The sequence below is a fragment of the Telmatherina bonti genome (assembly GCF_933228915.1).
Source record: "Telmatherina bonti genome assembly, chromosome: 17".
Lineage (NCBI taxonomy): Eukaryota > Metazoa > Chordata > Actinopteri > Atheriniformes > Telmatherinidae > Telmatherina > Telmatherina bonti.
This window is the reverse complement of record NC_136615.1, coordinates 4,184,059-4,256,147: the sequence shown is the minus strand read 5'-3', so window position 1 is coordinate 4,256,147 and position 72,089 is coordinate 4,184,059. Positions and strand designations below refer to the sequence as shown.

The following is a 72,089-nucleotide window of genomic DNA, read 5'->3' as shown; positions in this document are numbered from 1 at the left end:
CCTAGACCCTGACCAGAACAGACTGACCGAGACCAGACTAGACCCAGACCAGAACAGACTGACCGAGACCAGACTACACCCAGACCAGAACAGACTGACTTAGACCAGCTTACACCCAGACCAGAACAGACTGACCTAGATCCAGACCAGAACAGACTGACCTAGACCCAGACCAGAACGGACTGACTACACCCAGACCAGAACAGACTGACCGAGACCAGACTAGACCCAGACCAGAAATGACTGACCGAGACCAGACTAGACCCAGACCAGAAAAGACTGACCTAGACCCAGACCAGAACAGACTGATCTAGACCCAGACCAGAACAGACTGACCTAGACCCAAACCAGAACGGACTGACTACACCCAGACCAGAACAGACTTACTACATCCAGACCAGAACAGACTGACCTAGACCCAGAACAGAACGGACTGACAACACCCAGACCAGAACAGACTGACTTAGACCAGATTAGACCCATACCAGAACAGACTGACCTAGACCAGACTACACCCAGACCAGAACAGACTGACCTAGACCAGACTAGACCCAGACCAGAAAAGACTGACTTAGACCAGACTACACCCAGACCAGAACAGACTGACCTAGACCCAGACCAGAACGGACTTACTACATCCAGACCAGAACAGACTGACTTACACCAGACTAGACCCAGACCAGAACAGACTGACCTAGACCCAGACCAGACTAGACCCAGAAGTGAACAGACTGACCTAGACCAGACTACACCCAAACCAGAACAGACTGACCTAGACCAGACTACACCCAGACCAGAACACACTGACCTAGACCAGACTACACCCAGACCAGAACAGACTGACTTAGACCAGACTACACCCAGACCAGAACAGACTGACTTAGACCCAGACCAGAAAAGACTGACCTAGACCCAAACCAGAACAGACCGACTTAGACCCAGACCAGAACAGAATGACCTAGACCCAGACAAGAACAGACTGACCTAGACCCAGACCAGAACAGACTGACTTAGACCCAGACCAGAACAGACTGACCTAGACCCAAACCAGACCAGACTGACTAGACCCAGACCAGAACAGACTGACTTAGACCCAGACCAGAAAAGACTGACCTAGACCCAGACCAGAACAGACTGACCTAGACCCAGACCAGAACAGACTGACTTAGACCCAGACCAGAACAGACTGACCTAGACCCAAACCAGAACAGACTGACTTAGACCCAGACCAGAACAGACTGACTTAGTCTAGACTAGACCCAGACCAGAACAGACTGACCTAGACCCAGACCAGAACAGACTGACTTAGACTAGACTAGACCCAGACCAGAACAGACTGACCTAGACCCAGACCAAAACAGACTGACCTAGACCCAGACCAGAACAGACTGACCTAGACCCAGACCAAAATAGACTGACCTAGACCAAGACCAGAACAGACTGACCTAGACCCTGACCAGAACAGACTGACCGAGACCAGACTAGACCCAGACCAGAACAGACTGACCGAGACCAGACTACACCCAGACTAACTTAGTCTAGACTACACCCAGACCAGAACAGACTGACCTAGACCCAGACCAAAACAGACTGACCTAGACCCAGACCAGAACAGACTGACCTAGACCCAGACCAAAATAGACTGACCTAGACCAAGACCAGAACAGACTGACCTAGACCCTGACCAGAACAGACTGACCGAGACCAGACTAGACCCAGACCAGAACAGACTGACCGAGACCAGACTACACCCAGACCAGAACAGACTGACTTAGACCAGCTTACACCCAGACCAGAACAGACTGACCTAGATCCAGACCAGAACAGACTGACCTAGACCCAGACCAGAACGGACTGACTACACCCAGACCAGAACAGACTGACCGAGACCAGACTAGACCCAGACCAGAAATGACTGACCGAGACCAGACTAGACCCAGACCAGAAAAGACTGACCTAGACCCAGACCAGAACAGACTGATCTAGACCCAGACCAGAACAGACTGACCTAGACCCAAACCAGAACGGACTGACTACACCCAGACCAGAACAGACTTACTACATCCAGACCAGAACAGACTGACCTAGACCCAGAACAGAACGGACTGACAACACCCAGACCAGAACAGACTGACTTAGACCAGATTAGACCCATACCAGAACAGACTGACCTAGACCAGACTACACCCAGACCAGAACAGACTGACCTAGACCAGACTAGACCCAGACCAGAAAAGACTGACTTAGACCAGACTACACCCAGACCAGAACAGACTGACCTAGACCCAGACCAGAACGGACTTACTACATCCAGACCAGAACAGACTGACTTACACCAGACTAGACCCAGACCAGAACAGACTGACCTAGACCCAGACCAGACTAGACCCAGAAGTGAACAGACTGACCTAGACCAGACTACACCCAAACCAGAACAGACTGACCTAGACCAGACTACACCCAGACCAGAACACACTGACCTAGACCAGACTACACCCAGACCAGAACAGACTGACTTAGACCAGACTACACCCAGACCAGAACAGACTGACTTAGACCCAGACCAGAAAAGACTGACCTAGACCCAAACCAGAACAGACTGACTTAGACCCAGACCAGAACAGAATGACCTAGACCCAGACAAGAACAGACTGACCTAGACCCAGACCAGAACAGACTGACTTAGACCCAGACCAGAACAGACTGACCTAGACCCAAACCAGAACAGACTGACTAGACCCAGACCAGAACAGACTGACTTAGACCCAGACCAGAACAGACTGACCTAGACCCAGACCAGAACAGACTGACCTAGACCCAGACCAGAACAGACTGACTTAGACCCAGACCAGAACAGACTGACCTAGACCCAAACCAGAACAGACTGACTTAGACCCAGACCAGAACAGACTGACTTAGTCTAGACTAGACCCAGACCAGAACAGACTGACCTAGACCCAGACCAGAACAGACTGACTTAGACTAGACTAGACCCAGACCAGAACAGACTGACCTAGACCCAGACCAAAACAGACTGACCTAGACCCAGACCAGAACAGACTGACCTAGACCCAGACCAAAATAGACTGACCTAGACCAAGACCAGAACAGACTGACCTAGACCCTGACCAGAACAGACTGACCGAGACCAGACTAGACCCAGACCAGAACAGACTGACCGAGACCAGACTACACCCAGACTAACTTAGTCTAGACTACACCCAGACCAGAACAGACTGACCTAGACCCAGACCAAAACAGACTGACCTAGACCCAGACCAGAACAGACTGACCTAGACCCAGACCAAAATAGACTGACCTAGACCAAGACCAGAACAGACTGACCTAGACCCTGACCAGAACAGACTGACCGAGACCAGACTAGACCCAGACCAGAACAGACTGACCGAGACCAGACTACACCCAGACCAGAACAGACTGACTTAGACCAGCTTACACCCAGACCAGAACAGACTGACCTAGATCCAGACCAGAACAGACTGACCTAGACCCAGACCAGAACGGACTGACTACACCCAGACCAGAACAGACTGACCGAGACCAGACTAGACCCAGACCAGAAATGACTGACCGAGACCAGACTAGACCCAGACCAGAAAAGACTGACCTAGACCCAGACCAGAACAGACTGATCTAGACCCAGACCAGAACAGACTGACCTAGACCCAAACCAGAACGGACTGACTACACCCAGACCAGAACAGACTTACTACATCCAGACCAGAACAGACTGACCTAGACCCAGAACAGAACGGACTGACAACACCCAGACCAGAACAGACTGACTTAGACCAGATTAGACCCATACCAGAACAGACTGACCTAGACCAGACTACACCCAGACCAGAACAGACTGACCTAGACCAGACTAGACCCAGACCAGAAAAGACTGACTTAGACCAGACTACACCCAGACCAGAACAGACTGACCTAGACCCAGACCAGAACGGACTTACTACATCCAGACCAGAACAGACTGACTTAGACCAGACTACACCCAGACCAGAACAGACTGACCTAGACCCAGACCAGACTAGACCCAGACCAGAACAGACTGATCTAGACCAGACTAGACCCAGAACTGAACAGACTGACCTAGACCAGACTACACCCAAACCAGAACAGACTGACCTAGACCAGACTAGACCCAGACCAGAACAGACTGACTTAGACCAGACTACACCCAGACCAGAACAGACTGACCTAGACCAGACTACACCCAGACCAGAACAGACTGACCTAGACCAGACTACACCCAGACCAGAACAGACTGACTTAGACCAGACTACACCCAGACCAGAACAGACTGACTTAGACCCAGACCAGAACAGACTGACCTAGACCCAAACCAGAACAGACTGACTTAGACCCAGACCAGAACAGACTGACCTAGACCCAGACCAGAACAGACTGACTTAGACCCAGACCAGAACAGACTGACCTAGACCCAGACCAGAACGGACTGACTACACCCAGACCAGAACAGACTTACTACATCCAGACCAGAACAGACTGACCTAGACCCAGACCAGAACAGACTGACTACACCCAGACCAGAACAGACTGACTTAGACCAGATTAGACCCATACCAGAACAGACTGACCTAGACCAGACTACACCCAGACCAGAACAGACTGACCTAGACCAGACTAGACCCAGACCAGAAAAGACTGACTTAGACCAGACTACACCCAGACCAGAACAGACTGACCTAGACCCAGACCAGAACGGACTTACTACATCCAGACCAGAACAGACTGACTTAGACCAGACTACACCCAGACCAGAACAGACTGACCTAGACCCAGACCAGACTAGACCCAGACCAGAACAGACTGATCTAGACCAGACTAGACCCAGAACTGAACAGACTGACCTAGACCAGACTACACCCAAACCAGAACAGACTGACCTAGACCAGACTAGACCCAGACCAGAACAGACTGACTTAGACCAGACTACACCCAGACCAGAACAGACTGACCTAGACCAGACTACACCCAGACCAGAACAGACTGACCTAGACCAGACTACACCCAGACCAGAACAGACTGACTTAGACCAGACTACACCCAGACCAGAACAGACTGACTTAGACCCAGACCAGAACAGACTGACCTAGACCCAAACCAGAACAGACTGACTTAGACCCAGACCAGAACAGACTGACCTAGACCCAGACCAGAACAGACTGACTTAGACCCAGACCAGAACAGACTGACCTAGACCCAGACCAGAACGGACTGACTACACCCAGACCAGAACAGACTTACTACATCCAGACCAGAACAGACTGACCTAGACCCAGACCAGAACGGACTGACTACACCCAGACCAGAACAGACTGACTTAGACCAGATTAGACACATACCAGAACAGACTGACCTAGACCAGACTACACCCAGACCAGAACAGACTGACCTAGACCAGACTAGACCCAGACCAGAACAGACTGACTTAGACCAGACTACACCCAGACCAGAACAGACTGACCTAGACCCAGACCAGAACAGACTTACTACATCCAGACCAGAACAGACTGACTTACACCAGACTAGACCCAGACCAGAACAGACTGACCTAGACCCAGACCAGACTAGACCCAGACCAGAACAGACTGATCTAGACCAGACTAGACCCAGAAGTGAACAGACTGACCTAGACCAGACTACACCCAAACCAGAACAGACTGACCTAGACCAGACTACACCCAGACCAGAACACACTGACCTAGACCAGACTACACCCAGACCAGAACAGACTGACTTAGACCAGACTACACCCAGACCAGAACAGACTGACTTAGACCCAGACCAGAACAGACTGACCTAGACCCAAACCAGAACAGACTGACTTAGACCCAGACCAGAACAGAATGACCTAGACCCAGACAAGAACAGACTGACCTAGACCCAGACCAGAACAGACTGACTTAGACCCAGACCAGAACAGACTGACCTAGACCCAAACCAGAACAGACTGACTAGACCCAGACCAGAACAGACTGACTTAGACCCAGACCAGAACAGACTGACCTAGACCCAGACCAGAACAGACTGACCTAGACCCAGACCAGAACAGACTGACTTAGACCCAGACCAGAACAGACTGACCTAGACCCAAACCAGAACAGACTGACTTAGACCCAGACCAGAACAGACTGACTTAGTCTAGACTAGACACAGACCAGAACAGACTGACCTAGACCCAGACCAGAACAGACTGACTTAGACTAGACTAGACCCAGACCAAAACAGACTGACCTAGACCCAGACCAGAACAGACTGACCTAGACCCAGACCAAAATAGACTGACCTAGACCAAGACCAGAACAGACTGACCTAGACCCTGACCAGAACAGACTGACCGAGACCAGACTAGACCCAGACCAGAACAGACTGACCGAGACCAGACTACACCCAGACTAACTTAGTCTAGACTACACCCAGACCAGAACAGACTGACCTAGACCCAGACCAAAACAGACTGACCTAGACCAGACTAGACCCAGACCAGAAAAGACTGACTTAGACCAGACTACACCCAGACCAGAACAGACTGACCTAGACCCAGACCAGAACGGACTTACTACATCCAGACCAGAACAGACTGACTTAGACCAGACTACACCCAGACCAGAAAAGACTGGCCTAGACCCAGACCAGACTAGACCCAGACCAGAACAGACTGATCTAGACCAGACTAGACCCAGAACTGAACAGACTGACCTAGACCAGACTACACCCAAACCAGAACAGACTGACCTAGACCAGACTAGACCCAGACCAGAACAGACTGACTTAGACCAGACTACACCCAGACCAGAACAGACTGACCTAGACCAGACTACACCCAGACCAGAACAGACTGACCTAGACCAGACTACACCCAGACCAGAACAGACTGACTTAGACCAGACTACACCCAGACCAGAACAGACTGACTTAGACCCAGACCAGAACAGACTGACCTAGACCCAAACCAGAACAGACTGACTTAGACCCAGACCAGAACAGACTGACCTAGACCCAGACCAGAACAGACTGACTTAGACCCGGACCAGAACAGACTGACCTAGACCCAGACCAGAACGGACTGACTACACCCAGACCAGAACAGACTTACTACATCCAGACCAGAACAGACTGACCTAGACCCAGACCAGAACGGACTGACTACACCCAGACCAGAACAGACTGACTTAGACCAGATTAGACCCATACCAGAACAGACTGACCTAGACCAGACTACACCCAGACCAGAACAGACTGACCTAGACCAGACTAGACCCAGACCAGAAAAGACTGACTTAGACCAGACTACACCCAGACCAGAACAGACTGACCTAGACCCAGACCAGAACGGACTTACTACATCCAGACCAGAACAGACTGACTTAGACCAGACTACACCCAGACCAGAACAGACTGACCTAGACCCAGACCAGACTAGACCCAGACCAGAACAGACTGATCTAGACCAGACTAGACCCAGAACTGAACAGACTGACCTAGACCAGACTACACCCAAACCAGAACAGACTGACCTAGACCAGACTAGACCCAGACCAGAACAGACTGACTTAGACCAGACTACACCCAGACCAGAACAGACTGACCTAGACCAGACTACACCCAGACCAGAACAGACTGACCTAGACCAGACTACACCCAGACCAGAACAGACTGACTTAGACCAGACTACACCCAGACCAGAACAGACTGACTTAGACCCAGACCAGAACAGACTGACCTAGACCCAAACCAGAACAGACTGACTTAGACCCAGACCAGAACAGACTGACCTAGACCCAGACCAGAACAGACTGACTTAGACCCAGACCAGAACAGACTGACCTAGACCCAGACCAGAACGGACTGACTACACCCAGACCAGAACAGACTTACTACATCCAGACCAGAACAGACTGACCTAGACCCAGACCAGAACGGACTGACTACACCCAGACCAGAACAGACTGACTTAGACCAGATTAGACCCATACCAGAACAGACTGACCTAGACCAGACTACACCCAGACCAGAACAGACTGACCTAGACCAGACTAGACCCAGACCAGAACAGACTGACTTAGACCAGACTACACCCAGACCAGAACAGACTGACCTAGACCCAGACCAGAACAGACTTACTACATCCAGACCAGAACAGACTGACTTACACCAGACTAGACCCAGACCAGAACAGACTGACCTAGACCCAGACCAGACTAGACCCAGACCAGAACAGACTGATCTAGACCAGACTAGACCCAGAAGTGAACAGACTGACCTAGACCAGACTACACCCAAACCAGAACAGACTGACCTAGACCAGACTACACCCAGACCAGAACAGACTGACCTAGACCCAGACCAGAACGGACTTTCTACACCCAGACCAGAACAGACTGACCTAGACCCAAACCAGAACAGACTGACTTAGACCCAGACCAGAACAGATTGACTTAGTCTAGACTAGACCCAAACCAGAACAGACTGACTTAGACAAGACTAGACCCAAACCAGAACAGACTGACATAGACCCAGACCAGAAAAGACTGACCTAGACCCAGACCAGAACAGACTGACCTAGACCCAAACCAGAACAGCCTGACCTAGACCCAGACCAGAACGGACTTTCTACACCCAGACCAGAACAGACTGACCTAGACCCAGACCAGAACAGACTGACCAAGACCCAGACCAAAACAGACTGACCTAGACCCAGACCAGAACAGCCTGACCTAGACCCAGACCAGAACAGACTGACCTAGACCCAGACCAGAACAGACTGACTTAGACCCAGACCACAACAGACTGACCAAGACCCAGACCAAAACAGACTGACCTAGACCCAGACCAGAACAGCCTGACCTAGACCCAGACCAGAAAAGACTGACCTAGACCCAGACCAGAACAGACTGACTTAGACCCAGACCAGAACAGACTGACCTAGACCCAAACCAGAACAGCCTGACCTAGACCCAGACCAGAACAGACTGACTAGACCCAGACCAGAACAGACTGACCTAGACCCAGACCAGAACAGACTGACCTAGACCCAGACCAGAACAGACTGACCTAGACCAGACTACACCCAGACCAAAACAAACTGACTTAGACCAGACTACACCCAGACCAGAACAGACTGTCCTAGACCCAGACCAGAACGGACTTACTACATCCAGACCAGAACAGACTGACCTTGACCCAGACCAGAACAGACTGACTTAGACCAGACAACACCCAGACCGGAACAGACTGACCTAGGCCAGACTACACCCAGACCAGAACAGACTGACCTAGACCCAGACCAGAACAGACTGACCTAGACTCAGACCAGAACAGACTGACCGAGACCAGACTAGACCCAGACCAGAAAAGACTGACCGAGACCAGACTACACCCAGACCAGAACAGACTGACCGAGACCAGACTAGACCCAGACCAGAACAGACTGACTTAGACCCAGACCAGAACAGACTTATCTAGACCCAGACCAGAACAGACTGACCTAGACCCAGACCAGAACGGACTGACTACACCCAGACCAGAACAGACTGACCTAGACCAGATTAGACCCATACCAGAACAGACTGACCTAGACCAGACTACACCCAGACCAGACCAGACTGATCTAGATCAGACTAGACCCAGACCAGAACAGACTGACTTAGACCAGACTACACCCAGACCAGAACAGACTGACCTAGACCCAGACCAGAACGGACTTACTACACCCAGACCAGAACAGACTGACCTAGACCCAAACCAGAACAGACTGACTTAGACCCAGACCAGAACAGACTGACTTAGTCTAGACTAGACCCAGACCAGAACAGACTGACTTAGACAAGACTAGACCCAAACCAGAACAGACTGACATAGACCCAGACCAGAAAAGACTGACCTAGACCCAGACCAGAACAGACTGACCTAGACCCAGACCAGAACAGCCTGACCTAGACCCAGACCAGAACAGACTGACCAAGACCCAGACCAAAACAGACTGACCTAGACCCAGACCAGAACAGCCTGACCTAGACCCAGACCAGAACAGACTGACCTAGACCCAGACCAGAACAGACTGACTTAGACCCAGACCAGAACAGACTGACCTAGACCCAGACCAGAACAGACTGACCGAGACCAGACTGGACCCAGACCAGAACAGACTGACCGAGACCAGCTTACACCCAGACCAGAACAGACTGACCTAGATCCAGACCAGAACAGACTGACCTAGACCCAGACCAGAACGGACTGACTACACCCAGACCAGAACAGACTGACCTAGACCAGACTAGACCCAGACCAGAACAGACTGACCTAGACCAGACTAGACCCAGACCAGAACAGACTGACATAGACCAGACTACACCCAGACCAGAACAGACTGACCAAGACCAGACTACACCCAGACCAGAACAGACTGACCTAGACCAGACTACACCCAGACCAGAACAGACTGACCTAGACCCAGACCAGAGCAGACTTACTACATCCAGACCAGAACAGACTGACCTAGACCCAGACCAGAACAGACTGACTTAGACTAGACTAGACCCAGACCAGAACAGACTGACCTAGGCCAGACTACACCCAGACCAGAACCGACTGACCTATACCCAGACCAGAACAGACTGACTTAGACCAGACTACACCCAGACCAGAACAGACTGACCTAGACCCAGACCAGAACGGACTTACTACATCCAGACCAGAACAGACTGACCTTGACCCAGACCAGAACAGACTGACCGAGACCAGACTAGACCCAGGCCAGAACAGACTGACCGAGACCAGACTAGACCTACACCAGAACAGACTGACCGAGACCAGACTAGACCCAGACCAGAACAGACTGACCTATACCCAGACCAGAACAGACTGATCTAGACCCAGACCAGAACAGACTGACCTAGACCCAGACCAGAACGGACTTACTACATCCAGAACCAGAACAGACTGACCTTGACCCAGACCAGAACAGACTGACTTAGACAAGACTACACCCAGACCAGAACAGACTGACCTAGGCCAGACTACACCCAGACCAGAACAGACTGACCTAGACCCAGACCAGAACAGACTGACCTAGATTCAGACCAGAACAGACTGACCGAGACCAGACTACACCCAGACCAGAACAGACTGACCCAGACCAGACTACACCCAGACCAGAACAGACTGACCTAAACCAGACTACACCCAGACCAGAACAGACTGACTTTGACCCAGACCAGAACAGACTTACTACATCCAGACCAGAACAGACTGACCTAGACCCAGACCAGAACAGACTGACGTAGACTAGACTAGACCCAGACCAGAACAGACTGACCTAGGCCAGACTAGACCCAGACCAGAACAGACTGACCTAGACCCAGACCAGAACAGACTGACTTAGACTAGACTAGACCCAGACCAGAACAGACTGACCTAGACCCAGACCAGAACAGACTGACCTAGACCCAAACCAGAACAGCCTGACCTAGACCCAGACCAGAACAGACTGACCAAGACCCAGACCAAAACAGACTGACCTAGACCCAGACCAGAACAGCCTGACCTAGACCCAGACCAGAACAGACTGACCTAGACCCAGACCAGAACAGACTGACTTAGACCCAGACCAGAACAGACTGACCTAGACCCAGACCAGAACAGACTGACCGAGACCAGACTAGACCCAGACCAGAACAGACTGACCGAGACCAGACTACACCCAGACCAGAACAGACTGACTTAGACCAGCTTACACCCAGACCAGAACAGACTGACCTAGATCCAGACCAGAACAGACTGACCTAGACCCAGACCAGAACGGACTGACTACACCCAGACCAGAACAGACTGACCTAGACCAGACTAGACCCAGACCAGAACAGACTGACCTAGACCAGACTAGACCCAGACCAGAACAGACTGACATAGACCAGACTACACCCAGACCAGAACAGACTGACCTAGACCCAGACCAGAACGGACTTACTACACCCAGACCAGAACAGACTGACCTAGACCCAAACCAGAACAGACTGACTTAGACCCAGACCAGAACAGATTGACTTAGTCTAGACTAGACCCAGACCAGAACAGACTGACTTAGACAAGACTAGACCCAAACCAGAACAGACTGACATAGACCCAGACCAGAACGGACTTACTACATCCAGACCAGAACAGACTGACCTTGACCCAGACCAGAACAGACTGACTTAGACCAGACAACACCCAGACCAGAACAGACTGACCTAGGCCAGACTACACCCAGACCTGAACAGACGGACCTAGACCCAGACCAGAACAGACTGACCTAGACTCAGACCAGAAAAGACTGACCTAGACCAGACTACACCCAGACAAGAACAGACTGACCTAGACCAGACTAGACCCAGACCAGAACAGACTGACTTAGACCAGACTACACCCAGACCAGAAAAGACTGACCTAGACCCAGACCAGAACGGACTTACTACATCCAGACCAGAACAGACTGACTTAGACCCGACTAGACCCAGACCAGAACAGACTGATCTAGACCAGACTAGACCCAGACCAGAACAGACTGATCTAGACCAGACTAGACCCAGAACTGAACAGACTGACCTAGACCAGACTACACCCAAACCAGAACAGCCTGACCTAGACTAGACTAGACCCAGACCAAAACAGAATGACTTAGACCAGACTACACCCATACCAGAACAGACTGACATAGACCAGACTACACCCAGACCAAAACAGACTGACTTAGACCAGACTACACCCAGACCAGAACAGACTGTCCTGGACCCAGACCAGAACGGACTTACTACATCCAGACCAGAACAGACTGACCTTGACCCAGACCAGAACAGACTGACTTAGACCAGACAACACCCAGACCAGAACAGACTGACCTAGGCCAGGCTACACCCAGACCAGAACAGACTGACCTAGGCCCAGGCCAGAACAGACTGACCTAGACTCAGACCAGAACAGACTGACCGAGACCAGACTAGACCCAGACCAGAAAAGACTGACCGAGACCAGACTACACCCAGACCAGAACAGACTGACCGAGACCAGACTAGACCCAGACCAGAACAGACTGACCTAGACCCAGACCAGAACAGACTGATCTAGACCCAGACCAGAACAGACTGACCTAGACCCAGACCAGAACGGACTGACTACACCCAGACCAGAACAGACTGACCTAGACCAGACTAGACCCATACCAGAACAGACTGACCTAGACCAGACTACACCCAGACCAGAACAGACTGATCTAGATCAGACTAGACCCAGACCAGAACAGACTGACTTAGACCAGACTACACCCAGACCAGAACAGACTGACCGAGACCCAGACCAGAACGGACTTACTACACCCAGACCAGAACAGACTGACCTAGACCCAAACCAGAACAGACTGACTTAGACCCAGACCAGAACAGATTGACTTTGTCTAGACTAGACCCAGACCAGAACAGACTGACTTAGACAAGACTAGACCCAAACCAGAACAGACTGACATAGACCCAGACCAGAACGGACTTACTACATCCAGACCAGAACAGACTGACCTTGACCCAGACCAGAACAGACTGACTTAGACCAGACAACACCCAGACCAGAATAGACTGACCTAGGCCAGACTACACCCAGACCAGAACAGACTGACCTAGACCCAGACCAGAACAGACTGACCTAGACTCAGACCAGAACAGACTGACCGAGACCAGACTAGACCCAGACCAGAAAAGACTGACCGAGACCAAACTACACCCAGACCAGAACAGACTGACCGAGACCAGACTAGACCCAGACCAGAACAGACTGACCTAGACCCAGACCAGAACAGACTGATCTAGACCCAGACCAGAACAGACTGACCTAGACCCAGACCAGAACGGACTGACTACACCAAAACCAGAACAGACTGACCTAGACCAGACTAGACCCATACCAGAACAGACTGACCTAGACCAGACTACACCCAGACCAGAACAGACTGATCTAGATCAGACTAGACAGAGACCAGAACAGACTGACTTAGACCAGACTACACCCAGACCAGAACAGACTGACCTAGACCCAGACCAGAACGGACTTTCTACACCCAGACCAGAACAGACTGACCTAGACCCAAACCAGAACAGACTGACTTAGACCCAGACCAGAACAGATTGACTTAGTCTAGACTAGACCCAGACCAGAACAGACTGACTTAGACAAGACTAGACCCAAACCAGAACAGACTGACATAGACCCAGACCAGAAAAGACTGACCTAGACCCAGACCAGAACAGACTGACCTAGACCCAAACCAGAACAGCCTGACCTAGACCCAGACCAGAACAGACTGACCAAGACCCAGACCAAAACAGACTGACCCAGACCAGAACAGCCTGACCTAGACCCAGACCAGAACAGACTGACCTAGACCCAGACCAGAACAGACTGACTTAGACCCAGACCAGAACAGACTGACCAAGACCCAGACCAAAACAGACTGACCTAGACCCAGACCAGAACAGCCTGACCTAGACCCAGACCAGAACAGACTGACCTAGACCCAGACCAGAACAGACTGACTTAGACCCAGACCAGAACAGACTGACCTAGACCCAAACCAGAACAGCCTGACCTAGACCCAGACCAGAACAGACTGACCTAGACCCAGACCAGAACAGACTGACCTAGACCCAGACCAGAACAGACTGACCTAGACCAGACTACACCCAGACCAAAACAAACTGACTTAGACCAGACTACACCCAGACCAGAACAGACTGTCCTAGACCCAGACCAGAACGGACTTACTACATCCAGACCAGAACAGACTGACCTTGACCCAGACCAGAACAGACTGACTTAGACCAGACAACACCCAGACCGGAACAGACTGACCTAGGCCAGACTACACCCAGACCAGAACAGACTGACCTAGACCCAGACCAGAACAGACTGACCTAGACTCAGACCAGAACAGACTGACCGAGACCAGACTAGACCCAGACCAGAAAAGACTGACCGAGACCAGACTACACCCAGACCAGAACAGACTGACCGAGACCAGACTAGACCCAGACCAGAACAGACTGACTTAGACCCAGACCAGAACAGACTTATCTAGACCCAGACCAGAACAGACTGACCTAGACCCAGACCAGAACGGACTGACTACACCCAGACCAGAACAGACTGACCTAGACCAGATTAGACCCATACCAGAAAAGACTGACCTAGACCAGACTACACCCAGACCAGAACAGACTGATCTAGATCAGACTAGACCCAGACCAGAACAGACTGACTTAGACCAGACTACACCCAGACCAGAACAGACTGACCTAGACCCAGACCAGAACGGACTTTCTACACCCAGACCAGAACAGACTGACCTAGACCCAAACCAGAACAGACTGACTTAGACCCAGACCAGAACAGATTGACTTAGTCTAGACTAGACCCAAACCAGAACAGACTGACTTAGACAAGACTAGACCCAAACCAGAACAGACTGACATAGACCCAGACCAGAAAAGACTGACCTAGACCCAGACCAGAACAGACTGACCTAGACCCAAACCAGAACAGCCTGACCTAGACCCAGACCAGAACGGACTTTCTACACCCAGACCAGAACAGACTGACCTAGACCCAGACCAGAACAGACTGACCAAGACCCAGACCAAAACAGACTGACCTAGACCCAGACCAGAACAGCCTGACCTAGACCCAGACCAGAACAGACTGACCTAGACCCAGACCAGAACAGACTGACTTAGACCCAGACCACAACAGACTGACCAAGACCCAGACCAAAACAGACTGACCTAGACCCAGACCAGAACAGCCTGACCTAGACCCAGACCAGAAAAGACTGACCTAGACCCAGACCAGAACAGACTGACTTAGACCCAGACCAGAACAGACTGACCTAGACCCAAACCAGAACAGCCTGACCTAGACCCAGACCAGAACAGACTGACTAGACCCAGACCAGAACAGACTGACCTAGACCCAGACCAGAACAGACTGACCTAGACCCAGACCAGAACAGACTGACCTAGACCAGACTACACCCAGACCAAAACAAACTGACTTAGACCAGACTACACCCAGACCAGAACAGACTGTCCTAGACCCAGAACAGAACGGACTTACTACATCCAGACCAGAACAGACTGACCTTGACCCAGACCAGAACAGACTGACTTAGACCAGACAACACCCAGACCGGAACAGACTGACCTAGGCCAGACTACACCCAGACCAGAACAGACTGACCTAGACCCAGACCAGAACAGACTGACCTAGACTCAGACCAGAACAGACTGACCGAGACCAGACTAGACCCAGACCAGAAAAGACTGACCGAGACCAGACTACACCCAGACCAGAACAGACTGACCGAGACCAGACTAGACCCAGACCAGAACAGACTGACTTAGACCCAGACCAGAACAGACTTATCTAGACCCAGACCAGAACAGACTGACCTAGACCCAGACCAGAACGGACTGACTACACCCAGACCAGAACAGACTGACCTAGACCAGATTAGACCCATACCAGAACAGACTGACCTAGACCAGACTACACCCAGACCAGAACAGACTGATCTAGATCAGACTAGACCCAGACCAGAACAGACTGACTTAGACCAGACTACACCCAGACCAGAACAGACTGACCTAGACCCAGACCAGAACGGACTTACTACACCCAGACCAGAACAGACTGACCTAGACCCAAACCAGAACAGACTGACTTAGACCCAGACCAGAACAGACTGACTTAGTCTAGACTAGACCCAGACCAGAACAGACTGACTTAGACAAGACTAGACCCAAACCAGAACAGACTGACATAGACCCAGACCAGAAAAGACTGACCTAGACCCAGACCAGAACAGACTGACCTAGACCCAAACCAGAACAGCCTGACCTAGACCCAGACCAGAACAGACTGACCAAGACCCAGACCAAAACAGACTGACCTAGACCCAGACCAGAACAGCCTGACCTAGACCCAGACCAGAACAGACTGACCTAGACCCAGAACCAGAACAGACTGACTTAGACCCAGACCAGAACAGACTGACCTAGACCCAGACCAGAACAGACTGACCGAGACCAGACTGGACCCAGACCAGAACAGACTGACCGAGACCAGCTTACACCCAGACCAGAACAGACTGACCTAGATCCAGACCAGAACAGACTGACCTAGACCCAGACCAGAACGGACTGACTACACCCAGACCAGAACAGACTGACCTAGACCAGACTAGACCCAGACCAGAACAGACTGACCTAGACCAGACTAGACCCAGACCAGAACAGACTGACATAGACCAGACTACACCCAGACCAGAACAGACTGACCAAGACCAGACTACACCCAGACCAGAACAGACTGACCTAGACCAGACTACACCCAGACCAGAACAGACTGACCTAGACCCAGACCAGAGCAGACTTACTACATCCAGACCAGAACAGACTGACCTAGACCCAGACCAGAACAGACTGACTTAGACTAGACTAGACCCAGACCAGAACAGACTGACCTAGGCCAGACTACACCCAGACCAGAACCGACTGACCTATACCCAGACCAGAACAGACTGACTTAGACCAGACTACACCCAGACCAGAACAGACTGACCTAGACCCAGACCAGAACGGACTTACTACATCCAGACCAGAACAGACTGACCTTGACCCAGACCAGAACAGACTGACCGAGACCAGACTAGACCCAGGCCAGAACAGACTGACCGAGACCAGACTAGACCTACACCAGAACAGACTGACCGAGACCAGACTAGACCCAGACCAGAACAGACTGACCTATACCCAGACCAGAACAGACTGATCTAGACCCAGACCAGAACAGACTGACCTAGACCCAGACCAGAACGGACTTACTACATCCAGAACCAGAAAAGACTGACCTTGACCCAGACCAGAACAGACTGACTTAGACAAGACTACACCCAGACCAGAACAGACTGACCTAGGCCAGACTACACCCAGACCAGAACAGACTGACCTAGACCCAGACCAGAACAGACTGACCTAGATTCAGACCAGAACAGACTGACCGAGACCAGACTACACCCAGACCAGAACAGACTGACCCAGACCAGACTACACCCAGACCAGAACAGACTGACCTAAACCAGACTACACCCAGACCAGAACAGACTGACTTTGACCCAGACCAGAACAGACTTACTACATCCAGACCAGAACAGACTGACCTAGACCCAGACCAGAACAGACTGACTTAGACTAGACTAGACCCAGACCAGAACAGACTGACCTAGGCCAGACTAGACCCAGACCAGAACAGACTGACCTAGACCCAGACCAGAACAGACTGACTTAGACTAGACTAGACCCAGACCAGAACAGACTGACCTAGACCCAGACCAGAACAGACTGACCTAGACCCAAACCAGAACAGCCTGACCTAGACCCAGACCAGAACAGACTGACCAAGACCCAGACCAAAACAGACTGACCTAGACCCAGACCAGAACAGCCTGACCTAGACCCAGACCAGAACAGACTGACCTAGACCCAGACCAGAACAGACTGACTTAGACCCAGACCAGAACAGACTGACCTAGACCCAGACCAGAACAGACTGACCGAGACCAGACTAGACCCAGACCAGAACAGACTGACCGAGACCAGACTACACCCAGACCAGAACAGACTGACTTAGACCAGCTTACACCCAGACCAGAACAGACTGACCTAGATCCAGACCAGAACAGACTGACCTAGACCCAGACCAGAACGGACTGACTACACCCAGACCAGAACAGACTGACCTAGACCAGACTAGACCCAGACCAGAACAGACTGACCTAGACCAGACTAGACCCAGACCAGAACAGACTGACATAGACCAGACTACACCCAGACCAGAACAGACTGACCAAGACCAGACTACACCCAGACCAGAACAGACTGACCTAGACCAGACTACACCCAGACCAGAACAGACTGACCTAGACCCAGACCAGAGCAGACTTACTACATCCAGACCAGAACAGACTGACCTAGACCCAGACCAGAACAGACTGACTTAGACTAGACTAGACCCAGACCAGAACAGACTGACCTAGGCCAGACTACACCCAGACCAGAACCGACTGACCTATACCCAGACCAGAACAGACTGACTTAGACCAGACTACACCCAGACCAGAACAGACTGACCTAGACCCAGACCAGAACGGACTTACTACATCCAGACCAGAACAGACTGACCTTGACCCAGACCAGAACAGACTGACCGAGACCAGACTAGACCCAGGCCAGAACAGACTGACCGAGACCAGACTAGACCTACACCAGAACAGACTGACCGAGACCAGACTAGACCCAGACCAGAACAGACTGACCTAGACCCAGACCAGAACAGACTGATCTAGACCCAGACCAGAACAGACTGACCTAGACCCAGACCAGAACGGACTTACTACATCCAGAACCAGAACAGACTGACCTTGACCCAGACCAGAACAGACTGACTTAGACAAGACTACACCCAGACCAGAACAGACTGACCTAGGCCAGACTACACCCAGACCAGAACAGACTGACCTAGACCAGACTACACCCAGACCAGAACAGACTGACCTAGACCCAGACCAGAGCAGACTTACTACATCCAGACCAGAACAGACTGACCTAGACCCAGACCAGAACAGACTGACTTAGACTAGACTAGACCCAGACCAGAACAGACTGACCTAGGCCAGACTACACCCAGACCAGAACCGACTGACCTATACCCAGACCAGAACAGACTGACTTAGACCAGACTACACCCAGACCAGAACAGACTGACCTAGACCCAGACCAGAACGGACTTACTACATCCAGACCAGAACAGACTGACCTTGACCCAGACCAGAACAGACTGACCGAGACCAGACTAGACCCAGGCCAGAACAGACTGACCGAGACCAGACTAGACCTACACCAGAACAGACTGACCGAGACCAGACTAGACCCAGACCAGAACAGACTGACCTAGACCCAGACCAGAACAGACTGATCTAGACCCAGACCAGAACAGACTGACCTAGACCCAGACCAGAACGGACTTACTACATCCAGAACCAGAACAGACTGACCTTGACCCAGACCAGAACAGACTGACTTAGACAAGACTACACCCAGACCAGAACAGACTGACCTAGGCCAGACTACACCCAGACCAGAACAGACTGACCTAGACCCAGACCAGAACAGACTGACCTAGATTCAGACCAGAACAGACTGACCGAGACCAGACTACACCCAGACCAGAACAGACTGACCCAGACCAGACTACACCCAGACCAGAACAGACTGACCTAAACCAGACTACACCCAGACCAGAACAGACTGACTTTGACCCAGACCAGAACAGACTTACTACATCCAGACCAGAACAGACTGACCTAGACCCAGACCAGAACAGACTGACTTAGACTAGACTAGACCCAGACCAGAACAGACTGACCTAGGCCAGACTAGACCCAGACCAGAACAGACTGACCTAGACCCAGACCAGAACAGACTGACTTAGACTAGACTAGACCCAGACCAGAACAGACTGACCTAGACCCAGACCAGAACAGACTGATTTAGACTAAACTAGACCCAGACCAAAACAGACTGACCGAGACCAGACTAGACCCAGACCAGAACAGACTGACCTAGACCCAGACCAGAACAGACTGATCTAGACCCAGACCAGAACAGACTGACCTAGACCCAGACCAGAACGGACTTACTACATCCAGAACCAGAACAGACTGACCTTGACCCAGACCAGAACAGACTGACTTAGACAAGACTACACCCAGACCAGAACAGACTGACCTAGGCCAGACTACACCCAGACCAGAACAGACTGACCTAGACCAGACTACACCCAGACCAGAACAGACTGACCTAGACCCAGACCAGAGCAGACTTACTACATCCAGACCAGAACAGACTGACCTAGACCCAGACCAGAACAGACTGACTTAGACTAGACTAGACCCAGACCAGAACAGACTGACCTAGGCCAGACTACACCCAGACCAGAACCGACTGACCTATACCCAGACCAGAACAGACTGACTTAGACCAGACTACACCCAGACCAGAACAGACTGACCTAGACCCAGACCAGAACGGACTTACTACATCCAGACCAGAACAGACTGACCTTGACCCAGACCAGAACAGACTGACCGAGACCAGACTAGACCCAGGCCAGAACAGACTGACCGAGACCAGACTAGACCTACACCAGAACAGACTGACCGAGACCAGACTAGACCCAGACCAGAACAGACTGACCTAGACCCAGACCAGAACAGACTGATCTAGACCCAGACCAGAACAGACTGACCTAGACCCAGACCAGAACGGACTTACTACATCCAGAACCAGAACAGACTGACCTTGACCCAGACCAAAACAGACTGACTTAGACAAGACTACACCCAGACCAGAACAGACTGACCTAGGCCAGACTACACCCAGACCAGAACAGACTGACCTAGACCCAGACCAGAACAGACTGACCTAGATTCAGACCAGAAAAGACTGACCGAGACCAGACTACACCCAGACCAGAACAGACTGACCCAGACCAGACTACACCCAGACCAGAACAGACTGACCTAAACCAGACTACACCCAGACCAGAACAGACTGACTTTGACCCAGACCAGAACAGACTTACTACATCCAGACCAGAACAGACTGACCTAGACCCAGACCAGAACAGACTGACTTAGACTAGACTAGACCCAGACCAGAACAGACTGACCTAGGCCAGACTAGACCCAGACCAGAACAGACTGACTTAGACTAGACTAGACCCAGACCAGAACAGACTGACCTAGACCCAGACCAGAACAGACTGATTTAGACTAAACTAGACCCAGACCAAAACAGACTGACCTAGACCCAGACCAAAACAGACTGACCTAGACCCAGACCAGAACAGACTGACCTAGACCCAAACCAGAACAGACTGACTTAGACAAGACTAGACCCAAACCAGAACAGACTGACATAGACCCAGACCAGAACAGACTGACGTAGACCCAGACCAGAAAAGACTGACCTAGACCCAAACCAGAACAGCCTGACCGAGACCCAGACCAGAACAGACTGACCTAGACCCAGACCAGAACAGACTGACTTAGACCCAGACCAGAACAGACTGACCTAGACCCAAACCAGAACAGCCTGACCTAGACCCAGACCAGAACAGACTGACCTAGACCCAGACCAGAACAGACTGACTTAGACCCAGACCAGAACAGACTGACCTAGACCCAAACCAGAACAGCCTGACCTAGACCCAGACCAGAACAGACTGACCTAGACCCAGACCAGAACAGACTGACTTAGACCCAGACCAGAACAGACTGACCTAGACCCAGACCAGAACAGCCTGACCTAGACCCAGACCAGAACAGACTGACTAGACCCAGACCAGAACAGACTGACTTAGACCCAGACCAGAACAGACTGACCTAGACCCAGACCAGAACAGACTGACCTAGACCCAGACCAGAAAAGACTGACTTAGACCCAGACCAGAACAGACTGACCTAGACCCAAACCAGAACAGACTGACTTAGACCCAGACCAGAACAGACTGACTTAGTCTAGACTAGACCCAGACCAGAACAGACTGACCTAGACCCAGACCAGAACAGACTGACTTAGACTAGACTAGACCCAGACCAGAACAGACTGACCTAGACCCAGACCAGAACAGACTGATTTAGACTAAACTAGACCCAGACCAAAACAGACTGACCTAGACCCAGACCAGAACAGACTGACTTGGACTAGACTAGACCCAGACCAGAACAGACTGACCTAGGCCAGACAAGGACCAGACCAGAACAGACTGACCTAGACCCAGACCAGAACAGACTGACCTAGACCCAGACGAGAACAGACTGACTTAGACTAGACTACACCCAGACCAGAACAGACTGACCTAGGCCAGACTAGACCCAGACCAAAACAGACTGACCTAGACCCAGACCAGAACAGACTAACTTAGTCTAGACTACACCCAGACCAGAACAGACTGACCTAGACCCAGACCAAAACAGACTGACCTAGACCCAGACCAGAACAGACTGACCTAGACCCAGACCAAAATAGACTGACCTAGACCCAGACCAGAACAGACTGACCTAGACCCTGACCAGAACAGACTGACCGAGACCAGACTAGACCCAGACCAGAACAGACTGACCGAGACCAGACTACACCCAGACCAGAACAGACTGACTTAGACCAGCTTACACCCAGACCAGAACAGACTGACCTAGATCCAGACCAGAACAGACTGACCTAGACCCAGACCAGAACAGACTGACCGAGACCAGACTAGACCCAGACCAGAACAGACTGACCGAGACCAGACTAAACCCAGACCAGAACAGACTGACCTAGACCCAGACCAGAACAGACTGATCTAGACCCAGACCAGAACAGATTGACCCAGACCAGACTACACCCAGACCAGAACAGACTGACCTAAACCAGACTACACCCAGACCAGAACAGACTGACCTAGACCCAGACCAGAACAGACTTACTACATCCAGACCAGAACAGACTGACCAAGATCCAGACCAGAACAGACTGACTTAGACTAGACTAGACCCAGACCACAACAGACTGACCTAGGCCAGACTACACCCAGACCAGAACAGACTGACCTAGACCCAGACGAGAACAGACTGACTTAGACTAGACTACACCCAGACCAGAACAGACTGACCGAGGCCAACTAGACCCAGACCAAGACAGACTGACCTAGACCCAGACCAGAACAGACTGACCTAGACCCAGACGAGAACAGACTGACTTAGACTAGACTACACCCAGACCAGAACAGACTGACCTAGGCCAGACTAGACCCAGACCAAAACAGACTGACCTAGACCCAGACCAGAACAGACTAACTTAGTCTAGACTACACCCAGACCAGAACAGACTGACCTAGACCCAGACCAAAACAGACTGACCTAGACCCAGACCAGAACAGACTGACCTAGACCCAGACCAAAATAGACTGACCTAGACCAAGACCAGAACAGACTGACCTAGACCCTGACCAGAACAGACTGACCGAGACCAGACTAGACCCAGACCAGAACAGACTGACCGAGACCAGACTACACCCAGACCAGAACAGACTGACTTAGACCAGCTTACACCCAGACCAGAACAGACTGACCTAGATCCAGACCAGAACAGACTGACCTAGACCCAAACCAGAACGGACTGACTACACCCAGACCAGAACAGACTTACTTAGACCCAGACCAGAACAGACTGACCTAGACCCAGACCAGAACAGACTGACTTAGACCCAGACCAGAACAGACTGACCTAGACCCAGACCAGAACAGACTGATCTAGACCCAGACCAGAACAGACTGACCTAGACCCAAACCAGAACGGACTGACTACACCCAGACCAGAACAGACTTACTACATCCAGACCAGAACAGACTGACCTAGACCCAGAACAGAACGGACTGACAACACCCAGACCAGAACAGACTGACTTAGACCAGATTAGACCCAGACCAGAACAGACTGACTTAGACCAGACTACACCCAGACCAGAACAGACTGACCAAGGCCAGACTACACCCAGACCAGAACAGACTGACCTAGACCCAGACCAGAACAGACTGACCTAGATTCAGACCAGAACAGACTGACCGAGACCAGACTACACCCAGACCAGAACAGATTGACCCAGACCAGACTACACCCAGACCAGAACAGACTGACCTAAACCAGACTACACCCAGACCAGAACAGACTGACCTAGAACCAGACCAGAACAGACTTACTACATCCAGACCAGAAAAGACTGACCTAGACCCAGACCAGAACAGACTGACTTAGACTAGACTAGACCCAGACCAGAACAGACTGACCTAGGCCAGACTACACCCAGACCAGAACAGACTGACCTAGACCCAGACGAGAACAGACTGACTTAGACTAGACTACACCCAGACCAGAACAGACTGACCTAGGCCAGACTAGACCCAGACCAAAACAGACTGACCTAGACCCAGACCAGAACAGACTAACTTAGTCTAGACTACACCCAGACCAGAACAGACTGACCTAGACCCAGACCAAAACAGACTGACCTAGACCCAGACGAGAACAGACTGACCTAGACCCAGACCAAAATAGACTCACCTAGACCAAGACCAGAAAAGACTGACCGAGACCAGACTAGACCCAGACCAGAACAGACTGACCGAGACCAGACTACACCCAGACCAGAACAGACTGACTTAGACCAGCTTACACCCAGACCAGAACAGACTGACCTAGATCCAGACCAGAACAGACTGACCTAGACCCAGACCAGAACGGACTGACTACACCCAGACCAGAACAGACTGACCGAGACCAGACTAGACCCAGACCAGAAATGACTGACCGAGACCAGACTAGACCCAGACCAGAACAGACTGACCTAGACCCAGACCAGAACAGACTGATCTAGACCCAGACCAGAACAGACTGACCTAGACCCAAACCAGAACGGACTGACTACACCCAGACCAGAACAGACTTACTACATCCAGACCAGAACAGACTGACCTAGACCCAGAACAGAACGGACTGACAACACCCAGACCAGAACAGACTGACTTAGACCAGATTAGACCCATACCAGAACAGACTGACCTAGACCAGACTACACCCAGACCAGAACAGACTGACCTAGACCAGACTAGACCCAGACCAGAAAAGACTGACTTAGACCAGACTACACCCAGACCAGAACAGACTGACTTAGAACAGACTAGACCCAGACCAGAACAGACTGACTTAGACCAGACTACACCCAGACCAGAACAGACTGACTTAGACCAGACTACACCCAGACCAGAACAGACTGACCTAGACCCAGACCAGAACGGACTTACTACATCCAGACCAGAACAGACTGACCTTGACCCAGACCAGAACAGACTGACCGAGACCAGACTAGACCCAGGCCAGAACAGACTGACCGAGACCAGACAAGACCCAGACCAGAACTGACTGACCGAGACCAGACTAGACCCAGACCAGAACAGACTGACCTAGACCCAGACCAGAACAGACTGATCTAGACCCAGACCAGAACAGACTGACCTTGACCCAGACCAGAACGGACTTACTACATCCAGACCAGAACAGACTGACCTTGACCCAGACCAGAACAGACTGACTTAGACCGGACTACACCCAGACCAGAACAGAGTGACCTAGACCCAGACCAGAACGGACTTACTACATCCAGACCAGAACAGACTGACCTTGACCCAGACCAGAACAGACTGACGGAGACCAGACTAGACCCAGGCAAAAACAGACTGACCGAGACCAGACTAGACCCAGACCAGAACAGACTGACCGAGACCAGACTAGACCCAGACCAGAACAGACTGACCTTGACCCAGACCAGAACAGACTGATCTAGACCCAGACCAGAACAGACTGACCGTGACCCAGACCAGAACGGACTTACTACATCCAGACCAGAACAGACTGACCTTGACGCCAGACCAGAACAGACTGACTTAGACCAGACTAGACCCAGACCAGAACAGACTGACCGAGACCAGACTAGACCCAGACCAGAACAGACTGACCTTGACCCAGACCAGAACAGACTGATCTACACCCAGACCAGAACAGACTGACCTAGGCCAGACTACACCCAGACCAGAACAGACTGACCTAGACCCAGACCAGAACAGACTGACCTAGATTCAGACCAGAACAGACTGACCGAGACCAGACTACACCCAGACCAGAACAGATTGACCCAGACCAGACTACACCCAGACCAGAACAGACTGACCTAAACCAGACTACACCCAGACCAGAACAGACTGACCTAGACCCAGACCAGAACAGACTTACTACATCCAGACCAGAACAGACTGACCTAGACCCAGACCAGAACAGACTGACTTAGACTAGACTAGACCCAGACCAGAACAGACTGACCTAGGCCAGACTACACCCAGACCAGAACAGACTGACCTAGACCCAGACCAGAACAGACTGACTTAGACTAGACTAGACCCAGACCAGAACAGACTGACCTAGACCCAGACCAGAACAGACTGATTTAGACTAAACTAGACCCAGACCAAAACAGACTGACCTAGACCCAGACCAGAACAGACTGACTTGGACTAGACTAGACCCAGACCAGAACAGACTGACCTAGGCCAGACTAGGACCAGACCAGAAAAGACTGACCTAGATCCAGACCAGAACAGACTGACCTAGACCCAGACGAGAACAGACTGACTTAGACTAGGCTACACCCAGACCAGAACAGACTGACCTAGGCCAGACTAGACCCAGACCAAAACAGACTGACCTAGACCCAGACCAGAACAGACTAACTTAGTCTAGACTACACCCAGACCAGAACAGACTGACCTAGACCCAGACCAAAACAGATTGACCTAGACCCAGACCAGAACAGACTGACCTAGACCCAGACCAAAATAGACTGACCTAGACCAAGACCAGAACAGACTGACCTAGACCCTGACCAGAACAGACTGACCGAGACCAGACTAGACCCAGACCAGAACAGACTGACCGAGACCAGACTACACCCAGACCAGAACAGACTGACTTAGACCAGCTTACACCCAGACCAGAACAGACTGACCTAGATCCAGACCAGAACAGACTGACCCAGACCAGACTAGACCCAGACCAGAAATGACTGACCGAGACCAGACTAGACCCAGACCAGAACAGACTGACCTAGACCCAGACCAGAACAGACTGATCTAGACCCAGACCAGAACAGACTGACCTAGATCCAAACCAGAACGGACTGACTACACCCAGACCAGAACAGACTTACTACATCCAGACCAGAACAGACTGACCTAGACCCAGAACAGAACGGACTGACAACACCCAGACCAGAACAGACTGACTTAGACCAGACTAGACCCAGACCAGAACAGACTGATCTAGACCAGACTAGACCCAGACCAGAACAGACTGATCTAGACCAGACTAGACCCAGAACTGAACAGACTGACCTAGACCAGACTACACCCAAACCAGAACAGACTGACCTAGACCAGACTAGACCCAGACCAGAACAGACTGATCTAGACCAGACTAGACCCAGAACTGAACAGACTGACCTAGACCAGACTACACCCAGACCAGAACAGACTGACTTAGACCAGACTACACCCAGACCAGAACAGACTGACCTAGACCCAGACCAGAACAGACTGACCTAGACCCAGACCAGAACGGACTTACTACACCCAGACCAGAACAGACTGACCTAGACCCAGACCAGAACGGACTTACTACATCCAGCCCAGAACAGATTGTTTAAATTCCAGTTTTCTTGCAGTCAGTCTGAACCCTGGAACATATACAGGATCCAGGAACTCTGCAGGAACCTAGAACCCGGCAGGATCCAGGAACTCTGCTGGATCCTAGAACCCTGCAGGATCCAGGAACTCTGCAGGAACGTAGAACCCTGCAGGATCCAGGAACTCTGCAGGAACGTAGAACCCTGCAGGATCCAGGAACTCTGCTGGAACCTAGAACCCTGCAGGATCCAGGAACTCTACAGAAACCTAGAACCCTGCAGGATCTAGGAACTCTAGAGGATCCAGGAACTCTACAGAAACCTAGAACCTAGACTGATCTAGGCCAGACGGATGTAGTCCAGACCAGACCAGTCCAGTGTCTCTGAGCTCCTCCAGGACATTCCAGCTGAAGAACTGAACCTTCGGTCTCCAGGTTTTTAGGAGCAATTCACAACTCCTGCTGTTGGAAGGTCACATGACCCACATTGTTGTGCTTTGATCCAGTCTGGTTTTATTAACAGACGAGACGTTCAGGGACCAGCTGAAAAATCTGGGATATTTCTGCTCTGATCACTGGTTTTTGGTTTTCATCCCAGTTTACTGGTTTTTATCTCACTTTACTTGTTTATTCCCAAATTACTGGTTTTAATCTCAGTTTACTTGTTTTAATTCCAGTTTTCTTGTTTTTATCCAACTTAACTTTTTTTTTTTTTACCCCAGTTTACTGACTTTTACTCCTCTTTATTTGGTTTTAATTCCAGATTACTGGATTCTGTCAAACTTTACTGGTTTTATTCCCAGTTAACAGGTTTAAATACCAGTTTACTTTTTTGTTATCCCAGTTTACTGTTCTCCTCCCTGAGCCGTCACCTTATCGTGGTGGAGGGGTTTGTGTGTCCCGAAGATCCTAGCTGCTATGTTGTCGGGGGCTTTACGCCCCTGGTAGGGTCACCATGGAAACAGGTGTCTAGGGGAGGGACCAGACTAAGCGCCGCTCAGAGACCCCTATGATGACGACGACCATGGGAGGATATGTTCACTTGCCCGGATGCGGGTCCTGACTGTTGTCTGTGCTTATGCACCGAACAGCAGTTCAGAGTACCCACCCTTTCTGGAGTCCTTGGAGGGAGTGCTGGAGGGTGCTCCTTCTGGGGACTCCATTGTTCTGCTGGGGGACTTCAATGCTCACGTGGGCAATGACAGTGAGACCTGGAGGGGAGTGATTGGGAGGCATGCTCACCCAGCAGTGCTCCATCAATACTGTGTACAGTGGAGATGGAGAACTGCTGACCTCAACTCGGGACGTTGTGGGTCGGTGGAGGGAATACTTCGAAGACCTCCTCAATCCTACCAACACGTCTTCCGATGAGGAACCAGAGCTGGAGGACTCAGGGGTGGGCTCTCCTATCTCTGGGGCTGAAGTCGCTGAGGTGGTCAAAAAGCTCCTTGGTGGCAAGGCCCCGGGGGTGGATGAGATCCGCCCGGAGTTCCTTAAGGCTCTGCATGCTGTGGGGCTGTCCTGGCTGACACGCCTCTGCAGCATCGCGTGGACATCGGGGGCAGTACCGCTGGACTGGCAGACTGGGGTGGTGGTCCCCCTTTTTAAGAAGGGGGACCGGAGGGTGTGTTCCAATTACAGGGGAATCACACTCCTCAGCCTCCCTGGTAAGGTCTATTCAGGGGTCCTGGAGAGGAGGGTCCGCCGGATAGTTGAATCCCGGATTGAGAAGGAGCAGTGTGGTTTTCGTCCTGGTCGCGGAACAGTGGACCAGCTCTATACCCTCTTTGGGGTCCTGGAGGGGGCATGGGAGTTTGCCCAACCAGTCTACATGTGCTTTGTGGACCTGGAGAAGGCATTCGACCGTGTCCCCCGGGGGCTCCTGTGGGGGGGTACTCCGGGAGTATGGGGTACCGGACCCCCTTGTACGAGCTGTCTGGTCCCTGTACGACAGGTGTCAGAGCTTGGTCCGCATTGCCGGTAGTAAGTCGGATTAGTTTCCAGCTTTTTATTTGTGGAAAAAATAATAAAACAATTTCATTGTACTTCACAACTGTGTGACACTATGTGTTGGTCTTTCACATAAAATATATTTATGTTTGAGGCGTGTGATGTGTCAGAATGTGGAGGATTCAAGGCGTATGAATATTTCTGCAAGCCACTGTGTCAAACATCACACCATTCTTATCTTTTATGTTTCAGTAAAACAAGCTTCTCCTCTCTAACTCAGTCACCGCCATGTTGGAAGGGACTTCTGGGAGGTCTGTCAGGTGGAATAGAATAGAATAGAATAGAATTCAGAGACGTTGACGAGCCAGCACTCCATTCCACTAGACCCTCAGCTCAGATGCAGCTTCTGTTGCTGTTTCTGCTCGTTTCCCGTTTTGCTGTTTGGAGTTTGAGGTTATTCGTCCAACTTTTGGTTGTTTCTCAGAAATTCTACATATTTTCAAGCAGCTGTTCTAGTAGCTAAGAGCTAACCGAGCTAACCCAGAGATAACAGGAGCTAACCAGCTAACGGAGGTAAGTGGGCTAAAGCTAAGTCACGTTGTTAACCGGCTAAAAACCACGGTTGTTCTACGTTCTTCTGACTTGAAGCGGGAGATCGGGTACCTGTCAATCAAAAGGACACGCCCCTAAATATGCCGAAATTCGAGATTAAATTACTTCTAAACAGGCGAGTTAGAAAAAATTTCACTCTCCCCACAGTTGTCATGAAGGTAAACCTGATCTATTAAACCTAAAATGGATTTTTGAACCAGGCTGTAAACATGTTTATTCCTGCTGTAAACGTGTTTATTCCTGCTGTAAACGTGTTTATTTCTGCTGTAAACATGTTTATTTCTGCTGTAAACGTGTTTATTCCTGCTGTAAATGTGTTTATTTCTGCTGTGAAGTTGGTCTTTTTAACATGGGAGTCTATGGGGATTTGCTGTTTTGCAGCCCCTAGTGGATGAAGGGGGAACTGCAGTTTTATGCACTTCTGCATAGGCTTCACTTTTAACCGCCGGAGGCTCCGTCCATCTTTCATATATGCATCAGACAGGTTTAAGGCCGTTTTACTGGAACTTTGAGCAGCTCGAAGCGATTTCATCCGGCATAATTCTCCAGATTTCTTTTCAACTTGAATATTTGATGAGGTCGGTGATGGAACCGGTTCCAGCCGGTTGGATCAGGGACGTAAAGAGAACAGACACAGACATGATTGTAACAGAGCCTTTATTTATATTTATCTGAAAAACAAACACGACCACGTCAGTGAGGGAGGACGTCTGTACATAATCTGCAGCATAGATGCGCTTCTTTTATTCATCATCATCTCCTGGTGGCGACAAAAGTCCAGCTGATGCCGCCGACGCTCTCACGTCGCAGGGAGGGACTCTACGGTGGGGGGGAACCGACGTCGCCGCGTGAGGATCAGTTTACACCCCGACCTCCATCCGGGCTCCTGGCTCGAGGATGAAGAGGAGGGATGAAGGAGGGTTCCAGATCCAAATATACAGTTTTTATCCAAAATATTCAAATGTGAAGAATCCTCCAACAAGTCCGACACAGACACTGGTCTGACTGCGAGCATGGAGGCAGCTCAACATAAAACCTCCCTGAATGCAGAAGACTTCCCGCTTCTGGCGAAACCCGATGACGCCTCGAGCTCGCCCGGAACTCTGAGTGACAGACATGTTAATAAAGCCGTGAAAATGAAGCACATCAAACTCCATGATGATATTTACAAACACAGATTTCTGGATTTCATTTTATACCAGATATAGTTTATTTCCTGCTCTATCCTACGGCGAGACGATCAACGCCAAACACACACGTCTGGTGGGCGGGAGGAACCCGGAGAACCCGGAGAGAACTCCACCCAGAACGGCACGTTTTTATTATTAATTTAAGATCCAAACATTCTGTCGGAACAACGCTGCAGTTCCTGATTTCCACCACTAGAGGACCCTGAAGACTCTGATAAACCTGGTTCTAGTTCGGTTTCACTTTTTTTTTTTCTTCCGCATTTTAATGTTGGATCTAAAAACTAAAGAAAAAACCTTATAAAAATATTTTTCATCCAGTGAAATTTTCTCATCAATGAATCCAGTTCACAACAAAACCTCAGAGATCAGAGACCACCACCAAAACCTCCTCAGAGATCAGAGACCACCACCAAAACCTCAGAGATCAGAGACCACCACCAAAACATCTTCAGAGACCACCACCAAAACATCTTCAGGAACCAGAGACCACCACCAAAACATCTTCAGAGACCACCACCAAAACCTTCTTACAGACCAGATACCACACCAAAACCTTGTCAGAGACCAGAGACCACCACCAAAACATCTTCAGGAACCAGAGACCACCACCAAAACATCTTCAGAGACCACCACCAAAACCTTCTTACAGACCAGATACCACACCAAAACCTTGTCAGAGACCAGAGACCACCACCAAAACATCTTCAGAGACCACCACCAAAACCTTCTTACAGACCAGATACCACACCAAAACCTTGTCAGAGACCAGAGACCACCACCAAAACATCTTCAGAGACCACCACCAAAACCTTCTTACAGACCAGATACCACACCAAAACCTTGTCAGAGACCAGAGACCACCACCAAAACCTCTTCAGAGACCACCACCAAAACCGTCTTATAGACCAGAGACCACCACCAAAACCTCCTCAGAGACCAGAGACCACCACCAAAACCTACTTATAGACCAGAGACCACCACCAAAACCTCCTCAGAGACCAGAGACCACCACCAAAACCTTCTTATAGACCAGAGACCACCACCAAAACCTCCTCAGAGACCAGAAACCACCACCAAAACCTCCTCAGAGACCAGAGACCACCACCAAAACCTACTTATAGACCAGAGACCACCACCAAAACCTCCTCAGAGACCAGAGACCACCACCAAAACCTTCTTATAGACCAGAGACCACCACCAAAACCTCTTCAGAGACCAGAGACCACCACCAAAACCTCTTCAGAGACCACCACCAAAACCTTCTTACAGACCAGATACCACACCAAAACCTTGTCAGAGACCACCACCAAAACATCTTCAGAGACCAGAGACCACCACCAAAACATCTTCAGAGACCACCACCAAAACCTCTTCAGAGACCAGACACCACCACCAAAACCTCTTCAGAGACCACCACCAAAACCTTCTTACAGACCAGATACCACACCAAAACCTTGTCAGAGACCAGAGACATCCACCAAAACATCTTCAGAGACCAGAGACCACCACCAAAACATCTTCAGAGACCACCGCCAAAACCTCTTCAGAGACCAGAGACCACCACCAAAACATCTTCAGAGACCACCACCAGAACCTCTTCAGAGACCACCACCAAAACCTTCTTACAGACCAGATACCACACCAAAACCTTGTCAGAGACCAGAGACCACCACCAAAACCTCTTCAGAGACCACCACCAAAACCTTCTTATAGACCAGAGACCACCACCAAAACCTCCTCAGAGACCAGAGACCACCACCAAAACCTTCTTATAGACCAGAGACCACCACCAAAACCTCCTCAGAGACCAGAGACCACCACCAAAACCTTCTTATAGACCAGAGACCACCACCAAAACCTCCTCAGAGACCAGAGACTGCCATCAAAACCCTCTTATAGACCAGATACCACCACCAAAACCTCCTTAGAGACCAGAGACCACCACCAAAACCCCATAAGAGATTGACACCAAAACCTCCTAAAAGACCAGAGACCACCCACAAAACCTCCTCAGAGACCAGATACCACCACCAAAACTTCCTCAGAGACCAGGTACCACCACCAAAACCTCCTCAGAGACCACCACCAAGTCTTTCTCAGAGTCCACCACAAAGTCTTCCTCAGAGACCAGAGACCACCACCAAGTCTTCCTCAGAGACCAAAGACCGCCACTGAAACCTTCTTATCGACCAGAGACCACCACAAAAACCTCCTCATAGACCAGAGACCACCACCAAGTTTTCCTCAGAGACCACCACCAAGTTTTCCTCAGAGACCACCACCAAGTCTTCCTCAGCGACCACCACCAAGTTTTCCTCAGAGACCACCACCAAGTCTTCCTCAGCGACCACCACCAAGTTTTCCTCAGAGACCACCACCAAGTCTTCCTCAGACCAGAGGCCACCACCAAGTTTTCCACAGAGACCACCACCAAGTTTTCCTCAAAGACCACCACCAAGTCTTCCTCAGACCAGAGGCCACCACCAAGTTTTCCACAGAGACCACCACCAAGTTTTCCTCAAAGACCACCACCAAGTCTTCCTCAGACCAGAGGCCACCACCAAGTTTTCCACAGAGACCACCACCAAGTTTTCCTCAGAGACCACCACACACATACACACACACACACACACACACACACACACACACACACACACACACACACACCAAACCAGCAGTACATGTAGCTGATGATGATGATGAAGATATAACTCAGCTGATACACAACATGAAAATATTTTTATATAAAAACTCGTTTCGACTTTTGATGATGATGATGATGACATCATATTTAGTTATTTCAGACGGTGGGCGGAGCCTCATTGAGAGCTGACCAATCAAAGAACCAGCTGGTTCTTTCTGTCTGGGTTCTCCAGGTTCTTCCTGCAGGCCAAAAACCTGATGTTGGTCCTCCTGGGACGGAGAGCAGATGTTTGGCTTTGAGATGGACTGGAAACCTGTCCAGGTTCTGACCCAGAAACTGGTCTCGGTCCTGACCCAGAAACCTGTCCAGGTCCTGACCTGACAACCTGTCCAGGTTCTGATCCAGAAACTGGTCTAGGTCCTGACCCGGAAACCTGTCCGGGTTCTGATCCAGATACCTGTCCAGGTCCTGACCTGAAAACCTGTTCAGGTTCTGACCCGGAAACCTGTCCAGATCCTGACCCAGAAACCTGTCCAGGTCTTGACCCAGAAACCGGTCCAGATCCTGACCCAGAAACCTGTCCAGCTTGTGATCCAGAAACCTGTCCAAGTCCTGACCCGGACATCTGATCTACTGGGTTGGTTTTTGGGTCGAACTTCTGATCCCAACCTGTGAGGACATTTGGATTTTCATCCATGTTGTGGAATCAGCTGATACTCCTGTCTCCATGACGTGTGCGTGTGACAGTTAGACCGTCTCCATGACAACGTGTGCGTGTGACAGTTAGAGCACGCTCAGTACATAATATGGTAATACTACAAAGTAACGTATCCCCCCCCCCCACCGGGTCTCGGACCCTCCCCATCATGTCGCCCATCCCTCAGAGAGACGCATCCGCTTCACTGACGGGCTGTGGCGTTCCTCCGGACCCAGTGGGGGTCGGAGCAGAAAGCTGTCGTTGCCATGGTGATCCTCGCGCTCCTCGCTGCCTTCATACGAGCTGCCGCAGCTGGATGCGCTGTCGCCAGGGGAACAGCCCAGTTCTCCAGAACCCCGGCCAGCGGTGCCATACCCAGCCGGGGTCATGGCGCCCACCATCGCCAGGCTCCGGTCTCCAGGGGGGGACGACGGCTCGCACTTGATGTGGAGGTTCTGATGGGCTGACTGGAGGTTCAGGTTGGAGTTCTGACACACGTTCCTGGAAGTACAGAAGGACAGAAAGCCGGTTCAGAACCAGAACCAGACTGTTCAGCTGTCTGAATCTGGAACCAGTTTATTTAACGTCCGACCCGGTCTGCAACAGAACCGTCCATCCATCCATCTTCTGCCGGTTATCCGGGGTCGGGTCGTGGGGGCAGCAGCCTAAGCAGGGAAGCCCAGACTTCCCTCTCCCCAGCCACATTTGCCAACTCTGCGGGGGGATCCCGAGGCGTTCCCAGGCCAGCCGAGAGATATAATCCCTCCAGCGTGTCCTGGGTCTTCCCCGGGGTCTCCTCCCAGAGGGACGTGCCTGGAACACCTCACCAGGGAGGTCCAGGAGGCATCCTGACCAGATGCCCGAGCCACCTCAACTGGTTCCTCTCGATGCGGAGGAGCAGCGGCTCTACTCTGATCTCCTCCCGGATGACTGAGCTCCTCACCCTATCTCTAAGGGAGAGCCCGGCCACCCTGCGGAGAAACTCATTTCAGCTGCCTGTATACGAGATCTCCTTCTTTCGTCACGACCCACAGCTCATGACCATAGGTGAGGGTAGGAACGTAGATCGACTGGTAAATCGAGAGCTTCACCTTCTGGCTCAGCTCCTTCTTCACCACGACAGACCGGCGCAGAGTTCGCATTACTGCAGACGCCGCACCGATCCGTCTGTCGATCTCGCGCTCCATCCTTCCCTCACTCGTGAACAAGACCCCGAGATATTTAAACTCCTCCACTTGAGGCAGGACCTGACTCCCGACCCGGAGAGGGCAATCCACCCTATTCCGGCTGAGGACCATGGTCTCAGATTTGGAGGTGCTGATTTTCATCCCAGCCGCTTCACACTCAGCCACGAATCGCTCAAGTGAGAGCTGGAGATCACGACCAGATGAAGCCAACAGGACCACGTCATCCGCAAAAAGCAGGGACCCAATCCTGAGGCCACCAAGCCGGATCCCCTCAACACCTCGGCTGCACCTAGAAATTCTGTCCATATAAGTTATGAACAGAATCGGTGATAAAGGGCAGCCTTGGTGGAGTCCAACCCTCACCGGAAACTAATCCGACTTACTACCGGCAATGCGGACCAAGCTCTGACACCTGTCGTACAGGGACCGGACAGCTCGTACAAGGGGGTCCGGTACCCCATACTCCTGAAGTACCCCCCACAGGAGCCCACGGGGGACACGGCTGAATGCCTTCTCCAGGTCCACAAAGCACATGTAGACTGGTTGGGCAAACTCCCATGCCCCCTCCAGGACCCCAAAGAGGGTATAGAGCTGGTCCACTGTTCCGCGACCAGGACGAAAACCACACTGCTCCTCCTCAATCCGAGATTCAACTATCTGGCTGACCCTCCTCTGCAGGACCCCTGAATAGACCTTACCAGGGAGGCTGAGGAGTGTGATTCCCCTGTGATTGGAACACACCTTTTGGTGCCCCTTCTTAAAAAAGGGGACCACCACCCCAGTCTGCCAGTCCAGCGGTACTGTCCCCGATGTCCACGCGATGCTGCAGAGGTGTGTCAGCCAGGACAGCCCCACAGCATCCAGAGCCTTAAGGAACTCCGGGCGGATCTCATCCACCCCCGGGGCCTTGCCACCAAGGAGCTTTTTGACCACCTCAGCGACTTCAGCCCCAGAGATAGGAGAGTCCACCCCTGAGTCCACCAGCTCTGCTTCCTCATCGCAAGATGTGTTGGTAGGATTGAGGAGGTCTTCGAAGTATTCCCTCCACCGACCCACAACGTCCTGAGTTGAGGTCAGCAGTTCTCCATCTCCACTGTACACAGTATTGATGGAGCACTGCTTCCCCCTCCTGAGCCGCCGGATGGTGGACCAGAATCTCCTCAAAGCCGTCCAGAAGTCTTTCTCCATGGCCTCGCCGAACTCCTCCCATGCCCGAGTTTTTGCCTTGGAGACAGCCGAAGCCGCATGCCGCTTAGTCTGTCGGTACCCATCAGCTGCCTCCAGAGTCCCACAGGCCAAGAAGGCCCGATAGGACTCCTTCTTCAGCTTGACGGCATCCCTCACTGCTGGTGTCCACCAACCTGGGATTACCACCACGACAGGCACCAACAACCTTACAGCCACAGCTCCGGCTGGCCGCCTCAACAATAGAGGCACAGAACACAGCCCATTCGGACTCAATGTCCCCCGCCTCACTCGGGACATGGTTGAAGCTCTGCTGAAGGTGGGAGTTGAAACTCGCTCTGACGGGGGACTCAGCCAGACGTTCCCAGCAGACCCTCACAACACGTTTGGGCCTGCCAGATCTGACCGGCTTCCTCCCCCACCATCTGAGCCAACTCACCACCAGGTGGTGATCAGTTGACAGCTCCGCCCCCGTCTTCACCCGAGTGTCCAAGGCATGTGGCCGCAGGTCCAATAATGCAACAACAAAATCCTGATGCCAGGTGTACATATGGGCACTCTTAGTTGGAACATAGTGTTCGTTATGGACAATCCATAACAAGCACAGACGTCCAACAACAAAACACGGTTTGGGTTCGGGGGGTGGGGGGGCATGCCTCCCAATCACTCCGCTACAGAACTGGATCCTTGTTTATGATCTGACCCGGTCTGCTACAGAACCGGGTCCTGCAACTCACCCCATGTGTCCAAGCGCCGAGTGCTGCAGGTTCTGGATCTGTTGCTGCCAGCTCACCACTGAGCCCAGACCAGAACTTCCAAACCCGGACAGAGACGACAGGTCAGCGCCGAGGGAGAACTCTGAGGAGACAAACAGCACTGTCTCCATCACCAGAATCCAGGAGGCGGAGCTTGACGGGACAGAACCGTTTACCTGGACTCACCTGTGCCGTATGAAGAGGAGAGAGTGGACGGATACGCCGCCATCCCCTGACCGGGAAGAGCCGGGGTGGCGATGGAGACGGCTGGAGTGGACATGGTCTGGGCCGTCTGGGAGTGGTTTATCCTCTGGTTCTGGAAGGAAGCCACAACAAAGACCAGATCAGCTTGGTTCAGAATTGGCGTGAAAGGACTACAAACCAAAACAAAACATCGTGAATATCAGCTGATTTCAAACAACCCAAACAGGAAATATAAAGAGCAAAACCAGTTTCTGCCAGCAGGGGGAGGAGTTGTCAGGTTTAACATGAAATTAAACAGTTTTAATCAGAAAATTATCAACATTCAGATGTTAAGCTCCTGTATGGACCAACACACCTAACCAACGTCATTAAGGTCTGTTTCCATGATGATGGTTTGAGCTTTTTCTCATCTTCTAGAGTTAATTCCTCCTTAAACATTTTGTAAACATGTTTGCTCATTATGGTGCTTCCATCTTAGCAAGAAAAATCATTTAAATCACCATTTGGTGACGGCTGCTTTTACACCGGATCGTGGCACCCTCATCAGGTGAACCTTCATGTTACTGGATACTGCGGAAAGTATTTGAATCAATTTTAAGCTGATATTTTTCTTGTAGTTGTGTAAGAAAAGCGTCATGAAGTCGACTAAACAGCAGCAAAGTGACATTTTCCAGGGTGATAATTAGATGTTTCTACGTTTACTAACAGGATGAGCTGCACGTGGTCTTGTGACGTCCTGCAGGATGAGAAACGTGAGACGTACTTACCAACATAAGGTCAAAGTCCTCACACTGCAGGCAGCGTTAAACACAAACTAAAATTAGTCCAGACATCAAAACTAGCTCATGAAGGGAAAGCAGAGGGATGAAACGGACACTCACAACGGTCGGCATGATGGCGCATTTGTTGGAGGGCTGCATCAGCGTCCGGAGGTCTGGCTTACGGCTCATGGAGGGAGGAGACTTGTCCATGTTCCTACCTGGAGACAAAAGTCCAGGGGAGGAGCAGTGGGAGCTGTAGCCACCGTTGCCTGGAAGACATGGAGATGGGATGCGTTTACACATTACATCTTACTGCCTTCAATCCGTTTCGGCTCATTTACATCAATCTAATTAATATTTAAATTTATTTGCTTCTTCCTCATGAATAACTGGATCGAGTGTTCCTGTTCACCTCAGGAGGAAAATGGAAAGATTTCATGAAGGAATCCAGAAATTTGACTGAATATTCCTTCTGTTCTATCATAAAGTGGATTTTGCCTGATTTACAGAACCTCTGGTTCTGAGGCTACTTACTTGAAGGTTCTGTCAGCTGATGCGTCCCAAACACATCATTTGGGATTTAGACTAGCCAAACTGTTCTGGAAAAATCCAGCCAGGATTTAGTTAAACACGAAGGAAACATGGCTGGATATTTGATCATCACCGAGACGCATGAAATCATCCCTGCTGGATGTTTCCGGAACAAAATTTCTCTGGAAAAAATGTAACATCAGAATTAAACCTAAACATGGGAAAAACCAGCCTTGACTCTGGGAATATATGGGATTGATGTTGGAATAATGCTGTCCCCATGTTGGAAGGATGCCAGAACAATGTTGGAATGACACCAGAAGGAGGTTGGAATGATGCCGGAATGATGTTGGAATGATACCGGATACATGTTGAAATGATACTGAAACCATGTTGGAATAATGCCGGAAAAATGTTGGAATGATACTGGAAAGTTACTAGAATGATGCAGGAACGATGTTGAAGTGATGCCAGAAAGATGTTGGAATGATCCTGGAACCATGTTGGAATCATGCCAGAACTGTGTCGGAATAATGCAGAAACAATGTTGGAATGATACCGAAAAGATTTTGGAACGTTACTGGATCCATGTTGGAATGATACCGGAACAGGACTGGAAGGATGTTGGAATGACACCAGAAAGATGTTGGAATGATACTGGAACCATGTCGGAATGATGCCAATACCATGTAGGAATGCAACCGAAAAGATTTTGGAACAATCCCGGATCCATGTTGGAATTATACCAGAACCATATTGGAATGATACTGAAAAGATATTGTAATGAAGCAGGAATGTTGGAATGATACCGGAACAGGACTGGAAGGATGTTGGAATGACACCAGAAAGATGTTGGAATGATACTGGAACCATGTCGGAATGATGCCAATACCATGTAGGAATGCAACCGAAAAGATTTTGGAACAATCCCGGATCCATGTTGGAATTATACCAGAACCATATTGGAATGATACTGAAAAGATATTGTAATGAAGCAGGAATGATGGAATGATGCCAAATAAAGATTGGAATGACACTAGAACCATGTTGGAATAATGCCTGACCATTTTCGGAATGATACAGAAACGATGTTGGAATGATACCGAAAAGATTTTGGAACGATCCTGGATTCACGTTGGAATGATACCAGAACCATGTTGGAATGATACTGGAAAGTTATTGGAATGATGCAGGAACAATGTTGAAGTGATGCCAGAGAGATGTTGGAATGATACCAGACTGATTTTAGAATGATGCCAAATAAAGATTGGAATGACACTAGAACCATGTAGGAATGTTACTAAAAAGATTTTTGAATGATGCAGGAAAGATGTTGGAATGATGCCAAATAGACATTGGAATGGCACTAGAACCATGTAGGAATGATACAGAGAAAATATATTTGAATGATGCAGGAAAGATGTTGGAATGATGCCAAATAGACATTGGAATGACACTAGAGCCATGTTGGAATGATACCAGAACTCTGCTGGAATGATGCCGGAACAATGTTGGAATGACACTGGAACCATGTTGGAATAAAGCCAGAACTCTGTCGCAATAATGCAGAAACGATGTTGGAATGATACCGAAAAGATTTTGGAATGATCCTGGATCCATGTTGGAATGATACCGGAACAGGACTGGAATGATGTTGGAATGACACCATAAAGATGTTGGAATGATACTGGAACCATGCTGGAATGATGCCAGAACTGGGTGGGAATGCAACCGAAAAGATATTGAAATGATCCCGGATCCATGTTAGAATGATACCGGAACCATATTGGAATGATACTGAAAAGATATTGGAATGATGCAGGAACTATGTTGAAGTGATGCCAGAAAGATGTTGGAATAATGCCTGACCTGTTTCGGAATGATACAGAAACTATGTTGGAATGATATCGAAAAGATTTTGGAACGATGCTGGATTAATTTTGGAATAATACCGGAACAGTACTGGAATGATGTTAGAATGACACCAGAAAGATGTTGGAATGATACTGGAACCAAGTTGGAATGATGCCAGAACTGTGTCGGAATGATGTAGAAACAATGCTGGAATGATACCAAAAAGATTTTGGAACAATCCCAGATCCATGTTGGAATGATACTGGACCCACGTTGGAATGATATTGAAAAGATATTGGAATGATGCAGAAACAATATTGAAGTGATGACAGAAGATGTTGGAATAATGTCAGAACTGTGTCAAAATGATGTGGAAACGATGTTGGAATGATACCGAAAAGATTTTGGAACAATCCCAGATCCATGTTGGAATGATATTGGAACAGTACTGGAATGATGTTCGAATGACGGCAGAACTGTGTCGGAATAAAGCAGAAACTATGTTGGAATGATGGCGAAAAAAACTTTGGAACAATTGCGGATCCATGTTGGAATGAATATTGGAACAATGTTGAAGTGATCCCAGAGAGATGTTGGAATGATGCCAGACTGATGTTGGAATAATGCCAAATAGAGATTGGAATGACGCTAGACCTATGTTGGAATCATACCAGAACTCTGCCGGAATGATGCCGGAACAATGTTGGAATCATACATGTTGGAATAAAGCTAGAACTATGTCGGAATAATGCAGAAATGATGTTGGAATGATACCGAAAAGATTTTGGAACGATCCTGGATCCATGTTGGAATGATACCGGAACAGGACTGGAATGATGCTGGAATGACACCAGAAAGATGTTGGAATGATACTGGAACCATGTTGGAATGATACCGGAACCATATTGGAATGATACTGAAAAGATATTGGAATGATGCAGGAACTATGTTTAAGTGATGCCAGAAAGATGTTGGAATAATGCCTGACCTGTTTCGGAATGATACAGAAACGATGTTGGAATGATACCGAAAAGATTTTGGAACGATCCCGGATTAATTATGGAGTGATACCGGAACAGTACGGGAATGATGTTAGAATGACACCAGAAAGATATTGGAATGATATTAGAACCAAGTTGGAATGATGCCAGAACTGTGTCGGAATGAAGCAAAAATTATGTTGAAATGATAGTGAAAAAAATTTTGGAATGATCACAGATCCATGTTGGAATGATATTGGAACAGTACTGGAATGATGTTGGAATAATGCCAGAACTGTGTCGGAATGATGTAGAAATGATGTTTGAATGATACCAAAAAGATTTTGGAATGATACCGGACCCATGTTGGAATGATATTGAAAAGATATTGGAATGATGCAGAAACAATATTGAAGTGATGCCAGAAAGATGTTGGAATTATGCCTGAACTGTGTCGAAATGATGTGGAAACGATGTTGGAATGATACCGAAAAGATTTTGGAACAATCCCCAATCCATGTTGGAATGATACCGGAACAGTACTGGAATGATGTTCGAATGACGCCAGAACTGTATGAATAAAGCAGAAACGATGTAGGAATGACGATGTTGGAATGATACAGGAACGATGTTGAAGTGATCCCAGAGAGATGTTGAAATGATGCCAGACTGGTGTTGGAATGATGCCAAATAAAGATTGTAATGACACTAGATCCATGTTGGAATGATACCAGAACTCTGCCGGAACAATGTTGGAATGACACCAGAAGGAGGTTGGAATGATACTGGAGAGATTTTGGAGTGATGCCGGAACCAACGTCGTTATTCCGAATGCATTTAGGAATCATGTTGGATCACATGACGTAGACCATGTCGGATTTATCATTTCATCACCATGGAACACATTTGCATAACAGCAGCTTTAACCAATCATAGAAGGTGTTCGATAAGACAGAAGATTAGTTTCTTACCGACACTGGAGACGACGGTGCTCGTCAGATCCGAACACATCAAGCCTAGAAACACAAACACAAGCGGTTGCCATGGAAACAGAGGCTGCTACATATGCACACATATATTCTACAGTCAGCAGCAAAAAATGGAGAAAAACACAAAATCCAGTTTTTTCAGCTTTGTGTTGGTGGGCGGTTCCTACCATCACCATCTTGGCAGGGGAATGCGTGTTGTCTCACCCGGAAAATACAAATATGGACAAAGAGGTGGAGCTGAGAGGGGGGGCTGTGAGCGTCATGGTGGATGATTGACATCGAGCAAACTAACGGAGGTAAGCAGGCTAAAGCTACGTCACGTTCTTCCTACTGAAGCGGGAGATCGGGTACCTGCTGTAAACATGTTTATTCCTGCTGTAAACATGTTTATTTCTGCTGTAAACATGTTTATTTCTGCTGTGAAATTGGTTTTGCAGCCCCTAGTAGATGAAGGGGGAACTTCAGGTTTTGGCTTAACTCTGGAGGTTGCCGATTGTTTATAACAAACTTATAAACAGGATGAAATGTGCTGCAGGGCAGCAGCGTTTCCAGCTTCTGCAGTTTGTCCAGATGGAAGATGTAATATTTGCACAAACTGCAGGAAGCAGAACCTTTATTCTGAAACACTGGAACAGGAAGTGTTTGTGTTGTAGCCCGAAGTGACCATGTTTCAAAACAAATGGTGAATGGCGTCTAGTTTACTTCACAGCTCCTGTGAGCAGATTATTAAACAGAACCGGTCATAACAAGTTCTCCATCAGACCCGTTCTGTGCGGAATCAGAACCACAGCAATTGCTTCCTGAAACGACGCCAACCTGCCCGTGATAATTAACGTCGGTAAAAGGACTCTGCGTTAACGCGTCACTCCCCAGTTAACCTGAACAGCCTTATATTATATTTTAGCCAGTTTCTGATTTTTTCATGTGACAGTGAAGGCACCACGGTGGACCACGAAGCTGAAACAAACTGGACTTTTCCTTCAGCTCCACCATGCAGGGTCCTGGACTGACCGGTGTTCCCGGTGCTGGGAGGTCTCTGAGGGGACATGCTGTTCCTCTGCAGGGCAGGGTGGGAGACCGGCAGCAGGTTGCCCAGAGCGCCCCCCATGGCCTGGTGGGAGTACAGCAGCCCGCCAGGACTGCCGACTGGGATGGAGACCCCCATGTCGTAGCTGGAGGGAGGAAGGCCCTGCTGATGAAGAGGAGAGCGGCGTTATCAGTCGGCTGATTGATGATGTTGGGCTGGGAGGCAGCAGAGGAGACGTACACAGATCCTCTGTCTGCTGATCATCAGGTCCAGGTCTTCGTTGATCTTCCGGTACTTCTCGTCCGACTCCGGGCTCTGGCCTGCAGAATCGTCGGCCTCGATGTCGGGACTGTCGCAGCCGTTTAAGCCCTTCTTACGCAGCGTCTACACACACACACACACACACACACAGACACACACACACGCACACATACACAAACAGGCACACACACACGCACACATACACAAACAGGCACACACACACGCACACATACACACACACACACACACACACACACACACACACACAGAAAGACAGAAGGTCAGACAGACGTTCTGATTGGCTCTTTTGATTGGTTCTTCGACTCGGACGTTCTGACGTTGCGGTAACGTATTGTGTCATTTCCTGTTTCCCTAGCGTGTGTCACTGTGGACTACGAGCCGTTGGCTCTTTTAACCTCTTTCTAACTTCTATCTATCGCTAACCAACCACTCACTTCAGCGCACAAAATCTTCCCAAACCACTGTTCTATATATTGCATTTATTTTCGGGATCTTAGGCTTTCTGTTTACTGACTTAAACAGCCCAAGCACTCGGTTTTAGCATGGCTGCTAGCTCTCTTCCCACACCCCAGTCCCCTGCCTTTTCTTGCTCGGTGTGTCTGATGTTTAGCTACTCCTCCGCCTCCTTTAGTGATAACGGTAGGTGTATTAAGTGTAGCAGCTTGGCAGCTTTGGAGGCGAGGCTCTGTGAGTTAGAAGCCCAGCTCCGCACTCAGTTAGGGAAGCAGTTAGTCAGCAAGCCCCCATTAGCCAGTGTGGAGCTACCAGCCAGGGCAGCTAACCCACCTAGCGGTCCCTCAGCAGTTCCCGCGCAGCCGGGAGCCGAGGCGGGCTGGACAACGGTCAGGCGGAAGCGTAGCCCCAAACCAAAACCCACTGGCCACCACCGACCTGTTCACGTTTCTAACAGATTTTCCCCGCTCGGCGACACACCCGCTGAGGCAGAAACCCTGATTATAGGTAGTTCCATAGTCAGAAATGTGGCTCTAGAGACACCGGGGACCATAGTCAAATGCCTTCCTGGGGCCAGAGCGGGCCACGTCGAATCGTATTTGAAACTGCTGACTAAGGCTAAACGTAAATACCGTAAGATTGTAATTCACGTCGGCGGTAACGACACCCGGTTACGCCAATCGGAGGTCACTAAAATTAATGTTGCTTCGGTGTGTAACTTTGCCAAGAGCATGTCGGACTCCGTAGTTTTCTCTGGTCCCTTGCCAAATTTAATCAGCGATGACATGTTTAGCCGCATGTCATCCTTCAACCGCTGGTTGTCTAGGTGGTGTCCCGATAACAACGTGGGTTTTATAGATAATTGGAGCGCTTTTTGGGGAAAGCCTGGTCTTATTAGGAGAGATGGCATCCATCCCACGTTGGATGGAGCCGCTCTCTTATCTAGCAATATGGACTCTTTTATTAGTCAGCTAAATTGACAACTCAGGGTTGGGACCAGGAGGCAGAATTGTAGTCCTACACACTTTTCTGCAGCTTCCCACCTGCCGCCGCCCACCCAAAACCCCATTCCGACCTTATACAACTTCCCAGCAGTAAGAATTAAACAACACAAAAACACTTTTGGGGTTAATCGTGAAAACCTCATAAAAATAAAAACAATGGATCTAATAAAATCTGAAAATAAGACAATAAAGTGTGGCCTACTGAATATCAGATCCCTCCCAAATAAGGTGATCACCACATTGATTTATTCTGTCTTACGGAAACCTGGTTACAGCAAGAGGATTATGTTAGTATTAATGAAGCTACGCCAGCTAACTATTTAAACTTTCACATTCCTAGAACTACAGGCAGAGGAGGAGGTGTTGCAGCTATTTTTAAGTCAGAATTTTTTAATTAATCCTAAGCACAAAACTAACTATAAATCCTTTGAATTCCTGACATTAAATTTATCTCATCCAAAATGGAATTGAGAGAAACCGCTCCTTTTAGCATTAGTGTATCGCCCACCTGGACCTTACTCCGAGTTTCTGACCCAATTCTCTGATCTCTTGTCTGAGTTAGTGCTGACTACTGATAAAGTCATTGTACTAGGTGATTTTAATATTCATGTTGACCATGAAAATGATAGTTTAAACATTTCCTTTAGCTCTATTCTAAACTCAATTGGGTTTTCACAAAATGTCCATGGAGCCACTCACTCTCATGGTCACACTCTTGATCTTGTTCTAACATCTGGTATTGAGACTGATAAGCTCAAAGTATTTCCTCAAAACCCTGTCTTGTCCGATCACTTCTTATTAACCTTTGAATTCACTTTATTTGATTACTAACTGACCAAAAATAAATTCTACTATAGTAGATGTTTATCAGACAATAATATTACAAAATTTAAACAATCAATTGAATCAATTTTTTCCCCTCTACCATGTGTTAGCATGACTGAGAGTCCCCCTTTAAGCCTTACTCCTGCTCAGATTGATCAACATGCTGATACTATAACAGCTTCAATGCGTACAACCTTGGATAATGTTGCTCCCCTAAAGAAGAAGAAATTAGGTAAGATTATGAAGGCTCCCTGGTTTAATTCCCAGCTTCGAGCTCTAAAACAGGCATCAAGGCGTTTGGAAAACAGATGGCGTTCATCAGGACTAGAGGAGTCTCACTTAACCTGGAAAGAAAGTTTAATTGAATATAAAAAAAACCTTACGTACGGCAAGAACAGCTTATTATTCATCATTGATAGAGGAAAACAAAAACAACCCTCGGTTTCTTTTCAGCACTGTAGCTAGGCTTACTAGGAGCCGGAGCGCTGTGGAGCCATGTATTCCTTTCTCACTTAGCTGGGATGATTTCATGTATTTTTTCAGGAATAAAATTGACACTATTAGAGATCAAATCCACAATACTCTTCCTTCTACCTATAATGTTGAGCCTGTTGTGGTCTCCGAAGCATCCTTAGAACCAGGATCTGACTTGTGTCTAAATAGTTTCTGTCCTGTCCAACCCTCTGAATTAACTAAAATAATAGCTTCATCTAAACCATCCACCTGTATCTTAGACCCTCTCCCAACGAGCCTCTTTAAGGACATTTTCCCTTTAATTAATACATCACTACTAAGTCTTATCAATATGTCTTTAGTGACAGGATATGTACCACAATCATTTAAAACTGCTGTAATCAAGCGTTTACTTAAAAAGCAATCTCTGGATCCAGAGGTGATAGCAAATTATAGACCTATATCTAACCTCCCATTTATGTCCAAAATTCTGGAGAAAATAGTTTCCGCTCAGCTACATGCCCACCTGAGCAGAAATAATTTATGCGAGGAGTTTCAGTCAGGATTTAGAGCTCATCATAGCACTGAGACGGCATTGGTGAAAGTTACTAATGACCTTCTTATGGCCTCAGACAAAGGACTTGTGTCCGTACTTATCTTGCTTGATCTTAGTGCTGCATTTGATACAGTCGATCATAACATTCTGTTACAGAGACTAGAACAGGTGATTGGAATTACAGGTACAGCGTTAAGCTGGTTTAAATCATATTTATCTGATAGACTTCAGTTCGTTCATGTAAATGACAAGTCCTCCTCCCAAACTACAGTAAGTCATGGAGTTCCTCAAGGTTCTGTACTTGGACCAGTACTCTTCACGCTATATATGCTCCCTTTAGGCAAAATTATTAGACAGCATGGAATAAACTTTCTTTGTTATGCAGATGATACTCAACTATACTTATCCTTTAAACCAGATGAAACAAATCAGCCCGATAGGCTACAAAATTGTCTCATAGACATAAAGACTTGGATGTCTAGAAATTTTCTCCTCTTAAACTCAGATAAGACTGAAGTAATTCTCTTTGGATCTGAAAAACTCAGAGCTAAATTTTCCAGTTTTGTAATGAACCTGGATGGCATTACTTTAGCTTCCAGTGCTACAGTGAGAAACCTTGGAGTAATATTTGACCCTGACCTGTCCTTTGGCCCACATGTTAAGCAGGTTACTAAAACAGCCTTCTTTCATTTACGTAATATAGCCAAAATTAGGGACATTCTGTCTCAGAGTGATGCAGAAAAACTGGTTCACGCTTTTGTTACTTCGAGACTAGATTACTGTAACTCTATTACTGGGCTGTCCTAAATATGCCCTGAAAAGCCTTCAGCTGATCCAGAATTCTGCAGCCAGAGTCCTGACCAGAACCAGCAGGAGAGATCATATTTCTCCAGTTTTAGACTCTCTTCATTGGCTGCCTGTTGAATCTAGAATAGAATTTAAAATCCTTCTCCTTACATATAAAGCCCTCCACAGCCAGGCACCACTATATATCAAAGACCTCATTGTTCCTTATATACCAAGCAGAGTACTTCGTTCGCAGACTGCAGGCTTACTTGTGGTTCCTAGAGTCTCAAAGAGCCGAGCAGGAGGCAGAGCCTTTGGTTATCAGGCCCCTCTCTTATGGAATAAGCTCCCAGTTAGTGTTAGGGAAGCAGACACCCTCCCCACCTTTAAGACTAGGCTGAAGACTTATCTTTTTGATAAGTCCTATATCTAGGGATGGTTAGCATCCCTTAGTTATGCTGCTATAGGTTTAGACTGCTGAGGGACATTTCCTGATACACTGAGCTTCTTTCTCTTTATCTCTCTCTTTTATCCCCCCCCAATAACAGTGTTGCATCATTAACATGTATGTCTCCTGTCTCAGCAGGTCTCCCTGGCCGGGAGTAGCAGTTCCTGTTGTCTGTTGTCTTTCTGTCCTCTTCCCCCCACACAGCAGAGGCAGATGGCTGCCTGTCCTGAGCCGGGTTCTGCCGGAGGTTTCCTTCCTGTTAAAAGGGAGTTTTTTCCTTCCCACTGTTGCCAGTGTGCTTGCTCAGGATGGGAGATTGAGTTGGACTCAACTCAATCTGTTGGTTTCCTTATATAGGCTATTATGAATTGGCTTTCATGATGTTTTCTTCTCTGTCTGTAAAGCGTCTTGAGATGGCATTGCCGTGATTTGACGCTTTATAAATAAAGTTGAATTGAATTGAATTGAATTTACATAATTTCTTCTGATGAGACGTAACGGTGGAATACTGATGATATTTCTGAAATATTTCATCCTCTTTGTTCATCGTCTCTTTTAGTTTGTCATATTTTATAGATTTTATTGGTAAAAATTTAATAAGTGGAACATTTACTGGAACAGGACCGTCAGCCTGTTGTAGAAACAGATCTGACCAGCAGAGGGCGCCAACTGCCTACAGACAGAACCAGGACTAGTACCAGGATCAGGACCAGGACCAGAACCAGAACCAGGACCAGGACCAGGATCAGGACCAGGACCAGGACCAGGACTAGGACTACAACCAGAACCAGGACTACAACCAGAACCAGGACCAGGACCAGGATCAGGATCACAACCAGGATCAGGACCAGGACCAGGACCAGGACTAGGACTACAACCAGAACCAGGACCAGGACCAGGATCAGGAGCAGGATCAGGATCAGGACCAGGACCAGGACCAGGACCAGGACCAGGATCAGAACCGGGACCGGGACCAGGACCAGGACCAGAACCAGAACCAGAACCAGAACCAGGACTAGGACCAGGATCAGAACTAGGATCAGGACCAGGACCAGGACCAGGATCGGAACTGGGACCGGGACCGGGACCGGGATCGGGACCGGGACCAGGACCAGGATCAGGACCGGGACCGGGACCAGGACCAGGACCAGGACCAGAACCAGGACGGCTTCAACAACAGATACCTGTCCAGATCAACATATTCTGATGAAGACATGTTGGGTCCAGTTTGCCGTCTGGTTCTTGTCCTCTCTGTCACTGCTGTCGGGTTAGAGCCGTCCCAGTTCTCCCAGTACTCCCAGTTGTCCCAGTACTCCCAGTTGTCCCAGTTCTCCCAGTACTCCCAGTACTCCCAGTTCTCCCAGTTATCCCAGTACTCCCAGTTGTCCCAGTTCTCCCAGTACTCCCAGTTGTCCCAGTACTCCCAGTTGTCCCAGTTCTCCCAGTTGTCCCAGTTCTCCCAGTATTCCCAGTTCTCCCAGTTATCCCAGTACTCCCAGTTGTCCCAGTTCTCCCAGTTGTCCCAGTACTCCCAGTACTCCCAGTTGTCCCAGTACTCCCAGTTGTCCCAGTTCTCCCAGTACTCCCAGTTCTCCCAGTTCTCCCAGTACTCCCAGTTCTCCCAGTTATCCCAGTACTCCCAGTTGTCCCAGTTCTCCCAGTTGTCCCAGTACTCCCAGTACTCCCAGTTGTCCCAGTACTCCCAGTTCTCCCAGTTATCCCAGTACTCCCAGTTGTCCCAGTTGTCCCAGTACTCCCAGTTGTCCCAGTTCTCCCAGTACTCCCAGTTGTCCCAGTTCTCCCAGTTGTCCCAGTTCTCCCAGTACTCCCAGTTGTCCCAGTTCTCCCAGTACTCCCAGTTGTCCCAGTACTCCCAGTTGTCCCAGTTCTCCCAGTACTCCCAGTTCTCCCAGTTATCCCAGTACTCCCAGTTGTCCCAGTTCTCCCAGTTGTCCCAGTACTCCCAGTACTCCCAGTTGTCCCAGTACTCCCAGTTCTCCCAGTTATCCCAGTACTCCCAGTTGTCCCAGTTGTCCCAGTTGTCCCAGTACTCCCAGTTGTCCCAGTTCTCCCAGTTGTCCCAGTTCTCCCAGTACTCCCAGTACTCCCAGTTCTCCCAGTTATCCCAGTACTCCCAGTTCTCCCAGTTATCCCAGTACTCCCAGTTGTCCCAGTTGTCCCAGTACTCCCAGTTGTCCCAGTTCTCCCAGTACTCCCAGTTGTCCCAGTTCTCCCAGTTGTCCCAGTTCTCCCAGTACTCCCAGTTGTCCCAGTTCTCCCAGTACTCCCAGTTGTCCCAGTACTCCCAGTTGTCCCAGTTCTCCCAGTACTCCCAGTTCTCCCAGTTATCCCAGTACTCCCAGTTGTCCCAGTTCTCCCAGTTGTCCCAGTTGTCCCAGTACTCCCAGTTGTCCCAGTACTCCCAGTTCTCCCAGTTATCCCAGTACTCCCAGTTGTCCCAGTTGTCCCAGTTGTCCCAGTACTCCCAGTTGTCCCAGTTCTCCCAGTTGTCCCAGTTCTCCCAGTACTCCCAGTACTCCCAGTTCTCCCAGTTATCCCAGTACTCCCAGTTCTCCCAGTTATCCCAGTACTCCCAGTTGTCCCAGTTGTCCCAGTACTCCCAGTTGTCCCAGTTCTCCCAGTACTCCCAGTTGTCCCAGTTGTCCCAGTTCTCCCAGTACTCCCAGTTGTCCCAGTTCTCCCAGTACTCCCAGTTGTCCCAGTACTCCCAGTTGTCCCAGTTCTCCCAGTACTCCCAGTTCTCCCAGTTATCCCAGTACTCCCAGTTGTCCCAGTTCTCCCAGTTGTCCCAGTACTCCCAGTACTCCCAGTTGTCCCAGTACTCCCAGTTCTCCCAGTTATCCCAGTACTCCCAGTTGTCCCAGTTGTCCCAGTACTCCCAGTTGTCCCAGTTCTCCCAGTTCTCCCAGTTATCCCAGTGCTCCCAGTTGTCTCAGTTGTCCCAGTAGTCCACCTTTTGCCGATATTCCCGACTTTTCCAACATTCCCAACTCCAAACGAAGCGTTCTGCCTTTTATAACGAGAAGAACTTCTATGTGATGCAGATCTATGTTCTCCTCTCCTCTTCCTCCTCAGATGATGCTTCTAGTCCACATGTGTGAAAACCTGCCATTACCTAAAGACCTCTGGTCTGGACCCGGTTAGACCGACCCGGCTTCTGGTCTGGACCTGGTTAGACTGAACCTGGTTAGACCGACCCGGACTCTGGTCTGGACCCGGTTAGTCCAACCCGGACTCTGATCTGGACCCGGTTAGACTGAACCTGGTCAGACCGACCCGGACTCTGGTCTGGACCCGGTTAGACCGACCCGGCTTCTGGTCTGGACCCGGTCAGACCGAACCCGGTTAGATCAAACCGGACTCTGGTCTGGACCCAGTTAGACTCAACCTGGTTAGACCAACCCGGACTCTGGTCTGGACCCAGTTAGACTGAACCTGGTTAGACCGACCCGGCTTCTGGTCTGAACCCGGTTAGACTGAAGCTGGTTAGACCGACCCGGACTCTGGTCTGGACCCGGTTAGACCGACCCGGCTGTGCTTAATCTGTAGAGGAGACTGAAAGTCAATAATTGTGATTATTGACAGATAATAAATGATCAACCAGCTGCATGCAGTAACTGACCACCACCAGCAGGGGGAGCTGACGCACCACGATAGTTTAATATCATGATCAGTTTTCTGCAGGTCCAGCTGAACCCAACCTGCTGAGCTGATGCATCATCATCAGCAGCCAATCAGAGAGAAGCTTCAGATCACCTGAGCAGGACCAACCTGAACCACCATGTTTCACTACATATAGCAAAGAATTTTATCAGTCCTGCCAAAATCCTATTTTCTGTCGATCAAACTGTCTCATCTTCAGGAGAAACGGGAACAAATGGTACGTCTTCATGGCAAAGAGGCTAAAGATCCAGTTTAAACCGGTTCTTAGCGAAGTTGTCTGCTACGTGTTGACACATCTCTGGATTTTATCCCACGACTTAGAGGCCTTTTTCTACCAGAATGATTCACAAATGGTAAATGATTTAATTAAGAAGAAAAACACATTCAGTTTTATAACATTAGTCCAACAAGATAATACGAGCTGCTATGTTAGCATTAGCATTAATCAAAGTGATAAAAAGACTTACTATGTTAGCATTAGCATTAATAAAAGAGATCAAAAGAGTTAATATGTTAGCATTAGCATTAATAAATGCGATACAAAAGACTTAATATGTTAGCATTAGCATTAATAAAAGAGATCAAAAGACTTAATATGTTAGCATTAGCATTAATAAATGCGATACAAAAGACTTAATATGTTAGCATTAGCATTAATAAAAGATTAAAAGAGTTAATATGTTAGCATTAGCATTAATAAAAGTGATAAAAAAGACTATGTTAGCATTAGCATGATCAGCTGATCATTCCCAATGATAATTCCAGCTGCTAACTTTAGTCTGATTGTGATATTAGCCGAGAACTTAAACCTCAGCAAGATAAGAACCTTTTCTCTGCCTGGAGAACGAGCAAAACCTTCAGAAAGTTGGAGACATGTGGATCAAAACCACAAGACTAAAGTCGGGAATGGAGACATGTGGATCGGGACGTTTTTATTTCCTATCGGAGCTGATACAACATGTGGCGGTCGGCAAAGGAAAGAGGAAGAGGAGGTTGTGGGGAACCAAGACTCAGCCTGAATCTGCTTCTCTTCCTTTTCCTCCCGTGGCTCACACACACACACACACACACACACACACACACACACACACACACACACACACACACCCAGTCATTCACAGCAAACCACAGTCACACTCCCAGCCCGTCGTGTCTATTCTTAGCCCTGTTCTGGGTTATTTTTAGACCACTACTGGTTTCCAGCCATTTAGCAGGAGGGATCTGAGCCAACACAAAGGAACTGGACTGACTCTGCCAGTGTGTGTGTGTGTGCTAACGTCAGCTTCATCTGTTTCTAATCTGAAACCAGCGAGAAGCCAAACACACGGCGACGCTGCAGGCCGAAGCAGAGGAAGGTTAACTGAGCAGCAGCAGGAATGCAGGAGTCCTCTGGTTTAAAAATAGACCAAGGTTCCCAGGCTAAATGCGGAGAAAACAATAAGCCGATAGTTATCTGGCCTCAGCCGGTTCACACACACATGGCCGCATGCCACGCTGCCACATGAGAACCCAAGAGATGAACCCAAACAAAGGAGCCTCTCTTCTGCTACATTCCTGCCTGGCTGTGAGGTGGATGTCATCCAGAACCAACACCTCATCCCCGGACCAGAACCAGTCTGGGTCTACAGCACCACGTCAGACCAGCAGCAAACACACCTCTCCATACCAGCTCCTGCATGGTTGTTGAACATGTAAAGATAGATCGACGACCAGCAGGGGGCGACACGATGGACGTCCAATACGACGGGCGTCCAAAAGTCTCAAACTTTCACATTTTCTTCACCAGTCGATGGTCTCACATCGTTTATGAAGCAATTTATGTAGAAAAGAGAATCAGGGACGGAAACTGCTTTAGTCAAAGGCACAAGCAACATTCATGTAAACACAGAACCAACATGTGGTTCTGGTTCTGTTGGATCTCTGTTGCTGTTGACTCAGTCAGCAAGAATATCCTGTTGGACCTTCTAACCCTGGGACGGAGTCACCTCCTAAAATATTTTAGTTCCTACAGAAATGAAGACTGTATGGGTTGGTCAGCCTAGCTCTACAGGTGGAGGTCCCAAAGGCTCCATGTTGGTCCCACTGTAGCTCAGCGTCTACAGGTGGAGGCCCCGAAGGCTCCATGTTGGGCCCACTGTAGCTCAGTGTCTACAGGTGGAGGCCCCGAAGGCTCCATGTTGGGCCCCTGTAACTCAGCGTCTACAGGTGGAGGCCCCCTGGGCTCCATGTTGGGCCCCTGTAGTTCAGCATCTACAGTTGGAGGCCCCCTGGGCTCCATGTTGGGCCCCTGTAGTTCAGCATCTACAGTTGGAGGCCCCCAGGGCTCCATGTTAGGCCCCTGCAGTTCAGGATCTACAGGTGGAGGCCCCCAAGGCTCCATGCTGGGCCCCTGTAGTTCAGCGTCTACAGGTGGAGGCCCCCTGGGCTCCATGTTGGGCCCCTGTAGTTCAGCGTCTACAGGTGGAGGCCCCCTGGGCTCCATGTTGGGCCCCTGTAGTTCAGCATCTAAAGGTGGAGGCCCCCAAGGCTCCATGTTGGGCCCCTGTAGTTCAGCATCTACAGGTGGAGGCCCCCAAGGCTCCATGTTGGGCCCCTGTAGTTCAGCATCTACAGTTGGAGGCCCCCAGGGCTCCATGTTGGGCCCCTGCAGTTCAGCATCTACAGGTGGAGGCCCCCAAGGCTCCATGTTGGGCCCCTGTAGTTCAGCATCTGCAGGTGGAGGCCCCCAAGGCTCCATGTTGGGCCCCTGTAGTTCAGTGTGTATGCCGACGACACATAGAAGTCCTGCAGGACCGGAGCTGGATCCAGATCAACAATCAGGGGACTGACGAAGTTTTACATCAACTTTGTTTCCAGTCGTCTGGACTGCAGTAGAGGTTTTCAGGTCTTACTGGTTTCACTGGTTTCATGTGAATGGCGCAGAAACATCTCAAGGTTTGGAAAGTCCTTCAAGGATCCTGGAAAACTCCTGGAGAGGACTAAAATGTCGGAAAGCTTCTCAGGCTGAGAGGAAGACTAAAGCGGCTCAGAGCAGATCTTCATCTCCAGGATCATCATCATCAGAGCTGCAGATCCAGGGTCAGCTAATCCTCCACATGCATGTTGTTTTCCACATGCTACCTGCTCCTCAGCACATGCTCAGACATGCCGTCTACATGGAGGAGGAGGAGGAGGTGGTGAACATGGCTGCAGTCATGAACCAGACTGGATTGGCTGCAGATTACGGTAACGAGCTTCCATCAGATTACAGAGGATTCCATCGTCCTGCTGAAGACGCGTCGGCCATGCGGTGGGCCGCGTGGCGGTGCCTTCAGGTACAGGTGGTGCGTTCAGGTACAGGTGGTGCATTCAGGTACAGGCGCGGTGGTGCGTTCAAGGCCCAGACGTGCAGGATGTCTGCTACACGTGTACACGGTGCAGAGTGGCAGCTACCACTGCAGGACTCCGCTGAAGGGAAGCGACGACGTTAACGTCTTTTTTTGTTAACAGATAAAAAAAACGTAGAAATATGAAATAATTATGACTTGATCAGATATTATAATCAATATAATTATTTAAAAAGAGATAAAAGCGGATTTGCAGCATTTCTGACTGCACTGTGAGGATGTTGTAAACGGTGAAATGATGAATAGTAATCCATGTGAGTCGCCCCTGGAGGACATCTCCGTCCCGACGCCCCTGGAGGACGTCTCCGTCCCGACGTCCCTGGAGGATGTCTCCGTCCCGACGCCCCTGGAGGACGTCCCGTCGTCCCTGGAGGACGTCTCCGTCCCGTCGTCCCTGGAGGACGTCTCTGTCCCGACGTCCCTGGAGGACATCTCCGTCCCGACGCCCCTGGAGGACGTCTCCGTCCCGACGCCCCTGGAGGACGTCCCGTCGTCCCTGGAGGACGTCTCCGTCCCGACGCCCCTGGAGGACATCTCCGTCCCGACGCCCCTGGAGGACGTCCCGTCGTCCCTGGAGGACGTCTCCGTCCCGACGCCCCTGGAGGACGTCTCCGTCCCGACGCCCCTGGAGGACGTCCCGTCGTCCCTGGAGGACGTCTCCGTCCCGACGCCCCTGGAGGACATCTCCGTCCCGACGCCCCTGGAGGACGTCTCCGTCCCGACGCCCCTGGAGGACGTCCCGTCGTCCCTGGAGGACGTCTCCGTCCCGACGCCCCTGGAGGACATCTCCGTCCCGACGCCCCTGGAGGACGTCTCCGTCCCGACGCCCCTGGAGGACGTCCCGTCGTCCCTGGAGGACGTCTCCGTCCCGTCGTCCCTGGAGGACGTCTCTGTCCCGACGTCCCGTCGTCCCTGGAGGACGTCTCTGTCCCGACGTCCCATCTTCCCTGGAGGACGTCGCCGTCCCGATGTCCCGTCGTCCCTGGAGGACGTCTCCGTCCCGACGTCCCTGGAGGACGTCTCCGTCCCATCGTCCCGACGTCCCTGGAGGATGTCTCCGTCCCGTCGTCCCTGGAGGACGTCTCCATCCCATCGTCCCGACGTCCCTGGAGGACGTCTCCGTCCCATCGTCCCGACGTCCCTGGAGGACGTCTCCGTCCCGTCGTCCCTGGAGGATGTCTCCGTCCCGTCGTCCCTGGAGGATGTCTCCGTCCCGTCGTCCCTGGAGGACATCTCCGTCCCGACGTCCCTGGAGGACGTCTCCGTCCCGACGTCCCTGGAGGACGTCTCCGTCCCATCGTCCCGACGTCCCTGGAGGATGTCTCCGTCCCGTCGTCCCTGGAGGACGTCTCCATCCCATCGTCCCGACGTCCCTGGAGGACGTCTCCGTCCCATCGTCCCGACGTCCCTGGAGGACGTCTCCGTCCCGTCGTCCCTGGAGGATGTCTCCGTCCCGTCGTCCCTGGAGGATGTCTCCGTCCCGTCGTCCCTGGAGGACATCTCCGTCCCGACGTCCCTGGAGGATTGGGCCTCCAGGCGCCTCATTCCCACCCTCACATGCAATCAGAACACTTCCAGGACATCCCGGAGATTCTGGTTCTGGAACGTTCTCCAACCAGTAGATTAACTGGTGAGGGTGTCAGGGTCGGGTATGAAAGAAGCAGTCGCCACATCATCCTGACTGTCCTCGTGGGATCACGTGATCCGATCAGCAGGATGAAGAACCAGTGAAGTGGTCCGGGTGGGACCACTGATCCAGGTGAGACCAACTGATCCAGGTGGGACCGACTGATCCAGGTGGGACCAACTGGTCCAGGTGGGACCACTGATCCAGGTGAGACCAACTGATCCAGGTGGGACCGACTGATCCAGGTGGGACCAACTGATCCAGGTGGGACCAACTGATCCAGGTGGGACCAACTGGTCCAGGTGGGACCACTGATCCAGGTGAGACCAACTGATCCAGGTGGGACCGACTGATCCAGGTGGGACCAACTGGTCCAGGTGGGACCAACTGATCCAGGTGGGACCAACTGGTCCAGGTGGGACCAACTGATCCAGGTGGGACCAACTGGTCCAGGTGGGACTGACTTTGTTTAAAACATGGAAACACATAAAGCCGTACTGATCTCAGACTATAAACCTGTAAAACCATGAGTTTCTACCGAGCCGGCGTCTGACTCACATCCATGATGTCAGAGTTGGTCCTGCTCTCGTGCGGCTCGTTGTATTCGGTGTATTTGAGCAGGACTTTGTCCATGTCGGTGCTGGCATACTGGAACAGCTTGTTGGTGCTGTTGAAGATGATGAGGGCGATCTCGCAGTCGCACAGGACGCTCAGTTCGTACGCCTTCTTCATCAGACCAAACTTACGCTTGGTGAACGTCACCTGGAAGGAGAAGCAGGACAAAGATGAGACACGCTTCCTGTCGTATGACTGAAGCAGCAACACCAGGTCCTGGTGGTCTCAGACTCTGGACGCTGCTGGTTCAACAGGTTAAACCAGAAATTATTGTTGATTTTATCTGAAGGTATTTTTCTGGACTAATCCGCTGATGCAACATGTCTGCATGTTGTTGCACCGCCCTGCCACCGGAGGGCAGTATACCCAATCTCAACAGACGCTTCGGCGTTGCTCTGTGCTGAAGATGAACAAATAAAAACCTCAAATAAAAATATTTTCAACCTTTTTGTGTTTTTGGAACTTCATTCTCTTCATTATGTAAATGTTTAGTTAGCATCGCTGAGCTTTAGCCACTTTACGCTCGCTGGTAGCTAACTGTCTATTTCCAGTTTCTAAACTGATCTTTTTAATCGCATAAATATTTCTGTTACGCAGTCTTCTCATGAAGGGTTGTCCATCCTGGACGTGTCCATCCTGGAAGTGTCTATCCTGGACATGTCCATCCATCCCGGACGTGTCCATCCATCCTGGACGTGTCTATCGTGGATGTGTCCATCTATCTTGGACGTGTCCCTCCATCCCGGACATGTCCATCCATCCTGGATGTGTCCATCCTGGACGTGTCCACCCCGGACATGTCCCTCCATCCTGGACATGTCCATCCTGGACGTGTCCCTTCATTCTGGAGCTGGAAGGACGGGAAGTTTGCGGGTCCAACCTAGAACATGGACACTGAGATGTGCACGCCAAGTGTGTCAGACTCTGGTCCTGCAGACTTTACAGTTTCCTTTCTCTTTGAGGAGAACTCTACTATGTCCCAAACCTGCAGGACGGTGGCCCTCGAGGACCAGACTTGGACATCCCTAGTCCAGCTTCTGGAGCAGGAAACATCTAGAACCTTTAATATTGTCCAAAACATCCTAGATCCAAAGACTTGTCCTGAATTTGTGACATGTTTACTGGACAATAAGGTGAACCGACAGGATCAAACTGTCACATGACTTCTTATAAAACCTGCTGATGCTCCAGGTGAGTCGGAGGTTTGATTCCTGTGGGCAGAGATGGAAAATAACATCTAGAACGTTCTACTGGTTCTACTACCATTCTCTGGTCCGACACAGCAGCAACAGGATGTTGTTTACAAATAAACAAACTGTTTATCTGTGTGACTTTAGTCCACATGGAGGCAGGAACCCGTCTCCAGGACAGGGCGCCGAGGTTACGAGTCAGGAAGCACATGTACCCTCACTTCCTGTCAAAACAGGAAGAGACCCCCACCCCCTCCCGTCTCGGAGACGATGACGCCTTGTTACCCATTGTCATGGTGATCTGAGCCGTCTGATGTATCATGGATGTCACATGATCTGGACCGTCATTTGGAGGGACCACAGAAACAGGTCAGGACCAGAGCCGGTCCAGTTAAGGCGTAGACATGTATGTGTGTATCTACATGTGTGTAGCGTGTCCATGTGTTTTCTTACATGTCTGTTCCGTTCATCCATTATCCGTGCGATCTGGATCTTCTTCCTCCCCATCGCCACTGTTCTTCTTCTCCTTCTGGTTGCTCGGTTCTATGTTGTGGTCTTCCAACGGTTTCCTGACGGTCGAGTTCTGATCTGGAACAAACCTGCAGAGAAAAAACCAGTTCAGCATCTAGATTCAGAACTTCTGACATAGTTCTGCAGGAAAATACGTGACACAGGAACAAGCGCTTTATACGTGTCAGCGTCAGCCTGTTTCCAAGGAAACCAAATAAAACCATGAACAGAAATGTGCATGTGGTGTGTGCGTCATGATTCAGCCTGTCGCCATGTCGACTTGGAAGCAGCTTCCTCTGCAGGAACCAACCCAACCATCTGCAGATGGTCAGACGGGAACGCTGTCCTGGACAAAGCAAATAAAACTCCTGACTGGTGTTCAAATGTTAACATAAACCAGCTGATAACCACCGATTGCCAGTTGACTAACAGCTGATTACCAGTTGACTGCCACCTGAATACCAGTTGACTGCCGGTTGATGAACCAGCTGATTATTACCCAATTACCACCTGCTTAAATAGCTGATCACAACCTGATTACCAGTTGACTAACAGCTGATTACCACCTGATTACCAGTTGACTAACAGCTGATTACCACCTGATTATCGGTTGACTAACAGCTGATTACCAACTGATTACCAGTTGACTAACAGCTGATTACCACCTGATTACCAGTTGACTAACACCTGATTACCAGTTGACTAACAGCTGATTACCACCTGATTATCGGTTGACTGACAGCTTATTACCACATGATTACCAGTTGACTGACAGCTGATTACCACATGATTACCAGTTGACTGACAGCTGATTAACACATGATTACCAGTTGACTGACAGCTGATTAACACATGATTACCAGTTGACTGACAGCTGATTAACACATGATTACCAGTTGACTGACAGCTGATTAACACATGATTACCAGTTGACTGACAGCTTATTACGCCCTGATTACCAGTTGACAGACAGCTGATTACCACCTGATTATCAGTTGACTAACAGCTGATTACCACCTGATTATCAGTTGACTGACAGCTTATTACGCCCTGATTACCAGTTGACAGACAGCTGATTACCACCTGATTACCAGTTGACAGACAGCTGATTACCACCTGATTATCAGTTGACTGACAGCTTATTACGCCCTGATTACCAGTTGACAGACAGCTGATTACCACCTGATTATCAGTTGACTAACAGCTGATTACCACCTGATTATCAGTTGACTGACAGCTTATTACGCCCTGATTACCAGTTGACAGACAGCTGATTACCACCTGATTATCAGTTGACAGACAGCTGATTACCACCTGATTATCAGTTGACTAACAGCTTATTACGCCCTGATTACCAGTTGACAGACAGCTGATTACCAGTTGCTGGTACAGATCACCGTCCACATCGCTGCAGACCTCCATGAAAACATGAAATCAGTCGTAGAAGCAACTTATCTGGTTTATTCTGTTACTTTTTACAGAAAGTTTAGAATAAAGTTTGAACATCAGGAAGCATATTTCATGTTTTCACCATCACCGAAGGACAGGGAAGTTTACTAACTCGTATCTACATGTGTGTAAGAGTAAAGTATGGATCAATACGTCAAGTCCAAACATACACACCTAACCCAGAACCAATAAGGTCTGCTCTGCTCCAGAGCCAATCACAGAGAGGCCAAACATTCAAACTTCAAACCAGATCTGGTTCATGGAGCTCCGTACACGTCCCACGCCGATCGGGGAGGGTTACACGACCCAGTCTGCAGGAGGCGTGTGGAAGGAGGCGTGCATGTTCCATCCCTGTAAAGTTTACGTGTATTTCCAGACTTTCACGTGTTTCATGTCGGACCTGCAGAACGAATCGTAGCCGTAAAACCTTCTTTCTGCGCTTTTTACTTTAAACTTACAGGAAACTGGCATCACATCACCATGACAACAGGGAAAATCGGCTGGACCTTCCTGAGTGATCTGGATGAACTGGGATCAGGTGGGATCAACTGGGAGCAGGTGGGAGCAACTGGTAGCAGGTGGGAGCAACTGGGAGCAGGTGGGATCAGGTGGGAGCAACTGGGAACAACTGGGATCAGATGTGATCAACTGGGAGCAGGTGGGAGCAACTGGTAGCAGGTGGGAGCAACTGGGAGCAGGTGGGAGCAACTGGGATCAGGTGTGATCAACTGGGAGCAGTTGGGATCAAGTGGGAGCAACTGGGATCAACTGGGAGCAGGTGGGATCAACTGTGAGCAACTGGGATAAACTGGGAGCAAGTGGGATCAACTGGGAGCAGGTGGGAGCAACTGGGAGCAGGTGGGATCAACTGGGAGCAGGTGGGATCAACTGGGATCAGGTGTGATCATTTGGGATCAGGTGGGGTCAACTGGGAGCAAGTGGGATCAACTGGGATCAGGTGGGGTCAACTGGGAGCAGGTGGGAGCAACTGGGATCAGATGTGATCAACTGGGAGCAGGTGGGAGCAACTGGGAGCAGGTGGGATCAACTGTGATAAACTGGGATCAACTGGGAGCAAGTGGGATCAACTGGGAGCAGGTGGGAGCAACTGGGATCAGGTGGGAGCAACTGGGAGCAAGTGGGATCAACTGGGAGCAAGTGGGATCAACTGGGATCAGGTGGGATCAACTGGGATCAGGTGTGATCATTTGGGATCAGGTGGGATCAACTGGGAGCAAGTGGGATCAACTGGGATCAGGTGGGATCAACTGGGAGCAACTGGGAGCAGGTGGGATCAACTGGGATCAGGTGTGATCATTTGGGATCAGGTGGGATCAACTGGGAGCATGTGGGATCAACTGGGATCAGGTGGGATCAACTGGGATAAACTGGGATCAGGTGGGATCAACTGGGATCAACTGGGAGCAGGTGGGATCAACTGGGATCAGGTGTGATCATTTGCGATCAGGTGGGATCAACTGGGATCAGGTGTGATCATTTGGGATCAGGTGGGATCAACTGGGAGCAGGTGGGATCAACTGTGAGTAACTGGGATAAACTGGGAGCAAGTGGGATCAACTGGGAGCAGATGGGAGCAACTGAGAGCAACTGGGATCAGGTGTGATCATTTGGGATCAGGTGGGATCAACTGGGAGCAGGTGGGATCAACTGGGATCAGGTGGGATCAACTGGGAGCAACTGGGATCAGCTGGGAGCAGGTGGGATCAACTGGGATCAGGTGTGATCATTTGGGATCAGGTGGGATCAACTGGGAGCAGGTGGGATCAACTGGGATCAGGTGGGATCAACTGGGAGCAACTGGGATCAGCTGGGAGCAGGTGGGATCAACTGGGATCAGGTGTGATTATTTGGGAGCAGGTGGGATGAGGTGGGATCAACTGGGATCAGGTGTGATCATTTGGGAGCAGGTGGGATCAGGTGGGATCAACTGGGAGCAGGTGGGATCAACTGGGAGCAACTGGGATCAGCTGGGAGCAGGTGGGATGAGGTGGGATCAACTGGGATCAGGTGTGATCATTTGGGAGCAGGTGGGATCAACTGGGAGCAACTGGGATCAACTGGGAGCAGGTGGGATCAACTGGGATCAGGTGTGATCATTTGGGATCAGGTGGGATCAACGTGGGAGCAGGTAGGATCAACTGGGATCAGGTGTGATCATTTGGGATCAGGTGGGATCAACTGGGAGCAACTGGGAGCAGGTGGGATCAACTGGGATCAGGTGTGATCATTTGGGATCAGGTGGGATCAACTGGGAGCAGGTGGGATCAACTGGGATCAGGTGTGATCATTTGGGATCAGGTGGGATCAACTGGGAGCAGGTGGGATCAACTGGGAGCAGGTGGGATCAACTGGGAGCAAGTGGGATCAACTGGGAGCAGGTGGACGCTGCCGGGGGACCTCCAGGCCGTCCTGTCAGGACTTTGTCTCTGATGCGGGACGCAGACGTCACCGTGACGATGGAAGTTTCAGCTCATGATTGGAAGTTCCTGGAAGTTCTGGCGGGAAAAGTTTGGCTTTCCAGTCGTGTCTGCCGTTGGCGAGCCGTCCAGCAGAGCAGCATGTCCACAGAGTCTGGACTTGAAGCGACCCGCAGATTAAAAGTCCTGCTGAGGTCGGAGACATAGCCTGATCCGCTACATGTGGTCTGGTTGGGAGTTTGTGGCGGCCACGCTGGAGCACATGTTCAGGAGATAAATCCCACATTTCCAGCAGCTTTACTCAGATCCTCTCTGGATGCAAACGTCTCATCAGGATCTGGACCACGTCTCCGGTCCAACATAAACTCCCAACGATTCCAGAGTCCAACAAACTTGATCATCACGTCAGACTTTCTATCGACTCCAAGCGGTTTAAACCAAAACAAAACCACATTTTCTTGGTTTGTTTTTCTACTTTGTGAAGCTTTAAATGATCCGTTTTCTGTCCTGCCTGCATCTTTTCTGCAGATTTTAACCAAAGTGATGAATTTCTCCAGACTAAACCCGACTTTTAGTCCAAAAAGCCCAAAACCTGCAGCTGAATCACTAAAGTTCCAAATAAAACCAAAACAAATAAAAGAAAAATTAAAAAAAAAAACAAAAAAACAACAAACGTTTTCCTTTCTGTGGAAACAAAATGAGTTAAAAGTTGAATTAAAAATCATTTTTAGATTATTTTTGCTCCTCAGATGAGCATTAGACTCAGATGGATTTATTTCCTGTAAAACTGCAGGAAAACATTCCGCGACATAAGTTTTCCTCAGAGGACCAGGAATCCAGCCCGGGTCCTGGAGGCTGGGGATACCTCTGCTCCTGAACGCACCATGAAGGTGGACCCGGGTCTGGGTCCAGGTCCCGGTCCGGATCAGGGTCCGGATCGGTGCCGGTCTTACCTGGTCTGCAGCGGGAAACGTCCCGGTCTTAGGCGAACTCTCCGGTCCGGGAAACTTGTCCAGAGTCCGCAGCTCCTTCCTGTTTATCTGTCACAGCCCGCATCACGCGCGCGCACACACCCTCACCGCGTCTTCACGCACGCGCACCACACGTCGCCCTTACCTCGCGCTCAGTCCCGCATGTCTGCTGTCCGTCCCGCGGCTCCTTCAGTCCATCCGCGGCGGTCCTCCTTCTGCACGCGCACGCGCCTCTCCGGCTGTCAGCGAGCACCTAGACGGACGGCAGGAGGCGTTGCACGCGCGCTGGCGCACGCGCAGGAGGAGAAAAAAGTGGAAAGTTAAATAAAAACTAAAGAAGTTTATTAAAAACAGCTTTTTAAACCCGAAGAAAACATTTTAACAAACGTAAAGGAGCGTTGCTGCCCCCCAGCGGACACCGGCGGAACTGCAGCGCCAGTAATCCATCAACCAATAATCTGATCAAATCAAGTTAGAAACACAACAACCAGACTGGTTTCTGCTTCTTGAACTGGTTTTCGTTGTTTCCAACATCAGATTGTTGGTCAAAGATCATTCAAGCCATTTATAATCAGTTTAAAATTCATCAGCGTTTACGTCACTGAAGCTGCTGTTTTAGACTAAAAGGACAACTTTAGCACCTATGCTAGCCAGGATATGATCATGTTAACATAAATAAGTCCCTGTTTGATTCTAAGAAGAAGACGACTTCAAACAGGACAAGCTGATATGTTCATGGGTCAGTTAAGTTCCTCTGGTCTGGCACTAGAACTGGACTGGAAATAAAGGCAAAAAACTCCAAATGGGCAAAGAAAATCTTTTAAAAGCTTCCTAAAGCCTCAGAACTATTTATCAAGAGGCCTTTAGAGGATTAGAGCCAAGTCAGAGACAAAGACACGAGGACAGGATCAGATCAGGTTGGACCTTTACATGTAGCCCCACATGAAGCAAATTTAAGACGTAAACTTGTTCGGACGTCTAAAGACGAGCCGTTTCTGCAGAACTTCATGGATATTAAACGTTTCTGGGTCTGTTTGGATCTGTGGCGTTAAAATGCAGGACGAGGACAGAATCAGGTCCAGATGAGCTCGTGGTTCTGTTCTCCGCTGCCCACTGGTCGTGAATAAAACCCCAGCATTCCTATTTTAGTTTAGTCTTCATATGAACATATTTCCCTTCATTTTCCGGTGTATGGAAAAGTCCTGGCCCCCCCGCCTGGTCCTCCTGGTCCTCCTGGTCCTGTCTCCCAGTCCAGCTCACTCACCAGTGCTTCCTGTCCAGTCGTGTCCTGGAGAGACGCCCAGCAGCTCCAGCTGTGGGTTTCTTCCGTCCTTTTGTCCAACAAGCAGCAGAAAAGGTGAAGCGATGTGAAGCCAGACCAGCTGGCTTACAGGACCCGGATCTAGATCTGAGCCGTCTGCAGACCGAGCAGCTGAGGTCGTCCACGCCGAACGCCGCCCCCTCCGTCACACCGCCACACACACATTCACACACCCTGCGACCTCCGTGCACGTCAGAGGAGGAGCGCGCTCACCTGTCGCCGCCAGTCCGACTATATTTAGCTGTGAGGTGTCACCATGCTGGGGGGGCAGAAATATGCTGCTGACGGTCGGGGGCCTCTGGGGTCCTGCACTGTAAAACTGTTCTGGAACAACATTTATTCTGGATTAAAGCAGAAAACTTCATCCTGGATTACCGACAGACTGTACTGGACTAAAAAAATGTTCGAGATTAGTTCTAATTTTTCAGATTATTTTACTTTTTCTGGATTATTTTACTTTTTCTGGATCATGTCACAATTTTATTCGGGATTATTTCCATTTTTTATTATTCTGGATTACTTTGCTTTTGCTTGTTTCCATTTACAGGGAAGCACTACAGACATCTGTCATTTAATCTTCCATCTAGACTGTCAAGACATTTTCTAATTTATAATTTCACAAACTTCTTGTGTTGTTAATGATTTTGAACAACTAAATTCCATTTGAATTCTATTATTTTATGTTCATTCCCGTCATCCTGCATGCCACCATGTCCCGTTCATACATGTCTGAATGTTTATGTTGGAGTTTTAATTGTGTACTGACTTTTTAATGCTTCTTCTGTGCCGTAGTTCGACGAGTTTCATGTTTCACTGACAGAATGGGATCTGTTTCGAGTAAACCGAATTATTTAGCCGTAACTTCAGAGTTTAGTTGACTGTTAATTTTTTACAGTGTGCTGTGAGCGTCTGCAGCCCGTCAGCTCTACGCTACTGCCAACATGTCCCAGATATCGCCGCTCTGAGCATCTGTGTGGTCGAGGATTAGCTCAGCTGTCCCGTCCCGTCAGGTTGGAGGAAGCGGAGGGAGAGGAGACCATGGCAACATTCAGGATCAGACCAGTAGCCACCAGTATAACTTACTGGGTTTAATGGAAATATTAATAAAAAGCGATAAAATATGGAACATTTCGTTGTAAATATTAAAAAAAAAATGACACCATGTCTTCATAAAGAGATAAACATTAATTCTGAATGTTTACATTCTGGAGTCATTTAATGTCAATAATCCATGTAGAGAATTAGTTCATGGATTTCAGAGGGTCTGAGAGACGTTCGCAGTTTTCAGTGGGATTACGATCAGGCCATGATCTAAACCCAACGGCGTCTTAAATCCTTGAAATTTCGACTTTAAAAACTGAAAACCTGAAATAAAGTTTTATCAGTGTGAGGTCAGACCTGCAGATTGGATCCGACTGGATCAGACTGGATCAAACTGGATCAGACTGGATCAAACTGGATCAGACTGGATGAGACTGGATGAGACTGGATCTGACTGGATCCAACTGGATTAGACCGGATCAGACCGGATCAAACTGGATCAGACTGGATCAAACTGGATCAGACTGGATCTGACTGGATCCAACTGGATTAGACCGGATCAGACTGGATCAAACTGGATCAGACTGGATCAAACTGGATCAGACTGGAACAAACTGTATCAGACTGGATCAAACTGGATCAGACTGGAACAAACTGTATCAGACTGGATCAAACTGGATCAGACTGGAACAAACTGTATCAGACTGGATCAAACTGGATCAGACTGGATTAAAGTCGATCAGACTGGATCATACTGGATCAGACTGGATCTGACTGGATCCAACTGGATTAGACCGGATCAGACCGGATCAAACTGGATCAGACTGGATCAAACTGGATCAGACTGGATCTGACTGGATCCAACTGGATTAGACCGGATCAGACTGGATCAAACTGGATCAGACTGGATCTGACTGGATCCAACTGGATTAGACCGGATCAGACTGGATCAGACTGGATGAGACTGGATCAGACTGGATGAGACTGGATCAAACTGGATCAGACTGGATGAGACTGGATCAGACTGACTAAATCTTCTGCATTCAGCTGGATATGTATTTACTGATATTTGTCGTTCAGATCTCCACAACTTCCTTCTTACCAGGACGTATGACATCACAAAAATGGCCGCCGTACAGCTGCGTAGCATTGGGGGAGGAGCATGAAACCAACATTGTTTTATTGTCATTGCTTCCAGTAAAATGTCATGTGACCAGAGGAAATCTGTGATGTTGCCATAGAAACACATACATTTCAGACAGAAGCCGTAAAGAGAAACCAATGTGCAGAGAGAGAAATATTATTACTGGAACCTCTCTGGTATTTAAACCCTCCTGCAGTCACATGAACCCAGATCACAAAGAGGACGGGTTGTGTTGTCCACCGCAGGTCTGGACCCGGAGACGTCCAGGAGATAAAGTTACTGTGAAAGCCATGAGAGGGTGTAAACCAATCCGTCCCGGCCCAGCTGCCTGGCATAGTACACAGTCCACTGCAAGTCTGGATGCATTCCTGCTCCGTGTCTGTCTGTTTGCTGGACACCAGACCTCCAGCGGGGGATCAGGTCTACATTAGACATTAGAAGATCCAGGTCGGAGTCAGACTCCAGGTTTTCCAGGACTCTTCAGGTGTTTTAAAGGGAATTAAAGTTTTCTGGCTGGAATTTGCAGCTGAGGTGGAGGTGCTGCAGTGAGGCCAGCAGGTAGATAGTAGCAGGAAGACGTGGAAACATGGAAACTGTGTGTGTGTGTGTGTGTGTGTGTGTGTGTATATGTGTGTGTGTATATGTGTGTGTTTCAGACATGAGAGAATGATGTGTAGATGAGAAAAGGCTTGGTCACTGCTGATCTATGTGTGTTATTTCTACAAACTTCTGGTTGCTCTTTATGCTGCTTTATCTGTTCATACATTCATTTTACATCATTTTAGCCTCAGAATCTGAAAACATCTCGTCTCCATGGAAACGTCACGTTTGTGTCTCAATTCAGGTTCTGCACACTCTCAAGTGCGGCTCTGTCGGCTGCAAGCGTCATAGTGGCGTCCTGTCCCGGCTCAAAGGCTCCTCCCATTCCTCCCAGTCCTCCCAGTCCTCCCAGTCCTCCCATTCCTCCCAGTCTGCCCAGCCCTCCCATTCCTCCCAGTCCTCCCAGTCCTCCCAGTCCGCCCAGTCCTCCCAGTCCTCCCAGTCCGCTCAGCCCTCCCATTCCTCCCAGTCCTCCCAGTCCTCCCAGTCCTCCCAGTCCGCCCAGTCCTCCCAGTCCTCCCAGTCCGCTCAGCCCTCCCATTCCTCCCAGTCCTCCCAGTCCGCCCAGTCCTCCCAGTCCGCCCAGTCCTCCCAGTCTGACCAGTCCTCCCAGTCTGACCAGTCCTCCCAGTCCGCCCAGTCCGCCCAGTCCTCCCAGTCCTCCCAGTCCTCCCAGTCCGCCCAGTCCTCCCAGTCCGCCCAGTCCTCCCAGTCCTCCCAGTCCGCCCAGCCCTCCCATTCCTCCCAGTCCTCCCAGTCCGCCCAGTCCTCCCAGTCCTCCCAGTCTGACCAGTCCTCCCAGTCCTCCCAGTCCGCCCAGTCCTCCCAGTCCTCCCAGTCCGCCCAGTCCTCCCAGTCCTCCCAGTCCTCCCAGTCCGCCCAGTCCTCCCAGTCCTCCCAGTCCGCCCAGCCCTCCCATTCCTCCCAGTCCTCCCAGTCCGCCCAGTCCTCCCAGTCCTCCCAGTCCGCCCAGTCCTCCCAGTCCTCCCAGTCTGACCAGTCCTCCCAGTCCTCCCAGTCCGCCCAGTCCTCCCAGTCCTCCCAGTCCTCCCAGTCCTCCCAGTCCTCCCAGTCTGACCAGTCTGACCAGTCCTCCCAGTCAAATCAAATCAAATCAAACTTTATTTCTTGAGCACTTTTCATGCCTCAGGCAACACAAAGTGCTTTACAGGATAAAATGAAGTCATAAGGATTAAAACAAACAGTGGATAAAAAGGCATTTAAAAATAATAGACACAAGCTCTTTCCACACACCCACACACACCCACCCACATTCCCCGAAAAACATCATTCCCTGAATACTGTCTCTTTAACTGAATTCTGGTTAATAAAACAACTAAAAACATTAAGTAAGTGATAAAAATTCCTCCCAGTCCTCCCAGTCCTCCCAGTCCGCCCTTCGTTTGGCTCCAGATCAGCTTAAAACGAAGGCTACTAGAGATGCGTCCTAAGCGCCCTCTCCTATCCCAGAATTCATTGCGCTCCTGATAGAACAGAAAGAGCAGCAGAGCGCTGGTGTAGGTACCACACCAGCCAGACCGTTTATTTATTAATTTTTATGTATAAAAACACATATTTGTCCCAGCAGACAAGCTGGGAGGACATTGTGTCCAATAACCACAATGGATTTCATTCCAGTCGTCCTCAGATGTCTTCGTCTCCTTTCATTAAAGAAAAGACTGAATTTATTCCAGTCACTCAGATAACTGGAGACTGAATAAGGAACAGGAATTAAACATGTGCTAAATTTTAATTCAGTGATATAAGACACGGTTTTGTGATTTAATTGGGTTAAAGAAAAAAACAAACAAATGTGTCCTGGACTAATGAGAGCATTTTTCTGATGAACAGTGGGACAAGAACACCTGACTGGACTGGAAACATCACAGGATTCTTCTACTGAATATTAGTTTATGACTGATGGAACATTTATTATTTTATCATGTTTGTTTGTTTTTAGAAAATCTTTCTGTTGAACCAGAATTAGAAAATAATGTCATGATTTTCATCAAACTTTTATTTATTATGACTTTAGTCCGTTTCATCTTATTTCTCAGGCAGCAGTTTCCTCCTTCTTTAATGGGAGGGTATGAATACATATGAGGACGACTGTATATGTGTCTAACAAGGATTATTTTCCACTGAAGTTAACGTCAGCTTGACAGGATGAGCTGTCAGCCAGAGGAGAGCTCGTCTAAACCGCCTCATGTTGCTCATTTACACACAAAGGAAAAGAAAAGAAATCAAAGTTTAATTACCGCCACCTTTTTCTGCCATTTG

General features: G+C 49.7%; 1 protein-coding gene across 4 annotated transcripts; it reads right to left on the bottom strand.

Annotated features, from left to right (window-relative positions):
- Window positions 1-31,662: 31,662 nt before the first annotated feature.
- LOC306768395 (myocyte-specific enhancer factor 2C-like) lies at window positions 31,663-67,161 on the bottom strand. 4 transcript variants are annotated; one of them, XR_013771657.1, is made up of 12 exons: window positions 66,968-67,160; window positions 65,849-65,988; window positions 60,789-60,934; window positions 59,089-59,292; window positions 45,267-45,410; window positions 45,011-45,191; window positions 43,982-44,026; window positions 39,766-39,914; window positions 38,867-38,996; window positions 38,663-38,783; window positions 32,797-36,054; window positions 31,663-32,765 (listed from the first exon to the last, which is right to left on the bottom strand). XR_013771657.1 is itself a non-coding variant. In XM_079256741.1 (11 exons), exons 3-11 carry the CDS (start codon window positions 60,840-60,842, stop codon window positions 35,721-35,723), a joined length of 1,359 nt encoding a protein of 452 aa, XP_079112867.1. In that variant the 5' UTR covers window positions 60,843-60,934; window positions 65,849-65,988; window positions 66,968-67,161; the 3' UTR covers window positions 31,663-35,720. The 4 variants fall into 4 exon arrangements, 2 of the variants coding, with proteins under 2 accessions (XP_079112867.1, XP_079112866.1); XR_013771658.1 differs by having other exon boundaries at window positions 31,663-33,082; window positions 33,526-36,054; XM_079256741.1 differs by having other exon boundaries at window positions 31,663-36,054; window positions 45,011-45,188; window positions 66,968-67,161.
- Between the last annotated feature and the right edge of the window lie 4,928 nt (window positions 67,162-72,089).

Excerpts from the sequence above, each read along its gene's own strand:
- LOC306768395 (XM_079256740.1), bottom strand. The coding sequence starts at position 60,842 with ATGGGGAGGAAGAAGATCCAGATCGCACGGATAATGGATGAACGGAAC. Across the intron at positions 45,411-59,088 it reads CCAACTCTGACATCATGGAT|ACGCTGCGTAAGAAGGGCTT; the intron begins GTGAGTCAGACG and ends GTGTGTGTGTAG. Across the intron at positions 38,784-38,866 it reads CTCCTCTTCATACGGCACAG|AGTTCTCCCTCGGCGCTGAC; the intron begins GTGAGTCCAGGT and ends TTGTCTCCTCAG.